This window comes from Oratosquilla oratoria, unplaced genomic scaffold, assembly GCF_046742065.1.
Source record: "Oratosquilla oratoria isolate Oo_2021 unplaced genomic scaffold, ASM4674206v1 SCAFFOLD64, whole genome shotgun sequence".
Lineage (NCBI taxonomy): Eukaryota > Metazoa > Arthropoda > Malacostraca > Stomatopoda > Squillidae > Oratosquilla > Oratosquilla oratoria.
Window position 1 is genome coordinate 1,023,581 of NW_027467728.1, and position 69,058 is coordinate 1,092,638.

The 69,058-nt window shown below is 39.3% G+C and overlaps 1 protein-coding gene across 1 annotated transcript; it reads right to left on the reverse strand.

Annotated features, from left to right (window-relative positions):
• Positions 1-34,164: 34,164 nt before the first annotated feature.
• LOC143023824 (uncharacterized) lies at positions 34,165-58,753 on the reverse strand. The gene is made up of 6 exons (XM_076182448.1): positions 58,566-58,753; positions 52,184-52,603; positions 51,809-51,883; positions 51,524-51,604; positions 35,436-36,562; positions 34,165-34,880 (listed from the first exon to the last, which is right to left on the reverse strand). Exons 5-6 carry the CDS (start codon positions 35,642-35,644, stop codon positions 34,697-34,699), a joined length of 393 nt encoding a protein of 130 aa, XP_076038563.1. The 5' UTR covers positions 35,645-36,562; positions 51,524-51,604; positions 51,809-51,883; positions 52,184-52,603; positions 58,566-58,753; the 3' UTR covers positions 34,165-34,696.
• Positions 58,754-69,058: the final 10,305 nt, after the last annotated feature.

Consider the following 69,058-nt stretch of genomic DNA (forward strand, 5'->3'; position numbering starts at 1 on the left):
GCAGTACCTCCCACAGTGCCTTCCTGTCTACCCTGTCATAAGCCTTTTCTAGATCCATAAAAGCCCAAAAAACATCCTTACCTTTTCCTATAGCTTTCTCACATATCTGTCTTACCACAATAATCTGATCTACACAATCTCTACCTGTCCTAAGCCTACACTGTTCCTCACCAATTACTCCCTCTGTTCCTCTCCTAATCCTTTCAATCAAGACCCTCCCATAAGCCTTCCCAACTACACTCAACAAGCTGATCCCTCTGAAACTACTACACTCACACTTGTCCCCTTTTCCCTTGTAAAGAGGAACTATACAGGCACTCCTCTAGTACTGCGGCACTCTACCCTCTCTCCAGCAAACATTAAATAACCTCACCAGCCAGTCCACCATAACTGTACCTCCTTTTTTTAGACATTCTGCATGGCATCCATCCAGACCAGGTGCCTTACCTGCTCTCATCATCTTAACAGCTGCTTTCACTTCATCCTTCCCTATTTCTCCTCCATTTTCCTCACTCATCACTCTCATTTTCTTAGTGCTTCCAACTGCAACCACCTTTCCCTTCTTATCCTCCTTCACATTTAGCAACTCCCTGAAATACTCTGCCTACCTTCCTCTCACTGAAAACATTATCTGAAATATCATGCAAGAGAATCAACGCCGTAGTTCCACCGAGCATGATTGACTACCCTCTCAAGGAATGTTGAGTTACCGATATATAATTTTCATGATTAATCTTTTTATTTACCACTTGGTGACTTCTCCGTCTTGAGTATTGTTTCTGGTGTATCACCCATTCCTAATTCCTATGTATAGGGATTATCTTTTACCTGTATCGTGCAACATTTTTGCTTTAGTTAAGGTGAAGTTGTACCTCCAATGGACCTTTGGCAACGAGAGGTCAAAGTTCACTAAGCGACGTCGGACCCCTGGTACTCAGTCCAAGACACGATTTGAAATTGGAATGTGACTGGGAAGTGATATGAAATTCACCCCAATCACAGACCTCATATAAACCCAATAATGTGCAGGGTAAATACGACTAAACGTGTGCTAAATCAAAGTGAGGGGATGCGTTCTATGAGAGAACCAGTCTCCCCTCAAGGCATACCTTCATCCTTACCCACATACCTATTCTATCCCCCCATGCCATACCCGGGGTCGACGCACATATCAACACCACCAGAAAAGACGAAAAAAGTCACCAAGTGGCCCCAAGACCACGGTAAGTTATAATGTGATGTTTTAATGGAATATACAACAAAACAAAATTATTGAAATGAATACATATTGGAAAGAAATAAAGAGAGGAAGAGGAGGCGAATCAAGTAGAGAAGAAAAGGTAAAAGGTACAGATGGAGAGATGATAATGGAAGAGATGGCAGTAAGGGGAAGATGGGCAGAATATTTTAGGGAGTTGCTAAATGTGAAGGAGGATAGGGAAGGAAAGATAGCTGCAGTGGGAAATGCGAAGAAAATGAGAGTGATGAGTGAGGAGAATGGAGGAGAAATAAGGAAGGATGAGGTGAAGGCAGTTGTAAAGATGATGAAAGCAGGTAAGGCACCTGGTCTGGATGGATGCCATGCAGAATGTCTGAAAAAGGGAGGTTCAGTGATGGTGGACTGGTTGGTGAGGTTATTTAATGTTTGCTGGAGAGAGGGTAGAGTACCGGAGGACTGGAGAAGTGCCTGTATAGTTCCTCTTTACAAGGGAAAAAGGGGACAAGTGTGAATGTAGTAGTTTCAGAGGGATTAGCCTGTTAAGTGTAGTAGGGAAGGCTTATGGGAGGATCTTAATTGAGAGGATTAGGAGAGGAACAGAAGGAGTAATTGGTGAGGAACAGTGTGGATTTAGGACGGGTAGAGGTTGTGTAGATCAGATCTTTGTGGTAAGACAGATATGTGAGAAAGCTATAGGAAAGGGGAAGGATGTTTTTTGGGCTTTTATGGATCTGGAAAAGGCTTATGATAGGGTAGACAGAAAAGGCACTGTGGGAGGTTATGCAGATTTATGGGATAGGAGGAAAGCTTCTGGGAGCTGTCAAGAGTTTTTATGAGAGTAGTAGAGCTTGTGTCAGGATTAGAAATGGAGAGAGTGAGTGGTTTGAAGTAAAGGTGGGACTTCGTCAAGGATGCGTTATGTCACCCTGGCTGTTCAACTTATACATGGATGGGGTGGTGCGAGAGGTGAATGCTAGGGTAGTGGGTCAGGGATTGGAGATGGTTAAAGAAAATGGAGAAAAGTGGGAGGTGAGCCAGCTGTTGTTTGCGGACGACACTGCGCTTGTGGCAGGGTCAGAGGAGGGATTGAGGAAGCTGGTGGCAGAGTTTGAGAGAGTATGTGATAGAAGAAAGCTAAAGATAAATGTAGGTAAAAGTAAGGTGATGAGATGTACAAGGGGTGAAAGTGGCAGTAGACTGGGAGTGAACATTAAGGGAGAGCGACTGGAGGAAGTGGATAGTTTTAGATACTTGGGTGCAAGTGTAGCAGGAAATAGTGGAGTGAAGGTGGAGGTAGAATGTAGATTGAGAGAAGCGAGTAAATGCCTTGGTGGATTAAAGAGTGTAATGAGGAATAGACATTTGGGAATGGATGCGAAGAGGAGACTGTATGAAGGAGTGATTGTGCCAACAGCACTGTATGGGGCAGAAACGTGGAACATAAGAGAAGAAGAGAGGAGTTTGAATGTGTTTGAGATGAGGTGTCTGAGAAGTATGGTGGGGGTTACTAGGCTGGATAGAGTGAGAAATGAGGAGGTGAGGAGGAGAACAGGGGTGAAAAAGGAGCTGGGAGATAGGGTTGATGAAAGAATATTAGGATGGTTTGGACACATGGAAAGAATGAGTGAAGAAAGACTAGTAAAAGAGGTATGGAAGGCAGATGTGGAGGGAGTGAACATGAGGGGACGTCCTAGGATGAGGTGGATGGATGGGGTGAAGGGGGCTTTGGGGAAGAGGGGAATGTCTGTTGAGGAAGGAAGGGAGAGGACGGAAGACAGAGGTGAGTGGAGAATGGTTGTATATGGATGATGTTGTGATTGCATGAGGAGGAATGGGCAGGGGGGTGGGGTAGTATGTGTGAGTAAATTTTGACGCAGCCCGAAGGGATTTCTCCCCGTCCTCTCCTATATGCAAGGGGGGACGGAGAGGGGGGGTTGCCGATTAAATGAAGCGGCCTTGCTGTGGATGTGCTGTGTCTTGCGACACTGCTTTTGACCCAGGGCGGTGGGCAGGGTGCAGGGATGACCCGTCATCCGGGAGGTGCTCAGATGAGAGGGAGGGTGGGAGGGGTGTGGAGTGTATGTAGGGATGAAATGGGTGGGAGTGTTTTTATGCCTTTCCCTTTTTGGCTACCTCCCTTGTAAGGGGGAAAAAGCCTTGGTATATGTATGTATGTATGTACATATTCACAAAGATACATGATGCTTTGTGATGTTATTCTGTTCTTAAGGGTTCGATGTGTCCCTGCCGATTCCAGGTATGTAGTTTTATGCCGCTGAACATTGTATACAATATTCACAGAATACCACAGAATTAACTTGGTTGGGGGGGGGGTCACCTAGATTAAACTTACACCATCAGCATTACGTATTAAAAGGGATGGGAAATTTTTCGGAAGTCATATTTTCCATATAATGTTAATAACTATAATAACAGTAATAATAATAAAACAATGATAATAAAACAACAAAAATAATAATAACAATAACACACACGCAATACATCTGTCCTCCCGATGTTGGCAACAGAAACTGTCAAGGTGTCGGCGACGACCTCTCCGTCAGGAGCCGAGAAGGGTGAAGCGTGGTGCCACAGCCAAGGCGACGACCACAGAGGGCGTTGCCACGCCACTCCGTCACCCAACAGAGTTCCTTTGTCGCCGAATGGAAGAGAAGACCTTTGGCGATGATCTTCGTCAGGAAAAAAAAGAGGCAAGTTAGACAGGGTCGTCAGATTCCGTTACGATATTCTCAATGCCGTAGATATATATATATATAATATATATATATATATATATATATATGTGTGTATTTACCTAGTTGTTTTTACCTAGTTGTATTTTACGGGAAGGGGAGCTATGCTCGTGGGGTCCCGTCTTCATTTCTCATTTTATCTAAACAATTTTTAAATTCATGTATTGTTTTTGCACACACCACTTTCTCATCTAACTTGTTCCAACTGTCTATTACTCTGTGAGGAAAGCTGTTCTTTTTCAAATCTCTTCTATAGCTGTCTTTTTTTTATTTTCTTTCCGTGTCCTCTAGTATTTCTGTCATCCCATTTTATCAGATTCTCTCTATCAGTAATTTCTATGCCTTTCATGATTCTGTAAATAGCTATCAAATCTCCTCTCTCTCTCTTCTTTGCTCTAGTGTCTGTAGTTCAAGTTTTTGTAGTCTCTCTTCATATGATAGTTTTGAGAGTGTTGGTGCCAGTTTTGTAATTGCTCTTTGTATTCTTTCAAGTTTTTTTATACATTTTTTTGTACTTGGTGACCATATCGTTGCTGCATATTCCAATCTTGGTCTTATCAGGGTGATTAGGATTTTCCTCACCATTTCTTCATCCAGGTATGTAAATGCCACTTTGATTGTTCTTATTAAATTATAAGTTTCTCCAAAAATCTTATTTATATGTTTCTCAGGTGACATATTATTCATAACAATGACTCCCAGGTCCTTCTCATTTTCTACTTTTTTTATTCCTTCTTCTCCCAAATTATATGATCCTGTTATTCTGTTTTTGCTTTTTCCAAATTCCATTATACTACACTTTTTTGTATTGAACTCCATCTCCCACTTCCTACTCCATTCCTGTACTTTATTTAGATCTCTCTGTAGTGATTCACAATCTTCTTCAGTTTTCACTCTTTTCAGTAGTTTTGCATCGTCTGCAAAGAAGCTCATATAGCTTTCAATTCCTTCATCCATATCATTAATATATATAGCAAACATTATTGGGGCCAGAACTGTTCCCTGCGGGACACCGCTTATTACTTCATTCCATTTTGAGTGCTGGTTTCTTATCACTACTCTCATTTTTCTTTCTTGCAAAAAGTCTTCCATCCAATTTAGTAATTTACCTTGTATTCCCCCTCCGGATTCTAGTTTCTTAAGCAACTTCTTATGTGGTACTTTGTCAAAAGCTTTTTTTAGGTCTAGAAATGCACAATCAGCCCATCCATCTCTTTCTTGTATTATATCTATTAGCCTTGAATAGAAACATATTAAATTGGTGACGCATGATCGTCCTTGTCTGAATCCAAATTGCCTTGGATTTAGTACGTTGTTTTTTTCCAAGTATTTTACCCATCTATTTTTGATAATTCTTTCACAAATTTTTGCTATTGTACTTGTTAGAGAGACTGGTCTATAGTTGGTAGGTTCTTCTTTATTTCCTCCTTTATATATAGGTACTATATTTGCTTTTTTCCAATCTTCTGGAACTTTTCCTTCTTTCAAGGAACTGCTTATTATGCTATGTATTTTGTCTGCCAGTTCATTCCTGCATTCTTTCAGAATCCAGTTTGCTATTTCATCTGGTCCATGCGATTTTCTGACATCAAGATTACTCAAGTGTATCAATATTTCATTCTTTGATATTTCTATTTCTTCTATAGGGGGGACTTTCTCTTTCCATTCAATCTCTTCAGGTTGTATGTTCTCCCTTGTAAACACTGATTTAAAATGTTTGTTCATAATTTCCGCCATTTCCATTTCCTCAGTGTATTCAACTCCCCCTTGTCTTAATTTCTCCAAGTCCTGTTTGTTTTTCAGTTTATTGTTTACAAATCTGTAGAATAGTTTTGGTTGATCTTTACATTTTTCTATGACGTCTTTTTCATATTTTCTCTTTTCCTCTCTGCACGTTTGTACATATTCATTTCTATAACCGGTATATATTTTCCATTTTTCAGGTCTTCTGTCTTTTTTCCATCTGGTCCAGGCTTTGTCTCTTTTGTCTTTTAACTCCCTACAACTTTTGTTGTACCAGCATTTTACATATTCTTTTTCTTGTTTTTGTCTTGGGACATACTTTTCCACTCCTTTTTTGTAAATTTTTGTCAAAATATTCCATTTATTTTCCACTGATGTTTCTTCTTTGTATATTTCTTCCCAGTTTTCTTGTTGAAAGAATTCTCTTATTTTATAAAAGTTTGTTTTTTCATACATCATTCTTCCTTTTCTATATTGTTCATTTCTTTTCATATATTTTTCTTCATTAAGTTCCAGTTCAATCAATATGTGGTCACTTTTACCTATTGGTGTTTTATATTCAATCTTGTCCACTATTCTAGGTTCAGATGTAATTAATAAGTCTAGTCTCGATGGTTCTTCTTCATTTCTATACCTAGTGTTCTCCTGTATCCATTGTGTCATTGTGTGGTCAATAATCATCTCAAGTAGAGCGTTTCCCCATGAGTCGTCTCCACCCTTTACTGTCATTTCTTCCCAGCAGATTTCTTTGCAATTAAAGTCGCCCATCATAACTATTCTTCCTCCATCTTCCATTATTTTATTTAATGTTATCTTTGTGTCCTCTAACATACTTTTATGTTCACTCTCCTCCCATGAGGCTGTTTTTGGAGGCACATAATTTATCACAAATTTTCTGCTCTTCTTATCTCTGTCTTCCACTTCTATCATAATCATCTCTACTGTATTCTTTCCATATATGACACCTTTCACATTTATATCCTTCTTAGTCAGGAACATAACTCCACCCCCTTGCTTTTTCTCTCTGTTTCTAATCCAATAATTGTATGCATCATGTCCTACACTGTTGGGTGGTAGTGGGCCTTTTAATTTTGTTTCTACAATTCCCATTATGTCCGGTTCTTTTTCCTTCAAATAATCATTCAGCTCATTCAATCCTGTTATTAATCCATCTATATTTGTGTAAGACACTCTTAGTTTTCTGCCACTTCCATTGTGTTCTCTGTTTCCCTTATGTTTTTCTTTTGTATGTCGAACTTCCTTAGTTTCATGTTCACTACTCTCCAATAGAATCTCTCTTTCTCTGACTCCGTTCTTATCTCGTTTTTTGCCTTAGCTTCCAGTCTTTTCTGCTTTTCTTCCTCTCTTTCCTCTTTATTCATTTCCCTTTTTATCCATATCTTTTTATATTGTTCACTTGTTGCTAGTTTCCCTGTTTTGGATAAGATATTCTCTGCCGTTGTTTGTGACTTGAATTTAATCTTAATTGGTCTGGTCTTGTCTGTGCTATACTTTCCGAGTCTAAATTTCTCTTCAATTTGTTTCATAATTCCTGGTTCATCTTCCTGAACTGATTCTAGTAATTGGCTTACTTTTTCATTTTCCTCTTTGATTCTTGTGGTTCTATCTGTGTTGTGTTTCTCTTCCATTCCTAATATAATTATACATTTCTTCTTGTTTGCTAAATCTCTTACTATATTCTCCTTTTGTCTCATCACTTTAATAACTGAGTTTTCAGTATGTTCTTTCAATTGCTGTGTGACTATGTCAGTGAATGAAACCTTATTTCCTTCTTGGGTTGTTTTCCAATTCTTAGTTTCTTTAGCTATTGTCTCTCTGTTTTCTTTACTATTCTTCTTCAATTCCTCATTCTCCACCTTTACTTCTCTTAACTGTCTTTTTAGGTCTTCTATTTCATCAGTTAAGTTTTTATTCGCCTTTTCTAGTTCTTCCAATCTTTCAACCCTTTGTAAAATGGTGTTCATATGACCTAACCTACTCTCCAAGTCCTCGATCACCTTATCAACCTTCTCCTCTAGTCTTGTCAGTCGGGGGTGGTTTGTGTCCCCCCCACCCTCTTTAAATCCCTTGAAAATATTCTCATCACTTTCTACTGTATTGCTCTTATCTATACTTCTAATCTTTACATTTTTATTAGACATTTCGTCGTCGTCGGGAGGCCTTTTGTTTACCTTTCGCCTGTCTGCCTGGGCCAAGTCTACTCCTTCCTCATTTCCTTCCATTTCCCTCAGTAATCCCTCCCCCTTTCCTCTTTCCCTACTTTCCTACTACTCCACGAGCAATTTCCCCCCCACCCTGTAAAAACAATAGGCACTTCTCTTTGCGTTGGGATCCACAAACTTCAATTTTCTTCAGAACGTCTTCTAAGCCGTCCATTCGTTGAAGTGTGTGTGTGTGCGTGTGTGTGTATACAGACGCACCTCAACTTATGTTTTAGTTACGTTCCGAACGGTCGAACGTGAGCTGAAAATGAACGTAAGTTGTTACTGTACTATACATCCATATATTTTATTACCGTATCTTATAAAACACCCCTGAATCATTATACACATAACATTGTAAAATAATAACATTAATTTCAAATCAATTAAATTCAAGCAACATAAATTGAGATGGAGGAGGGGGGGAGGAGGAGGAGGCAAGGCACGTTCAGTCTGTCGTTTGTGCCATGTAAACAATGGACGCAGCGTCATGCGTAAGTATCGTTTGAACTATGGAGAGCGCACTAAACTAAAAATTCCACTAAAAAAAAAAAAAAAAAAAAATACAATTTTTTTTTAGTCAGTTCAAACGCAAAATCGAAAAAACATAAAACGAATGAATGTAAGTAGAGGAGCGTCTGTACATATATATTACATATATATATATATATGTTTTTATCCCTGTTCTCCTACTCACCTCCTCATTTCTCACTCTATTTAACCTAGTAACCCCCATCATACTTCTCAGACACCTCATCTCGAACACATTCAAACTCCTTCTCTCTTATGTTCCATGTTTCTGCCCCATACAGTGCTGTTGGCACAATCACTCCTTCATACAGCCTCCTCTTAGCATCCATTCCTAAATGTCTATTCCTCATTACACTCTTTAATCCACCAATGCATTTACTTGCTTCTCTCAATCTACATTCTACCTCCACCTTCACTCCACCTTTTCCTGCCACATTTGCAACCAAGTATCTAAAACTATCCACTTCCTCCAGTCGCTCTTCCATAATGCTCACTTCTAGTCTACTGCTACTTTCACCCCTTGTACATCTCATCACCTTACTTTTGGGAAGAAGGACGGGAGAGGACAGAAGACGGGTGAATGGAAAATGGTTGTATATGGATGATGATGTGATGCATGAGGTGGAATGGGCGGTGAGGTAGTATGTGTGAGCAAAATTTGACGCAGCCCGAAGGGATTTCTCCCCGTCTTCTCCTTTTATGCAATGGGGGGACAGAGAGGGGGGGTCGCAGATTTAATGAAGTGGCCTTGCTGTGGATGTGCTGTGTCTTGCGACACTGCTTCTGACCCAGGGCAGTGGACAAGGTGCAGGGATGATCCGTCATCCAGGAGGTGCTAAGATAAGAGGAGGGTGGAGGGGTGTGGAGTGTATTCAGGGATGGAATGGGTGGGAATGATTTTTATGCCTTTTCCTTTGTGGCTACCTTCCTTGTACAGGGGGAAAAAGCCTTGGTATATGTATGTATTAATATATCATATATATATATATATATATATATGTATATATATATATATGTATATATATATATATATACATATAAATATATATATTTATGTATATATATCTATATATAATTATATATATATATATATATATATATATATATATATATATATATGAATATATACATATATTATATATATATGTATATATATATATATTATATATATATATATGTATATATATATATATGTATATATATATATGTATATATATATATATATAAATACACATATACAATATATATGTATATACATATACATTATATATATATACATATATATACATTATATATGTAATTATATATATATAATATATATATATATATATATATATAAACATATATATCTCTATATATATATATATATATATATATATTATATATGTATATATATATGTATATATATATATATATACATATATATATATACATATATATATATATATATATGTGTGTATATTCTTCGTATAAATGGGCAGGAGATTCTCTCTCAAGCATATTTCATTAAATGAAATGGCAAGCTTGTTGTGACAAAGCTTTTTGTCAATCTTCTCTCTCTTTCGTAAGGCGACTTTGCCTTCTATAGGGAGGAGTCCGAGTAATTCGCCGTATGCCATGAGATAGAAATGGGCATAGTCGAAAGCCAAAACGCGTTGTAGCACCTCCTGGTGCTTCTTCAGTGGCAATTGAAGTAACGGAGATTCCATGAAGATCAGCAACTTTTATACCTGGAAGGTGGATGGTGATAGGCTCAAATGCTGCAGGTTAGGTTCGGTCTGTTCTCCCATTGGCTGAGAGGTGAGTGACATCATCAGTTTGCGCCCCAGCACCGTAATGGGCGGACCTTTTAATGCTGGATAACGCTTGCAGGTTATGGGCTAGTATATCAACCTTACGGGAAGATCATTTATGTAAAGGGCCTCCAGTATATGTAATCTTCTAGGGTCTTGGTGTGTGGCTAAAATTTCCATATTGTTGACCAGGGTTTCCTTTTGTAAGTTGGTGTGGTGAGTGTCTTTGGAATGATTCTTAGGTGCACCTGATGTCAGATGGTACAACAGTCTACGCAACAGCTTCACGGTGGTCATACCAATACATGTATAGGAAGAAGGTTGGGTTGCACAGTCCCTAAGGTTACATGTATACAGCATGAGATCTCTGAAGTTGATCGTTGATGGGCTTGTTGTTGTTCTTTATGAGTAGGCCTGATGTCTTCTTATTTTGATAATATAAGGTAAAAATAATTTTGGTGTCTGCAGAAGTCGGCTTGATATTCCTTTTGATGATTTGCTTCATAACTCTTTCATCTTCCTTGTATGCCGTGGAGAAGAATGATTTATAGAATATATTAATGATCTTTTCTAGTGTTTGGTTATCTTCAGAGAGGTTCTTTTTCAGGTATCACATGTCCATTATTTTCTTAGTTACTTTTTCAATGTCTTTGTTGGCAAATCCGTTGTTGATGAGTACTTGCATGGCCCTTTCCAACTCTGAGTGCACGGCCCTCCAGTTGTTGCATTGTGTGAGGGCCCTTCTAATAAAGGCACATATTGTGGAATCCTTGTGCCTCTGAGGGCACTTCCTTGATCCATTTAGGCAATGTCCTTGATTGGTGGATTTAACATAAACAGAGGTGTTGAAAGTTTCTTCTCCCTGTTTCACCAGAACATCAAGAAATGGGAGGGAACCTTCATCACTATGTTCGATGGTGAAGTTGAGGCCAGAAGCTTCTTTCAATCATTGTTGCAAGGCTTCAATCTGTTGGATGTTCTCGGTCATAACAAAAATATCATCGATGTATCGGCATTATATTCATGGTCTCTGTACCTCATTGAATACCTCTTCTTCAATGCTGCCCATGAAAAAAATTGGCAAATAGAACTCCTAATGGGGATCCCATGGCAACTCCATCAATCTGGCAGTACTTGGTCCCCCTCAGGTAGGTGAATGGTGCTTCTTTGGTACAGCATTCTAGCAGTTTCTTCATCACATGTTCTGGGATGTCGCAATTTGGTGTGTCATTATTATGGTAAACTCTTTTGATTATATACTGGATGGTACGGTTCACCGAAATATTTGTGAAAAGATTTTCTACGTCCAACGATGCAATCGTTCCTTTCAAGCTGGTATTAGCTAGGAGGTCCAGGAAGTCGGTGGGAGACTTGACGTTGTAGGAAGCTGGCACATAAGGTGTAAGGATTTCACCTAATTTCTTTGCTATGTGGTAAGATGGTGTTGGGATCTGAGAGATAATGGGTGTAAGTTTGTTCCCTGGTTTATGTGTTTGACATTACCATAGCAATAACCAAGTCCATAGTCTCTAGATAGCTTATGGAGCTTTGTGCCGCCTTTAGTACCGTTAACATTGTCAATTAGCTGATTTAATTTCTTTTTCAAAGACTCCGTTGGATCTTTAGTAATTTTCTTGAATTTGCTTGTATCACCCAGAATTTGGTCTAGTTTTTGCAAATATTTGTCCGTTTCTATTAGGACATAGGCAGCAGTTTTGTCGGCTCTTCTAATAGTGATGTTAGGGTCAACACGGAGCTGCTTGGCTGCTTCAATATGTCTCTTCTCTAGGATTTGGCTTTTGAAGCTAAACATTACGGAAAGCGAGGTCAAAAGCCACCCCCTTCGAATACAATGTTCCGCTGTTATAATCAAAGGGACTAAACGCTGAGTGCCCTGCCCTCGTCAGCATAATCAGCAAACATACTTGGCTTTTGAAGCTAAACATTACGGAAAGCGAGGTCAAAAGCCACCTCCTTCGAATACAATGTTCCGCTGTTATAATCAAAGGGACTAAACGCTGAGTCCCCTGCCCTCGTCAGCATAATCAGCAAACATACTTGTGGCACACATTTTAACGTTGCAATGCCAATCCTTAGGCACTTTATATGGGGAGCTGGTCCCTTGGATTACCCGTTCGAAAGGGCTCTTCATCTCTTGTTTGAGCCACCCGGTTGGCTCTCTTCTTCGGTGGCTGAGCTTTTATTCATTTTCTTTTTTTGAGCTTTACCTTCAGTTTATAAGTGGTTAAAAGTGTATGAAGGCCCTCGTCGACGTTGTCAGGCAATTTGGGAGCGTTGGCCTGCTCCGACAAGTCAATGAGCTCGGCCACGGAGACTTCTTGTGGCTTATTTGGCGCGCCGGTGAGTCTCCGTGGATAGCACAAATGTGCCCTCTCTGTTGGGTACTTTGCTGCTTTTCTACGTGGGAGCCTCTCTTGCAGTGCTTGTAGACCCTCGGTCATATCCTTGTACTCTTCTATTAGCCTCCGGACCTTTGCGGCAAGTTCTTCGTTGTTAAGGTCCGGGGCCATGGCCATTGCTGCTCTTTGAGGTGTTTCTGGTCCCTATGCGGGGAGTATCAAACTCGAAGTTATTAGTCATAGAAATCTCCCAAAAGACTTACCGAAGGGTGAAGCGAGTTTCGGAAGAAGGTACTGTCATGGGCTTCCCAGATTGTCTCCGCCGGTTCTTGGTGCTGGTTCTCACTGACAAGCGTCGGGTGAGAAGAATTATTGAGTTGTATCCAAAGACTATGTAGGGAAAGATAGGAAAGCTCCAATACAATATTAATAGAAAATGGGAGCCTCTACACTACCGCCACCTATTGGCTTGACACAATACTACAATATTTTCAGGGCCAACTATTATATTTTTTTGCATTACTTATTCGTAGTCTTGTGATAACTTTTTCTTGATATTATCTTTTAATATAATTTTATCAATATAAAATCTAATTTCAACTTGAAAGTGTATGCTGATGACGTTTGTATTTTTTCTTATTTTTTTGCTGATGTTCACTAGATAGATATTTTTTTCAACTATTATTGTTTTCTTGAATGGTTTTTAATTATATAATTATACATAGTCCTTGGCTTATTTTCTTCTATCAGATAAAATAAAGATTCAATCTCTCTTTTAAGCAAAGTTAAAATAATTCCAATGTGGATAGTTAAGAAAACACTGATTTTTCCTTAGCTTTATGCTTTATTCATGTTCTCAGAATGCTCTGACATGAATAATATTTACATGCAAGACATAGACATAGGAAATGCATCATGCACCTTTATCTAAAACGAATACACAATTAGAAAGATAAGTTAAAAACCAAACTTATATATCAACTGAAGAATACAGACAAGGAAAAAATAAAACAAACAAAAGGAAAATACAAATAAGAATAAAAAAAAATTGTAATAAAGAGAACAAGTAGAAAAATTATACACAGTATATAAGTATATATATATATATATATGAATATATATATATATATATATATATTTATATGAATATATATATATATGAATATATATATATATATATATATATATATATATATATATATCATGCCAAATGATAAAAGTATGATACAAAATAATCATGCTAAAAGCAAACAAACAGATAAGAAAATATAGTGCACTCAAAAAATATATGTCAACAATCAGATATGTACATAAAAGAAAAACAGAACATAAAACAAGATATCATGCAAGACAAACACTGGAAAAAGTAAATTAAATGGTGAAAATATGCATAGTAATCCAGAGAATACATACCAAATTCTTTTTTATCTTTGATGACATCCCTTTCTGTAAATACAAAAGTCACTGAATTCAAATCATACTGCATTACTGATGCGTAATTTTGATTATTTTCCTATTTTTTTTTCTCCATCATATCCACTGTCATTACATTTTCTTTTGTTGTTTAGTTTCCTATTATAAAACTTTGTAAAATAATATAGCCGCATCTTAATGTAAATGCAAACTATCATATTTTTCAAATCATCACACAGATTTAAAAGGATAATATCTTTTGCATTTATTACATTAAAAATCTCTCTTCAAATTTTCTTCATGCATGAGTTTTCAATATTTTCAACATACACTGTCTGAATTTGTTTATTAAATTTATGATGGTATTATTAGCATAATGAGCAAATGAGAGTGATGAATGAGGAAAATGGAGGAGAAATAAGGAAGGATGAGGTGAAGGCAGTTGTTAAGATGATGAAAGCAGGTAAGGCACCTGGTCTGGATGGATGCCATGCGGAATGTCTGAAAAAGGGAGGTACAGTGATGGTGGACTGGTTGGTGAGGTTATTTAATGTTTGTTGGAGAGAGGGTAGAGTGCCGGAGGACTGGAGGAGTGCCTGTATAGTTCCTCTTTACAAGGGAAAAGGGGACAAGTGTGAATGTAGTAGTTTCAGAGGGATTAGCTTGTTGAGTGTAGTTGGGAAGGCTTATGGGAGGATCCTGGTTGAGAGGATTAGGAGAGGAACAGAAGGAGTAATTGGTGAGGAACAGTGTGGATTTAGGACGGGTAGAGGTTGTGTAGATCAGATCTTTGTGGTAAGACAGATATGTGAGAAAGCTATAGGAAAGGGGAAGGATGTTTTTTGGGGCTTTTATGGATCTGGAAAAGGCTTATGATAGGGTAGACAGGAAGGCACTGTGGGAGGTTATGCAGATATACGGGATAGGAGGAAAACTTCTGGGAGCTGTCAAGAGTTTTTATGAGAATAGTAGAGCTTGTGTCAGGATTGGGAATGGAGAGAGTGAGTGGTTCGAGGTAAAGGTGGGACTTCGTCAAGGATGCGTTATGCCGCCCTGGCTGATCAACTTATACATGGATGGGGTGGTGCGAGAGGTAAATGCAAGGGTAGTGGGCACGGGATTAGAGATGGTTAAAGAAAATGGAGAAAAGTGGGAGGTGAGCCAGCTGTTGTTTGCAGACGACACTGCGCTTGTGGCAGGATCGGAGGAGGGATTGAGGATGTTGGTGGCAGAGTTTGGGAGAGTATGTGAAAGAAAGCTAAAGATAAATGTGGGTAAAAGTAAGGTGATTAGATGTACAAGGGGTGAAAGTGGCAGTAGACTGGAAGTGAGCATTATGGGAGAGCGACTGGAGGAAGTGGATAGTTTTAGATACTTGGGTGCAAATGTGGCAGGGAAAGGTGGAGTGAAGGTGGAGGTAGAATGTAGATTGAGAGAAGCGAGTAAATGCCTTGGTGGATTAAAGAGTGTAATGAGGAATAGACATTTGGGAATGGATGCTCAGAGGAGACTGTATGAAGGAGTGATTGTGCCAACAGCACTGTATGGAGCAGAAACATGGAACATAAGAGAAGAAGAGAGAAGGAGTTTGAATGTGTTTGAGATGAGGTGTCTGAGAAGTATGATGGGGGTTACTTGGCTAGATAGAGTGAGAAATGAGGAGGTGAGGAGGAGAACAGGGGTGGAAAAGGAGCTGGGAGATAGGGTTGATGAAAGAATATTAGGATGGTTTGGACACATGGAAAGAATGAGTGAAGAAAGACTAGTAAAAGAGGTGTGGAAGGCAGATGTGGAGGGAGTGAACATGAGGGGACGTCCTAGGATGAGGTGGATGGATGGGGTGAAGGGGAAGTGGGGAATGTCTGTTGAGGAAGGATGGGAGAGGACAGAAGATAGGGGTGAATGGAGAATGGGTGTATATGGATGATGTTGTGATAGCATAAGGTGGAATGGGCGGGTGGATGGGGGGTGAGGTAGTATGTGTGAGCAAAATTTGACGCAGCCTGAAGGGATTTCTCCCCGTCCTCTCATTTTATGCAATGGGGGGACGGAGAGGGGGGGTCGCCGATTTAATGAAGCGGCCTTGCTGTGGATGTGCTGTGTCTTGCGACACTGCTTCTGACCTAGGGCAGTGGACAAGGTGCAGGGATGACCCGTCATTCAGGAGATGCTAAGATAAGAGGGGGGGTGGAGGGGTGTGGAGTGTATTCAGGGATGGAATGGGTGGGAATGATTTTATGCCTTTTTCTTTTAGGCTACCCCCCTTGTAAGGGGGAGAAAGCCTTGGTATATGTATGTATGTATTAGCATAATATAAATACCTTCCCTCACCTGCATCCTTTAAATGTGTATAGACGCTCCTTTACTTATGTTCATTCGTTTTACGTTTTTTCGATTTTACGTTTAAACTGACTAAAAAAAATTGTAAAAAAAAAAAAAAAAAAAATTTAGTGAATTTTTTAGTTTAGCGCGCTCTCCGTAGCACAAGACATTCAAACGATACTTTCGCATGAGGCTGCGTCCATTGTTTACATGGCACAAATGACAGACTGAACATGCCTTGCCTCCTCCTCCTCCTCCCCCATTTCACTTTATGTTGTTGAATTTAATTTATTTGAAATTAATGTTATTATTTTACAATGTTATGTTTATAATCAATTATTTAGGGGTGTTTTATAAAATACAGTAATAGAATTTATGGATGTATAGTACAGTATGAACGGTCATACATTACTGGAACGTACAGTAACAACTTACATTCATTTTCACGTTATGTTCGGCCGTTCGGAACGTAACTAAAACGTAAGTTGAGGAGCGTTTTTTCTTTAAAACCTGAAAAACATACTCATTCCAACCTGTATTAAAATTCATTCTCTGTAGCCAATACCTCAGCATTCTCTGCGATGGCAGAACAAAGATTTTTGATAATAAATCACAGGCCCTTGCACTTTTAAAATAAAGGCTAAGAGCAAATGCTCGCTCTGTGTCAGAATACCTACGTCCTTTCTTTTTTATTTTAGCAAGATGCAACTGTGATTTAAAAAAATTCAAGTGCATAACCACTTAAATATTTTGAAATGTGCTTTATAATTTCAGACGGATTTTGTGCAGGAACTTTTGTTCATTTTTTCAAAAGGTTTACTTTTTTTATCAATCTATTTATACGCTTCCTATAGTTGTTCAACAAATTAGCATACTTAAGTCTCTTTTCATTTTTGCATGGATAAGTTGAATGATCTGAAAAAAATATATATGGGTAAATAAATGAATATATATTTATGCATATATGTACACATATACCCTAATCATATACAATGATATATATGTGTATATATATATATATATATATATATATATATATATATATATATATATCATACATACAAATACCAAAGCTTTTTCCCCCTTACAAGGGAGGTAGCCAAAAAGGAAAAGGCATAAAAAACTCCCACCCATTCCATCCCTGAATACACTCCACACCCCTCCACCCTCCCTCTTATCTTAGCACCTCCTGGATGACAAGTCATCCCTGCACCTTGTCCACTACCCTGGGTCAGAAGCAGTGTCGCAAGACACAGCACATCCACAGCAAGGCCACTTCATTAAATCGGCAACCCCCCTCTCTGTCCCCCCATGCATAAAAGGAGAAGATGGGGAGAAATCCCTTCAGGCTGCATCAAATTTTGCTCACACATACTACCTCACCCCCCACCCCCATGCCATGTCCCTTAATAATGTGCATGGGTTATTAGTAAGGTATTTCTATCTGAACATTTTATGGATGCTAAGAGGAGACTGTATGAAGGAGTGATTGTGCCAACAGCACTGTATGGGGCAGAAACATGGAACATAAGAGAAGAAGAGAGAAGGAGTTTGAATGTGTTTGAGATGAGGTGTCTGAGAAGTATGATGGGGTTACTAGGCTGGATAGAGTGAGAAATGAGGAGGTAAGGAGGAGAACAGGGGTGGAAAGGGAGTTGGGAGATAGGGTTGATGAAAGAGTATTAGGATGGTTTGGACACATGGAAAGAATGAGTGAAGAAAGACTAGTAAAAGAGGTATGGAAGGCAGATGTGGAGGGAGTGAACATGAGGGGACGTCCTAGGATGAGATGGATGAATGAGGTGAAGGGGGCTTTGGGGAAGAGGGGAATGTCTGTTGAGGAAGGATGGGAGAGGACAGATGACGGGTGAATGGAGAATGGTTGTATATGGATGATGTTGTGATGCATGAGGTGGAATGGGCAGGGTGTTGGGGGGGTGAGGTAGTATGTGTGAGCAAAATTTGATGCAGCCCGAAGGGATTTCTCCCCGTCTTCTCCTTTTATGCATGGGGGGACAGAGAGAGGGGGGGGGGTCATTGATTTAATTAAGCGGCCTTGCTGTGGATGTGCTGTGTCTTGCGACACTGCTTCTGACCCAGGGCAGTGGACAGGGTGCAGGGATGACCCGTCATCCAGGAGGTGCTAAGATAAGAGGGAGGGTGGAGGGGTGTGGAGTGTATTCAGGGATGGAATGGGTGAGAATGATTTTATGCCTTTTCCTTTTTGGCTACCTCCCTTGTAAGGGGGAAAAAGCCTTGGTATATGTATGTATTTTTATTTCCTAAAAAAAGAACTTCTGTCTCTCTCACTCTCATTCTCTCTTTGAATATATATATATATATATATATATATATATATATATATATATATACATATGTATATATATATATACATATGTATATTATATACATATGTATACATATATATACATATATACATATATATATACATATATATATATACACATATATATATATATATATATATATATATATATATACATATATAAATAAAAATATATATATATATATATACATATATATAAGTATACATACGCATATATATATATAGATATATATAAAAATATATATAGATATATACATATATATTATATATACATATATATTATATATACATATATACATACATATATATACATATATATATATATATATATGCATAAATAACCACTAGGAAAAAGTGAACTAACGAAGCAGAGCGCTTTCGTGTAATTACATCTTCAGTGCAGATACAAAGAAGGAATTATAAGATGAAGAAACAAGGTACAGAATATATGACATAGTGAAGAGGGCATTCGGAGAGGTAGTGGAAGAAGTACACATGACGGACGTATGGGCCGTCCTGGTAGCCAACAAGTATGGGACGTTTGGGCCGTCCTGGTAACCAACAAGTATGGGACAACTGCTCATAATTTATATTACAATTCAAACAATTTTGAAATTTCATGAGAAATAAAACTATCTAATTTGTACAAACCTTGATGAAGATTAACATTTATCCCCTTACTATATTTGATCAAACTGCATTCAATTAAATTTCTTTCTGTTATGTTGTTGTTGTATGTGATGACTTTAGCGTTATCCCAGTCAACTGGGTGGTTAAAATGGTTCATGTAGTTGAATATACCGCTAGATTGGTTTCCCTCTCTAACGTATTTCTTATGTTGATTGATTCGTGTTGTGAGTGCTTTAGCAGTCTGACCAACATAAAACTGATTACATGATTTGCAAGGTATTTTGTACACACACCCTTTATTACTATTGACAGAATTATTTATGAGCAGTTGTCTTACAGTGTTCTTGTTATTGAAAACTACATTAATGTTAAATTTACGTAACATATTTGGAATATTTTGCAGGTTCTCTTGGTACGGTAAAATTAGCAAGTTATTCATATTGAAAGTTTGAGTTGACCTAAGGTTGTAAAATGTCCTTTTAGCACGATTGTAAGCTTTATCAAGAACATGTGTGGGGTATTGTAGCTTAGTACCAATGACCTTTTAATCTATCTTAAAGAAGAGTTAAATAAGCACGATTTACCATTACTTTCAGGCACCTTAATTGAACTGATCAAATTGTGTGTTAAAGCTTGCAAATTCCAATTTAATGATAAATTCTATTCTCAGAAATTTGGAATGAGCATGGGTAATCCTCTCTCCCCCGTATTGAGTAATCTATATATGGAGTTTTTTGAAACCAAAATTTTAAGTAAGATCATTCCCCCCAACATTACATGGATGCGGTACATTGATGACATCCTATGTCTGTGGCCCATTCAAGATAATGTAAATGATTTTTTATGTAAGCTTAATAATTTGGTCAGTTCCATTAAGTTCACGGTGGAGATAGAGAAAGAAGGCGTTTTGCCTTTCCTTGATTGTAATATCTACCGCCGTGAAAGTGAGTTGAAGTTTAGTGTATATCGCAAACCAACCAACGTTTGTTCATATATACACTATTATTCCTCACACCCTGATGGCGTGAAGGTATCTGTTTTCTCGTCGATGTATCTCAGGGCCCTACGCATTTGCAGCCCAGAGTACATCGATGATGAAATAAGATGTATTTACAACATTGGTACTAAGCTACAATACCCCACACATGTTCTTGATAAAGCTTACAATCGTGCTAAAAGGACATTTTACAACCTTAGGTCAACTCAAACTTTCAATATGAATAACTTGCTAATTTTACCGTACCAAGAGAACCTGCAAAATATTCCAAATATGTTACGTAAATTTAACATTAATGTAGTTTTCAATAACAAGAACACTGTAAGACAACTGCTCATAAATAATTCTGTCAATAGTAATAAAGGGTGTGTGTACAAAATACCTTGCAAATCATGTAATCAGTTTTATGTTGGTCAGACTGCTAAAGCACTCACAACACGAATCAATCAACATAAGAAATATGTTAGAGAGGGAAACCAATCTAGCGGTATATTCAACCACATGAACCATTTTAACCACCCAGTTGACTGGGATAACGCTAAAGTCATCACATACAACAACAACATAACAGAAAGAAATTTAATTGAATGCAGTTTGATCAAATATAGTAAGGGGATAAATGTTAATCTTCATCAAGGTTTGTACAAATTAGATAGTTTTATTTCTCATGAAATTTCAAAATTGTTTGAATTGTAATATAAATTATGAGCAGTTGTCCCATACTTGTTGGTTACCAGGACGGCCCAAACGTCCCATACTTGTTGGCTACCAGGACGGCCCATACGTCCGTCACGTGTACTTCTTCCACTACCTCTCCGAATGCCCTCTTCACTATGTCATATATTCTGTACCTTGTTTCTTCATCTTATAATTCCTTCTTTGTATCTGCACTGAAGATGTAATTACCGTATTTTTCGGTGTATGACCCGCGGCTTTTTGCCTCAGAAAGGGGCCAAATTTCGGGGGTGCGGGTGATATAAAGGTGAGGGTCATCTGTGGATTCTGGTTAGAAATTGCCCTCTTACGCAGTCAAAAAAAAAAAAAAGAAAAAAAAAAAAAGAACGATTAGTTTAGCTGGGTGCCCTCTCGGATCGGGGATTTGCGGGGGGACCGACCGGATTCGTCGTGTGAAAGTTGAATAAAGTCATAATACAGCGCGTACGATCGAGACAAACGACAAAGAGAAGGTAGGATTTGTCTTACCCGCTTTACATGCTCTTGTTATTAATAGAGGCATTATCACAAATAAAACAGGCTTAACTAAACAGCATGAACACAATACAAGTGACCGGTACCAACACCAACATCGTGTGTCGCGATCAAACAAAAACAAGCGGGCGGCCATTTTCGCAATTACAAATTACAAACTGTACCTGATTCCTTAATGCTAAATTTGTGCATTACATGTGGGTCGTTCAAGCATGGAAGAAAATTAAAGAATCGACTATTCAGAACGGTTTCCGTAAATCAGAAATGTGCCATCCTGCAATGTTCGATGCATGCTACGACTCGGAAAAGGAATCGGACGAATCCGAAATCGAAATGGAAACGGATGAGGTTACTGCATCAGAATTGGCCGATTTATACCACAACCTCTTCCATGACGATACAGAGGATGAGGAATTCGATGGCTTCGTGAGCGATGATACGCCTTCATAAACATTGACTGTCGTCTGTGATCACTGTTTTTTTTTTCTAATAACGATGTGCTCCATTGACTCTGTTCATAACAGTTCAGTAATGTGCTCTATTATTGTTCTATTCTATTGAAAACTAACCATTGGAAACTGTTTGGTTTAAAAATTAATTACCAGTGTTTGTATGGCATTTATAAACCAATTGATTATTACCGGTAAACAATCAAACAGGGTTTTATGGCATTATTTACACAAATTTATTAAGGTTCTTTGTAATATATATATATAAGTGCAATAAAATATATTGAAATGTAATTTGTTGGTTATTCTTCATCTTCATCACAATCAGAAATAAATAGGACTGGAGGAATATATCATGATCATGAATCGCAATGCCGCGTCTTCGACCCATCCCAAAGGCATCGTAAGATCAGTTGCACACTTTCGAGATCACCCCTCTTTCATCGAAGCTACCACTACATCTAGTGGCAGCTTCAGAAACCAAATTGTGATGAATCCTGAAAAGCCAGATATCACCAAGAAACCTGCTAATATCGGAAAACATATATCTTTTTTTTATATATATAAATCACATAAGCATTGATGAAACAGAAAATTTAGAAAAAGCCTCAGCTTTGAAATTACTTTGATCACCACGTCAACGGCCGGCCGTAACAACAACCGCCGTGAGCTGTGCCTGTGGCCACCCATGCATGGGTAGTATACATCGTCGGATCTACACTGCCGCGCACGCCATATGACTGCGGGTCATACAGCGGTGCGGGTCTTGTGTGGATTTTCACTAAGGTGTAAGGGGGTGCGGGTCATATAACGGTGCGGGCTATAGTCCGAAAAATACGGTACACGAAAGCGCTCTGCTTCGTTAGTTCACTTTTTCCTAGTGGTTATTTACGCATTTGTGAACACACGCTCCTAGTGTTTTTATTGCATATATATATATATACACATATATATATATACATACATATATATACATATATATATATATACATACATATATATATATACATATATATATATATACATACATATACATATACATATATATATATATATATACATATATATACATACATATACATACATATATATACATATACATACATATATATACATACATATATATACATATACATACATATATATATATATATATATATATATATATACATATATACAGTCGAACCTCGAAAGCCTGGACCCCGAATGCCCGTACCCTCGTATGACCGGTCGAAATGAACAAAGGGAGGACTTTTCAAGCAAAGTTCCCTATTTGTCTGGTAGGTGGCAGCGACGGCCGTACACGTGTACTTAAACCCGGCCCAGTCAAGCCGCCACAAGGGCTGCCGTTTCATAGAATTTTGTACCAAAACGGTGTAAAATAGCGGCATGTGGCAACTGCACAAGGACATTAGGAATTTTTTTTCTACATATCAGCGTGCTGTTAAAAACATTCAAAAACTCAAACTTTTGTTTAAAAATCATAGAACTAGTTATTAAATAATAAATGGTACATCAAAATATGAAATTTATTGGTAATTGTGTTACTTATAAAATATCATACCCCAAAAGATACGTTTTTACCGTGTAGAAAAAATTATATGCTAAAGTTTCAGCTTTCTTTTAGCGATAATATATAAAAAAAAATATTTTTATATCTTACTGAATATGTTAGGGCATGGGGGCTTTATATACATTCAAGAATAAAAAAAACTGGAACCAACATTTTGTCAAAGATTGACAAGTACATCTTGCTATGAAAGTCTGCACACACTCGAGAAAAATGTATGCCCCGGTATGGCAACACTCCCATTCTACACGGCAGTGTAGAAAACGCGGCAACCCTGTCCGCCACCAGTGTTGCCATTCTGCGGAAACTCGTCATCAAAACGGATAAATACGTCATGCTGCGGACATGACGTCATCAGCAGAATTATGTCCGTAATGTCCCTTTTCTTCTTAAATTCAGTATATGGTAGAAAAAAAATAAAATTACAATTCGATATATCTTGTTATTGTATTCCCTAAATTAAAATAGGTTTAATCACGTACGAATATTACTATGAATGGTGGTAAGAGGTGATTACCTGCACTGGACTACGGAAATGTCCAGCTCAGTATTTATTACTAGACTTCCTCGTTGCATTTACCTCTGTGACATATCACAAAACTACCATCCTCCCTCACCTACACTTATTGAGAGTGCAATGTAACCTAGGTTGGCCAGATACAAGTCCATATGTCACATCATTACATTACAATCATATCAATGGGCAAATCGACAGCTTTCTCAGATACAGCAGTAGCCCCTGTAATTAGACTCTAGTGCGTTTTCTTTCACTAAATGATGAGAAAACGACAGAAATTAGAGCTACGGACAAACAGCAACACTGGCCGCCACCACTGTCCCGCATGCATACATTCCGATATTTACAGTGTACGTAATGAAAAAATACAGTACAGTACACTGTATATACAGTACATTAAATGCCTGTATTAGTTATTATTACAGAATTATCAGTATTATAGTATTATTATTACAGTATTGTTATTATGAGTGTTAGAGTATCATTCTTATGTGTTTCTATGCCATATCATACATCACCTATACGTATACCGCTACGAAAATCTACGGGTGTTAGGGCGATATTTTCGATGACCGAACTTTTGGCATGACCGGATCACCCTTCCCCCAATTAGTCCGGACTTTCGAGGTTCGACTGTATATACATATATATATACATATATATATATATATATATATATACACACATATATATATATATATATATATATATACATATATATATATATATAGTATATATTAGTATAAACAAATATTTTTGCAAAAGGAATATACAATATTACAGCATACATACATATACCAAGACTATTTCCCCCTTACAAGGGGGGTAGGCAAAAAGAAAAAGGCATAAAATCATTCCCACCCATTCCATCCCTGAATACACTCCACACCCCTCCACACCTCCCTCTTATCTTAGCACCTCCTGGATGACATGTCATCCCTGCACCCTGTCCACTGCCCTGGGTCAGAAGCAGTGTCGCAAGACACAGCACATCCACAGCAAGGCCGCTTCATTAAATCGGCGACCCCCCCTCTCCGTCCCCCCATTGCATAAAATGAGAGGACGGGGAGAAATCCCTTTGGGCTGCATTAAAATATGCTCAGACATACTACCTCACCCCCCATCCACCCGCCCATTCCACCTCATGCTATCCCAACATCATCCATATACAACCATTCTCCATTCACCCCTGTCTTCTGTCCTCTCCCGTCCTTCCTCAACAGACATTCCCCTCTTCCCCAAAGCCCCCTTCACCCCATCCATCCACCTCATCCTAGGACGCCCCCTCATGTTCACTCCCTCCACATCTGCCTTCCACACCTCTTTTACTAGTCTTTCTTCACTCATTCTTTCCATGTGTCCAAACCATCCTAATATTCTTTCATCAACCCTATCTCCCAGCTCCCTTTCCGCCCCCGTTCTCCTCCTCACCTCCTCATTTCTCACTCTATCTAGCCTAGTAACCCCCATCATACTTCTCAGACACCTCATCTCAAACACATTCAAACTCCTTCTCTCTTCTTCTCTTATGTTCCATGTTTCTGCCCCATACAGTGCTGTTGGCACAATCACTCCTTCATACAGTCTCCTCTTAGCATCCATTCCCAAATGTCTATTCCTCATTACACTCTTTAATCCACCAAGGCATTTACTCGCTTCTCTCAATCTACATTCTACCTCCACTTTCACTCCACCTTTCCCTGCCACATTTGCACCCAAGTATCTAAAACTATCCACTTCCTCCAGTCGCTCTCCCATAATGCTCACTTCCAGTCTACTGCCACTTTCACCCCTTGTACATCTCATCACCTTACTTTTACCCACATTTATCTTTAGCTTTCTTCTATCACACACTCTCCCAAACTCTGCCACCAACTTCCTCAATCCCTCCTCCGTTCTTGCCACAAGCGCAGTGTCGTCCGCAAACAACAGCTGGCTCACCTCCCACTTTTCTCCATTTTCTTTAACCATCTCCAATCCCTTGCCCACTACCCTTGCATTTACCTCTCGCACCACCCCATCCATGTATAAGTTGAACAGCCAGGGTGACATAACGCATCCTTGACGAAGTCCCACCTTTACTTCAAACCACTCACTCTCTCCATTTCCAATCTTGACACAAGCTCTACTATTCTCATAAAAACTCTTGAGAGCTCCTAGAAGTTTTCCTCCTATCCCGTATATCTTCATAACATCCCACAGTGCCTTTCTGTCTACCCTATCATAAGCCTTTTCCAGATCCATAAAAGCCCAAAAAACATCCTTCCCCTTTCCTATAGCTTTCTCACATATCTGTCTTACCACAAAGATCTGATCTACACAACCTCTACCTGTCCTAAATCCACACTGTTCCTCACCAATTACTCCTTCTGTTCCTCTCCTAATCCTCTCAATCAAGATCCTCCCATAAGCCTTCCCAACTATACTCAACAAGCTAATCCCTCTGAAACTACTACATTCACACTTGTCCCCTTTTCCCTTGTAAAGAGGAACTATACAGGCACTCCTCCAGTCCTCCGGCACTCTACTCTCTCTCCAACAAACATTAAATAACCTCACCAACCAGTCCACCATCACTGTACCTCCTTTTTTAAGACATTCTGCATGGCATCCATCCAGACCAGGTGCCTTACCTGCTTTCATCATCTTAACAACTGCCTTCACCTCATCCTTCCTTATTTCTCCTCCATTCTCCTCATTCATCACTCATTTTCTTCGCACTTCCCACTGCAGCAATCTTTCCTTCCCTATCCTCCTTCACATTTAGCAACTCCCTAAAATATTCTGCCCATCTTCCCCTTACTGCCTTCTCTTCCATTATCATCTCTCCATCTGCACCTTTTACCTTTTCTTCTCTACTTGATTCGCCTCCTCTTCCTCTCTTAATTTCTTTCCAAAACATCTTTTTATTACTTTCAAAATTTTCTGTCATACTCATACCCCATTTCATCTGCTCTCCTCTTTGCAACCTTTACCTTTTGCTTTACTTCTCTTTTCTTTTCTTTGTACCTCTCATATGACTCCCTCGTCCTATTTTGTAACCAATCTGTGAAAGCTCGCTTCTTCTCTTCTACAACCTTTTTGGTTTCCTCATCCCACCATTCACTACCCTTTCTTCTATTTCCCCCTGTCCTTCTTGTTCCACAAACCATCCTTGCACACTTTATGACTCCCTCCTTGAATCATCCCCATTCCTCCTCCACACCCAGCTCTACTCTACCCTTTACTCCCTCCCACTCCTCTTTTAGCTTCTTTCCGTACTCCTTCTCCTTTTCCTTCTCATTCAAAGAGTTCACTCTAAGAACCTCCCTACCTTTTGTCCCTTTCCTCTTTCTCCATCTATCCTCCACTTTCAACTTACCTTCCACCAAAAAATGATCTGATATTCCCCCACCCTCTTCCCTTAGCACATGTACATCCTTAACTCTTCCTATCATAATCCTATTTACCACTACATAATCCATTAGCGCTCTATCTACCACCCTTCCCTCCACCACCCTCTCCCATGTGTACTTATGCTTGACTTTCTTCCGAAACACTGTATTTGCTATCATCAACTCTCTTTCTAGACACATTTCCACCATCAACTCTCCACTACAATTCTTTCCTGGAACTCCACATTTCCCAACCACTCCATCAATTGGACCATTTCCCACCCTAGCATTAAGGTCTCCCAGTACTATCACATTGACATTTCTTTCCAAATCCTCTATGCACTCATTTAGATCTATCCAAAAGGCCTCCCTTTCTTCTACACTCTTCTCACTGCCAGGCCCATATGCACTTACAAAGACCCACATCTCCTTTCCCAGTTTCACCTTCATCCACATTATCCTTGAGGAAACCTCCTTCCACTCCACTACCTGTTTACCTATCTCTTCACTAACTAGAATGGCCACCCCTTCCCTCCCTCGCCCTCTCTTCACTCCTGATAACCTCCCACTTACAATCCCAAACTTACACTCACCTTTCCCTTTCAACTTAGTTTCACTCAAAGCCAACACATCCATCTTTCTTCTCACAAACATACTACCTATCTCTTCCCTTTTACTCTCATCTGTACCACATCCACGCACATTAAAAGACCCAAACCTTAGGGTGCTGGTCCGAGGCTTTCCAGCCTCTCTTATGCCTTCTTTTCTTTTTTTAGGAATTTCCCCTGTGGGGCTACAAGGAGAAGGATGCCTAGTCCCAATCCCCGTCCCTTTCTTCTCGCCTCTTATGATCCAAGTGGGAATACTTGGTGGCAGTACCTTTTCCCCCACCACAGGGAATTCCCCCATCACAGAAAAGGAATACTCAGAGAAATGGTACAGGACAGCAACAAGGGGTTGGAGGACAGCATAACGGAGGGACAGTCGTAGTATAAAAGTGTCATCATTTCTCTATGAACAGAGTTTTCCTCTATCATAGACAAAATGATGTGTGGCTCTGGTCCGTAGGGGCGCCCCATACAGACCCTAAAGTATCAACTGCATGCTACTTTGCCACAATAACAAGCAGCCAATACCCCAGACGGGTAACACAATGTTACAGGATAAATATAATTTTAGTACATAAACATTATTACATAGTATATCATTACCACTGAAAATATTTTAACTATCATTGATACATACATATACCAAGGCTTTTTTCCCCCTTACCAGGGGGGTAGCCAAAAAGGACAAGGCACAAAAACATTCCCACCCATTTCATCCCCTAAGACACTCCACACCCCTCCACCCTCCCTCCCATCTTAGCACCTCCTAGATGACGGGTCATCCCTGCACCCTGTCCACTGCCCTGGGTCAGAAGCAGTGACGCAGGACACAGCACATCCACAGCAAGGCCGCTTCATTAAATCGGTGACCCCCCCCTCTCTGTCCCCCCATATAAAGGAGAGGACGGGGAGAAATCCCTTCGGGCTGCGTCAAAATGTTTGCTCACACACACTACCTCACCCCCATTCCCCCGTCCAATCCACCTCATGCATTACAACATTTTCCATATACAGGTTGTCGTCGACTTATGACCGAGTTCGGTTCCGACAGACAGGTCGTAAGTCGATCTGGACGCAAGTCAGTCTTTATATATATACAGTATATATTACCCTTTATATATTATTTTTGTTACTGTATATATATTGCATACTGAAATAATCTTAGCATCTTTGAACTATGTTGTATAGTATTTATAACCTTTTCATAATTTTATCTGATTTTCTTTGGGAAACGTAGCTTAGGCCTAAGCATACTGAATAAAATCCTATCATCTCTGACCTATGATACTAGATACTGTATTTCTTAAATTTTCTATTATATTACCACCAGACTTTCTTTAGGAAACGTATGCATACTGAATAAAATCGTATTATCTTTGAGCTGCGTTCTTTAATATTCCTTAACTTTTTTATAATTTTCATTCGGAAACATAGCCTAGGCCAACGCATACTGAATAAAGTCCTGTCATCTTTGACCTACAAATACTTTTTTGTTTGTTAAATTAAAATCACTGCAAGGCACAATTAGGAAAATTTCTATTTCAAAACACATTCTTTTCATTTACGTAGTATACCGAAAATATCGTTATCGACAATAGACTAGGCATAAACAAAGTTTACTGTTACATTTTATAATCGCAACACATAAAAATACAAAATGCTGTACCAAACATATTATTATCGACAACAGACTAAGCATAAAAAATTTTACTTTTACATTTTATTAATTGCAAAACATATAAAAAATACAAAATGTAAGGTAAAATTTTATTTAAAAACAAATTCTTTTCGTTTACGTACTGTACCGAACATATTTCATCGGGAACAAACTAGCCTAGGCATAAATAAAAGTTTTGCTGTTACATTTTATTAATTGCAAAATATATGAAAATACAAAATGCAATGCAAAATTAGGAAACCTTTTACTTCAAACAAACAAAATGAAAGAATATTTAGCTGGCTGAGATGCTGACGCTGCCGGCAGCCTGCCAATACTATCGTACTTGCGTCTCGTGGCGTGCAAAGTAATTGTACTGCACTGCCAGGCATAACATTACAATTCTGTTACTCTATTAAATGTTAAATATTATTGCACTATCTCGTGGTCGTAAAGTCGATCAGTCGTAAGTCGCATAGGTCGTAAGTCGACGACTACCTGGTACAACCATTCTCCATTCACCCGTCTTCTGTCCTCTCCCGTCCTTCCTCAACCGACATTCCCCTCTTCCCCAAAGCCCCCTTCACCCCATCCATCCATCTCATCCTAGGACGTCATGTTCACTCCCTCCACATCTGCCTTCCATACCTACTTTACTAGTCTTTCTTCACTCATTCTTTCCATGTGTCCAAACCATCCTAATACTCTTTCATCCACCCTATCTCCCAGCTCCCTTTCCACCCCTGTTCTCCTCCTCACTTCCTCATTTCTCACTCTATCTAGCCTAGTAACCCCCATCATACTTCTCAGACACTTCATCTCAAACACATTCAAGTTCCTTCTCTCTTCCTCTCTCATGTTCCATGTTTCTGCTCCATACAGTACTATCATTGATACTAATATTAAAGTGAATATGGAAAAATATGATAACAACAATAAGAGTAAAAATATAAATAAATTCATTATTAGCATTAGCATAATGATAATCATTATTATCCAAAATAATGTTACCAATAGTGACATTAATATAATCAATGCTAATGCTAATGAATTAGCTCATGTTAGGTAGTGATATGATATGGTTTAACGACACACACTCCCCCCTATCGGGAGGCTAGGATGGTGCCCCTCACAGAGGTCCTTGTAGCGTGGAATTTAATGAACCATGCCCTTGGTTCAACTTCACTGGTGGCAGGATTCGAACCGCCCTCACCTCTACCTCCGCCGCAAGCAATGACGCCCTAACCCGCTCAGCCAGCGAGCTTCCGCAATAACAATAGTAACAACAATAATAATAATGCTAATAATGATACCTATGATGATGACAATAATAATACATATACTATGTTAGGTAGTACTATAAATATATAAAATATTGGTCTCACTTGTTGCTTTTGAAGCTGCATCTTAAACAGCTGTGCATGGTTGCTGTTGTTGTTGTTGTTCCTCCTCAGTGGGTTCTGCATTTTGATTTGTATTTATTTTATGTTTAAATATGTTAAGGTAAAACTACAATTCTCAAAATCAATAAACACATATTAGTGATTATATATATATATATATATATTGCAGTAATTCACAAGGCACACGTGAAAATAATATGCAGAAAAAACCACTGGGAAATAAGAAGCTTAGTCCGAACGTTTTCGTCTATTTAAGACATTATCAAGGAATACACAGTTACAGAGACAAAGGTGGATATATATACATAAAGTAAAAGACAAGCTATGAACATGGGAAGTACACACAAGATGCTTCACAATCAGGTAGAGCCGATGTTTACATATTCCGGACGTTTGGTCCATGACGTTACGTCACCCCCGCTTAGTAGCACTTGGAGAAGTTCTTACAATTTTATCAATAACAAAATCATCAAGTTTAAATAATCCTAAACTTAAATTGATATTATTGTCAAAGGTTTGTTTAATATGATTGGATTCGATGATGTTTCTTTCTAATAAGGATCTACAAGAAATTATTACATTCGAATTATCCCAGTCAATAGGATGATTGTGGTCTCTTACATGGACAAAAAGGCCACTGGAACTTTGCCCACTCCTTACACTATATTTGTGCTGATTTATCCTAGTTTTTAAGTCTTTACCAGTATGGCCGAAACATCATCGAATCCAGTCATATTAAACAAACCTTTGACAATAATATCAATTTAAATTTAGGATTATTTAAACTTGATGATTTTGTTATTGATAAAATTGTAAGAACTTCTCCAAGTGCTACTAAGCGGGGGTGACGTAACGTCATGGACCAAACGTTCGTATATGTAAACATCGGCTCTACCTGATTGTGAAGCATCTTGTGTGTACTTCCCATGTTCCTAGCTTGTCTTTTACTTTATGTATATATATCCACCTTTGTCTCTGTAACTGTGTATTCCTTGATAATGTCTTAAATAGACGAAAACGTTCGGACTAAGCTTCTTATTTCCCAGTGGTTTTTTTCTGCATATATATATATATATATATATATATAGGTAGTTGTCGACTTACGACCTATGAGATTTACGACTGATCGACTTTACGACCATGAGATAGTGCAATAATATTTAACATTTAATAGAGTAATAGAACTGCAATATTATGCCTGGCAGTGCAGAACAATTACTCCGCACGCCGCGAGACGTGAGTACGATAGTTTGGGCAGGCTGCCGACACCGTCAGCATCCCAGCCAGCTAAATATTCTTTCAATTTTTTTCTTTGAAGTAAAATGTTTCCTAATTTTGCATTGCATTTTGTATTTCTATATGTTTTACAATTAACAAAATGTAACAATTTTTTTTTTTTTTTTATGCCTAGGCTAGTTTGTTGTCGATAACAATATGTTCGGCACAGTACGTAAGCGAAAAGAATGTGTTTTGAAATAAAAAAAATTCTTAATTTTGCCTTGCATTTTTTATTTTTATATGTTTTGCGACACTGCTTCCGACCCAGGGCGGTGGGCAGGGTGCAGGGATGACCCGTCATCCAGGAGGTGCTCAGATGAGAGGAAGGGTAGGAGGGGTGTGGAGGGTATTTAGGGATGAAATGGGTGGGAGTGTTTTTATGCCTTTCCCTTTTTGGCTACCTCCCTTGGAAGGGGGAAAAAGCCTTGGTATATGTATGTATGTATGCAATTAATATAATGTAACAGTAAAATTTTCTTATGCCTAGTCTGTTATCGATAACAATATGTTCGGTTCAGCATTTTGTATTTTTATGTTTTGCGAATGTAACAATAAACTTTGTTTATGCCTAGTCTGTTGTCGATAACAATATTTTCAGTACAGTACGTAAACGAAATGAATGTTTTTTTAAATAAAATAAAATAAATCCTAATTTTGCCTCACAATGATTTCAATGTAATCAACAAAAAGTATTAGTAGGTCAAAGATGACAGGACTTTATTCAGTATGCATAGGCCTTGGCTATGTTTCCTAACAAAATTTATAAAAAAAAGTTAATGAATATCAAACAACGTAGCTCAAAGATAATAAGATTTTATTCAGTATGCATACGTTTCCTAAAGAAAGTCTGATGGTAAAATAATATCAAAGTTAAAAAATACAGTATTAAAACTAGGCTACGTTTCCCAAAGAAAATCAGATAAAACTACAAAAAGGTTAAAAAATACTGTACAACATAGTTCAAAGATGCTAAGATTATTTCAATATGCTAACTATAATATACAATATATATATATATATATATATATATATATATATATATATATATATATATGTATATATATATATATATATATATATATATATATATTTATATATACAGTAACAAAAATATTTAAAGGGTAATATATACTGTATATATATAAAGACCGACTTGCGTCCAGATCGACTCACGACCTGTCTGTCGGAACCGAACTCGGTGGTAAGTCGACGACTACCTGTATATATATATATATATATATATATATGTATATATTAAACATGAGCTTTATAATAAAAATTCAGCATAAAAATTCAGCAATAGGACATAAGCACATCTATATGTTATATAAGAATTAATAATTACCACTTGTATTTTGCTTTCTATAATCTAAATCTGTGTATGCATGTGAATCATCCTCTATGGCATGCTTCAGAGAACCTGGAAATGGGATTTGTAACACATAATATCAAGAATTGAAGATAATAATCATTCAATTTATTGTGATTTTCCTTTTTTGTTAACTCACCAAATCCTGATTCCATATACTGTAGATAAGAAATTGCTACAGGCAATTCAGGTGCAGACTTATAATCTATGCCAGGTTTAATACCTGTATCAGAATGATATTACAAATATTGATATTTGCAAGACATGCTATTATTATCACCATCAATATAAAACAAGCATTATTAACATCACCCATATCTCATACACTCAAGGTAAATGAAGCCACATACTGCATTTTGAAGCCTGAGATGCCACCTCCCCATTACTGTCTGCTGGTGTGATGGAGCTTGATATAGGAGGAATTGTTGCTACACCTGCACATACATTCAAAGGAAATTAGACAACCTAAATATTGAAACAAAATTAAACATTCCTACTGTACTTGTGCTTTGATTATTCAATAGCAAACCACTTAGATAACATTCTGTCATATTTTGTCATTGAACTTCGAATCGTTTGTTTGTTTGCGCGTCATACTCTGTCTGTCTGTCTGGCTACGTCGTTTGTTTTGGTTGCGCGTCATACTGAGTGAACTGTAGAGGAAACTGACTAGCTACGTCGTCGCATTCTGTCTGGGACCGGTTAGAGAAACAGTCGTGACTCTCCTCGTAAGTTGCTTCCTTCCCTTACTTGTTCAATTATGTGGTCTACTCATATGACGAGTCCTATATGTTCATTATATATGTATATATTGTGTAAACTATATATTGTAATGTATTTCCAGGTGTTCTAGCTTGGGAGTAGCTACCAAGTCTTATTATTATGACACATTCTAACAATTCATTTTGTTCAATATATTCAAATAAACAACTTTAATACATAAAATTAAGATTCTGATCAGGTAATGCATTCTGGAGAAGTCTGGAGCTGGTTGTTCCATTTGTGTAGTTTTTTGGGGAAAAATGTTTACTGCATAGCCTGTAACTCCTGTTCAGATCCTGAGCAGATTTTTTAAATAATTGTGGGACCTGGATAACATTCAGCCATGCCATACATCTGCAAAGATGTATATAATAAGATTATCATGTACTATATAGAATATTACAAAAATATGTACTGAATCAAAACAAGTGTAATCATTACCTATTTACTTTGCCATTAATTAAAAGAATAACAAAGTAGCTAAATTACTGTGCAATCCACACTCTGTTTACTTTCCACACTATGCTTTAATTGTCAGTTCTTAAAAGACCTGTTTCAGCTCTCTTGTCTTGAATGTGACACGGATTCAATGTGTCCTAAGGATTTGTAGGAGGGCAAAGAACCCCATCAACCCTCCCTCTTGGATGGAGTGAGAAGGAAAGTGTTATGGGGGCCTGGACAGGGGTAACGGTGCTTGATTGCCAAAAAGAAACAATGTCAGATTCGTTCAAATTAGCCCAAAATACCCTAGAAAAGCTCTAATAGTATAAAAAATATAATATATATATATATAATGTATGATCCTTAAAAACAATATCTTATTGGCAACATGTCTGGGGAAAATATATTTCCTTCCTATGGTAAATTAGATGACACATTATTACACCAAAAACATATGGTACAAATTACCTTGCTGTATCCTTTGGAAAAGCATGAAATACATGGTTTGGTGTTATTTCTTTTCTTCTGTTGCAGAGAACAAATGGGTGCGACCCGGGGCTGCGGAGTCGGATGGTATAAGGTCCGACTCCGACTCCTTTGATTCCTCTGACTCTGACTCCCGACTCCGACTCCTTAACTCCTTGACCCCTATGTGAAAATCTATTCTGCAGATCCATATACTAGCCTCCCACACCTATTTGTTATGTATATCGTTTTTTTACGTGAAACATTCACTTGTATGATAAATATACTCACATATACACTCAACCAGCTTTATATATGCACACAAGCACGTATATTCGTATAAACATATATATATAAAATATATAATGGTATTATTTATGCTCATGATCATCTACAGCTAAAAAATTGTAAGGGACTTGTGTATCTTTTTGAAAAGGCGGATTATTGCAAGCTAAACGGAATATTGAATATTAATTGGGATGAGTATTTGGATACGGATGATATTAAGAACATGTGGTGCATATTTAAAAGTAAACTACAAGAGTCAATAGATAAATGTATTCCAAGGAGAGAATTTAAAAGCAGTGGGGAATTAAGGAAGAGAACAAATCATAATTTGCCAATGAATAGAAAGCTGTGGGCAAAGATTAAGATAAAAACAAAGATTTTGGATGTGATTGAAAAAAATGAAGGAAGGTAGAGAAATTAATCAGGGCAAGTATGACAAATTATATGAGGAATACAGACAGATTAATAATCAGGTAAGAGCTGAAACTAGGTCTTCTATTAAGAATGTAGAGAAGACTATTGCGCAAAACGTCAAGTCTAACCCAAAGATATTTTGGAAGTATGTCCAGTCTAAAACAAAAGCTTCAGTCAGTATATGTAATCTGTATAGAGATTTGAATAAAAATTCAAAAACTAAAGATGACAATGTAAAGGCAACAGTACTTGCAGACTTTTTTAGCTCAGTGTTCACCAAGGAACCAGAAGGGTTAATACCAGAGGTGGAGGTCAAGGATATTCCAATGTTATCACAGATTGAATTCTCTAGCGAGGATATTATCTGTGTTGTAGATAAACTACAAAGGAATAAATCCCCTGGGCCGGAGCGGCTTCATCCTCGAATTCTGAAAGAGACGAAAGATGTAATTGCATATCCGCCATGCAAGATCTTTAATCTATCACTTTTAAGCAAAAGACTACCCATAGATTGGAAACTAGCGAACATCTCTGTTCTAGTTTCTGCAACCGGGATTTATTGATAATGGGTGATTTCAATTTTACTGACATTGATTGGATGACCCTTGAACATGGCCATATAGGTAGTCGCTTGATTGATTTTCTTGGTGACAATTACTTAATTCAGCATGTAAAAGAGCCCACAAGATATGGAAATTTACTCGATCTATTGATCACTAGCCGCGAAAGCATGGTAACTGATGCAGAAGTCGGTGAATCTGTTGCAAATAGCAATCACAACTTAGATTCAAACTCCTAAAATTTTTTAGAATAGATACTTGTGTTTCTAAAATACCCGATTTCAGTAAAGCTCAGTTCATAGGACTATGTCAGGAGCTTCAGCTTACAGATTGGTAGGCAAAATTAAAAGAAAGACCTCTAGATCAGATGTGGGAAATATTTCAAAATACGCTCACTAAGATGATTCAAACTTACATTCCTTAAGGACAGACGTCCCGCAAATCAGTCTCGCCCAAAGTGGCTCAACAAAGAAACTACAAAAAGTATTGCTAAAAAGAGACAGGCTTATAAGAAATATAAGTGCTCGGGTGCATCTAATGACTATGAAAGTTGTGTATCAATACAGAGAGATTTAAAAAAGACAATAAGAAAAAGAAAACGACAATACGAAATGATCATCGCTGATAAATCCAAAGAATTCTATAGTTACATTAGAAATGTAAAGGAAAGGAGAAAGGAAAAGGAGAAGGAGTACAAGAAGAAGCTGAAGGAGTGGGAGGGAGTGAAGGATAGAGTAGAGGTAGGTGTGGAGGAGGAATGGGGATGGTTCAAGGAGGGAGTCACAAAGTGTGCAAGGATGGTGTGTGGAACAAGAAGGACAGGAGGAAATAGAAGGAAGGGTAGTGAATGGTAGGATGAGGAAATGAAGAAGGTTGTAGAAGAGAAGAAGCAAGCTTACACAGATTGGTTACAAAATAGGACGAGGGAGTCATATGAGACGTACAAAGAAAAGAAAAGAGAAGTAAAGAAAAAGGTAAAGGAGGCAAAGAGGAGAGCAGATGTAAAATGGGGTAAGAGTATGACAGAAAATTTTGAGAGTAATAAAAAGATGTTTTGGAAAGAAATTAAGAGAGGAAGAGGAGGCGAATCAAGAAGAGAAGAAAAGGTAAAAGGTGCAGATGGAGAGATGATAATGGAAGAGAATACAGTAAGGGGAAGATGGGCAGAATATTTTAGGGAGTTGCTAAATGTGAAGGAGGATAGGGAGGGAAAGATAGCTGCAGTCGGAAATGCTAAGAAAATGAGAGTGATGAGTGAGGTAAATGGAGGAGAAATAAGGAAGGATGAAGTGAAGGCAGCTGTTAAGATGATGAAAGCAGGTAAGGCACCTGGTCTGGATGGATGCCATGCAGAATGTCTTAAAAAGGGAGGTACAGTGATGGTGGACTGGTTGGTGAGGTTATTTAATGTTTGCTGGAGAGAAGGTAGAGTGCCGGAGGACTGGAGGAGTGCTTGTATAGTTCCACTTTACAAGGGAAAGGGGGACAAGTGTGAATGTAGTAGTTTTAGAGGGATTAGCTTGTTAAGTGTAGTTGGGAAGGCTTATGGGAGGATCTTGATTGAGAGGATTAGGAGAGGAACAGAGGGAGTAATTGGTGAGGAACAGTGTGGATTTAGGACGGGTAGAGGTTGTGTAGATCAGATTTTTGTGGTAAGACAGATATGTGAGAAAGCTATAGGAAAGGGGAAGGATGTTTTTTGGGCGTTTATGGACCTGGAAAAAGGCACTGTGGGAGGTTATGCAGATATACGAGATAGGAGGAAAGCTTCTCGGAGCTGTCAAGAGTTTTTATGAGAGTAGTAGAGCTTGTGTCAGGATTAGAAATGGAGAGAGTGAGTACTTTGAGGTAAAGGTGGGACTTCGTCAAGGATGCGTTATGTCACCCTGGCTGTTCAACTTATACATGGATGGGGTAGTGCGAGAGGTTAATGCAAGGGTGGTGGGTCAGGGATTGGAGATGGTTAAAGAAAATGGAGAAAAGTGGGAGGTGAGCCAGCTGTTGTTTGTGGACGACACTGCATTTGTGGCAGGATCGAAGGAAGGATTGAGGAAGTTGGTGACAGAGTTTGGGAGTGTGTGTGATAGAAGAAAGCTAAAGATAAATGTGGGTAAAAGTAAGGTGATGAGATGTACAAGGGGTGAAAGTGGCAGTAATCTGGAAGTGAGCATTAAGGGAGAGCAACTGGAGGAAGTGGGTAGTTTTAGATACTTGGGTGCAAATGTGGCAGGAAAAGGTGGAGTAAAGGTGGAGGTAGAATGTGGATAGAGAGAAGCGAGTAAATGCCTTGGTGGATTAAAAAGTGTAATGAGGAATAGAAATTTGGGAATGGATGAGAAGAGGAGACTGTATGAAGGAATGATTGTGCCAACAGCACTGTATGGGGCAGAAACATGGAACATAAGAGAGGAAGAGAGAAGGTGTTTGAATGTGTTTGAGATGAGGTGTCTGAGAAGTATGATGGGGGTTACTAGGCTGGACAGAGTGAGAAATGAGGAGGTGAGGAGGAGAACGGGGGTGGAAAGGGAGTTGGGAGATAGGGTTGATGAAAGAGTATTAGGATGGTTTGGACACATGGAAAGAATGAGTGAAGAAAGACTAGTAAAGGAGATATGGAAGGCAGATGTGGAGGGAGTGAACATGAGGGGACGTCCTAGGATGAGATGGATGGATGGGGTGAAGGGGGCTTTGGGGAAGAGGGGAATATCTGTTGAGGAAGGACGGGAGAGGACAGAAGACAAGGGTGAATGGAGAATGGTTATATATGAAAGATGTTGTGATGCATGAGGAGGAATGGATGGGGGATGAGGTAGTGTGTGTGAGCAAAATTTTGACGCAGCCCGAAGGGATTTCTCCCCATCTTCTCCTTTATATGGGGGGACGGAGAGGGAGGGGGGGTCGCCAATTTATGAAGCGGCCTTGCTGTGGATGTGCTGTGTCTTGCGACACTGCTTCTGACCCAGAGCAGTGGACAAGGTGCAGGGATGACCCGTCATCTAGGAGGTGCTAAGATGGGAGGGAGGGTGGAGGGGTGTGGAGTGTTTTCAGGGATGGAATGGGTGGGAATGATTTTATGCCTTTTCCTTTTTGGCTACCTCCCTAGTAAGGGGGAAAAAGCCTTGGTATATGTATGTATGTACATTAGAGATAAAAAGGTTGTTAGGAATCACATTGGTCCACTATTATCTGCTGACGGTCAACTTGACTATTCAAATGAAGGAATGTGTAATATCTTAAACAATTATTTTAGCTCCAAACTGAAACCTGTGAAAAGTCTGGGGTAAACTTACTCACTACGGTAAATATAACAAAAGAAAAAATTAAAAGGTGTATAGATAAACTCAAAGTTAATAAAACACCAGGGCCTGAGTTGGCATCCAAGAATCTTAAAGGAAATTAAAAATGAGATTGTTGTTCCATTAGAAATTATTTTCAAGAAATCCATCATATCCAGAGATGTCCCAAGAGAATGGAAGCTAGCTAACGTTACTCCCATATTCAAAAAAGGTGACAAAAAGAAACCAAATAACTATAGGCCTATAAGTTTGACTTCAATCGTAGGAAAAATAATGGAAACTATCATCAGAGATGCTATCGAACATCATTTAGAAAGTAACCATTTGATAAATGATAGCCAGCATGGTTTCAGACGGAAACGTTCTTGCGTGACTTTCTCGAATTCTACAACACAGTTATCTTGAATTATGACAAAAGAAACAATATAGATTTAATATATCTAGACTTTGCAAAAGCTTTTGATACCGTCCCACACGACTACTTACTAAATTAGCTTTACACGGAATAAGTGGTAGCCTATTAAGTTGGACTGGTAATTGGTTGAAAGGTCAAAAACAGAGTTGTTTTAAATGGAAAAACTTCTAGATGGAAAAAAGTTACAAGTGGAGTTCCTCAGGGTTCCGTTCTTGGGCCACTTCTATTCATAGTATATATAAATGATACAGACCATGGACTAAAATCTACTGTTTCCAAATTTGCTGATGATACAAAACTGTGCGGAATGGCAAATGATCACTTAAACCAATTAGATATTCAAGAAGATTTGGATAAATTACAGCAATGGTCTGAAAAGTGGCTAATGAAATTTAACACAAGTAAATGCAAGGTAATGCACATAGGTAAAAACAACAGTAAGTACGATTACAAGTTATTTGGAAATTCATTAACAAAAGTGGACAGTGAAAAAGATCTCGGTGTAATTATCAGTAACGACCTCAAATCATCCAAGCAGTGTATTTCAGCCTCTGAGAAAGCAAATAAGATTCAAGGACTGCTTGCACGATCTTTTGATTTCAAAAGTTCATCACTCATCAACAAGCTATATAAATCGTTAGTTTGTCCACATTTGGAATATGCTGTTTCTGTATGGTCACTGAATCTCATTAAAGACATTGACAGACTGGAAAAAGTATAACGGCGAGCCACAAAACTGATTCCAAATATCAAAAATAAATCATACAAAAATCGACTAAAACATATGAATCTGTTTTCCCTAAAAAAGCGTAGACTCAGAGGTGACTTGATACAGGTCTTTAAGATTCTAAAGGGAATTGACATCAAAAGTGACAAAATTTTCACATTGAATGAGAATCAGACAAGAAACAATAGTCTCAAACTACTCAGAAATAGATTCAATTTGGAAGTAGGTAGAAACAACTTTGCCAACCGTGTAGTTAATGAATGGAATAAACTTCCTGCACAGGTAGTGCAATGTAGTTCAGTTCGAAGCTTTAAGACTCATTTAGATAAACACCTAAGCAGATGCTGTAATGATTATAATTTATTTCATATTATTTGTTTTTGTTTTGTTATCATTTGTCTGTTTGATTTTCATTTATTATTAGTTATGTGTCAAATTATTATTATTTACTGTTTACCTGTTTGTTTGTTATTCAACTATACCTATGCATTTCTTTATGTATTTTGTTTGTTGCATACATTATCATAGCTTTTTTTTATTATTTCATTATCATTATGATTTTTTTTTTTGCATCCGACCTAGATATGGACCAAAAGGTCTCCTGTCGGCATGCTCCGCCTTTGTAATCTTGGCAATATACAAAAAAGGTGACATAAGCGACCCAGGTAATTACAGACCAGTTAGCTTAACATGTGTCATATGCTAGTTATTGGAATCAATAATTAGGAAAAGGATTCTGGAACATCTCAAGGGCAATAAGCTGATTAGTAACAAACAGTATGGATTTGTGGAGGGGCGTTCGACGGTACTACAAATGATCACGGTCTTGGACAGATGGACTCAGATTTTAGATGAAGGAGGAGCTGTTGATGTTGCATACTGCGATTTCATGAAGGCCTTCAACACTGTCCTCCACAGAAGGCTAGTTGAGAAGATCAAGAGGTATAGCATCAGAGGAAACACTTTGACATGGATAGCAGACTTTCTCAATGATAGGAAACAAAGAGTGATTGTCAATGGAGTTGAGTCAGAATGGAAGGACGTGGTCAGTGGTGTACCTCAGGGATCTGTGTTGGGTCCGCTACTGTTTGTTTTATATATTAATGACTTGCCAGATTGATTGGGAAACATGCAGTGAATGGGACCAACTAAAAGAAACAGTTACTACCCGCACCCAGCTATATGTGGAACAGCAGGGTGGTATAGTTGATGTTTCCACTAGTCAGAACGATCCGGTAGGCTTGAACCCTGAAAGTCCTGTTTTCAAGCCCTGTTCTGATCTCAGAGTTAACTCACAGCCTGTGAACAATGTTCCATCCAGTGTTGAACCTCACAGTGAGGAAGCCAACGTGAAGCCTGTGCAACTTGCACAGCAACCCATTGCTAATCATAAATCATAGCATTTCTGTGTCCCAACCTGTAGTAAAACCTCCTTGTAGTACGTGTCATGGGTCGGGAACACCCTCTAATTGTGTTGATGTAACTAAGTTCCTCATGTGGAAGGAATTACTTCTTGGCAGACTGTCTAATTTTGATGACACTCCTGAAAATTATGCTGTCTGGGCGAAGTCGTGTGAGAGTTGGATATCTCACGCAAGGAGGAAATGGATCTGTTAGTTAAGCACCTAGGGCCTGAATCGAAAAGATGGGCCCGTGCGACCAGAGCCTCCAATGCAAATGATCCAAACATAGCGTGCAATAGAATCTGGGAACGCATAAATGATAGGTTTGTTGCCCCTGGGATCGTTGAGACTTCGATTAAAAGGAAGTTAGCCGTCTTCCCACGGCTAGCACCTAAAGATACCGCCAAGCTATTTGACCTGTGCGATATCCTGCTCCATATAGAAGCTTTGAAGGCAAACCCGGTCTACAGTACTCTCTTTGCCTATTATGACACCTATTCAGGCATCAATCCTATTGTCGTTAAAGTCCCGTCCTGTTTACAGGAGAAGTGGATTGGCAAAGCCACGAACTACATGACCACCTACGGTGTGCCGTATCCACCTTTTACATTCTTCGTACAGTTTGTGAAGGAGATGGCAAAGGTCAAGAATAATCCATGTTTCGCCTTTCATGACCTCGGTGCTGACAGGTTTATAAAACCAGAGAAGCCACCTCCCACTAAGTTTCCACAAGTACGCGTGAAGAAGACCGACACCACACTGTCCGGTGGTAGTAAGACGAGCACAGTTGCTGACAGGTCAGTTAATACTGCTAGTTCCACCGATCAAGGAAAGGCCGAAAAAGGGAGTTTTTGTATCTTCCACAATGCCGACGTGCATGATTTGAATTTCTGCAGAGCCTTCCGTACCCTGTCTGTCAGCGAAAGGAAGGATTTCTTAAGTGATAAAGGTATATGTTTTAAATGTTGCAAAGATGACCATCCTCCCTCCAGCTGCAGAGAAAGACTGTTCTGCAAGCTCTGTAAGGCCTCCAGTCACGTGGCTGCCTTACACTACGATGGACCCAGACAAAAAGGAAATTCCATTCAAGCTGTAACACAGCGAGGAAGGGAGGCTGCTCAAGATAAGACACCTCGCGCCCCTGTAGTCAACCAAGTGTCGCTTCCCAATGTTCTTACTCCTGTAGTAAAGACTCATGGAGGGGAGGACGCTGCTGTCAATTCAAAGTGTACCTTGATATGCAGTAACCCCACCTCCATGAGTAAGTCCTGTGCCAAGACCTTCTTGGTGAAAGTTTATCCTGAAAGTAAGCCAGAGCTCGGGGTGTGGTGTTATGCCATCCTAGACGATCAGTGCAATTGCTCTTTAGCAAGGTCTGAGTTTTTCGATTTGTTTGACAAGCAGAGCAAATGGGTTTCATATCGTCTAGCTACCTGTGCAGGTGTAACAGGCGCTTCTGGGCGCACCACCAAAAATTACACCATCGTGTCGTGGCATAACTCACATGAGGTACATGTCCCTCTGCTAGTGGAATGTGACAGCATTCCGAATGTGAGAGAAGAGATACCCACTCCTGCCATAGCTCGCGGCTATCCCCATCTGTCCGACCTGGCTGGATGTATTCCGCCTCTAGTCCCCGAGGCTGAGATTCTACTCATCATTGGTCGAGATGATGTACCTTCAGCCCATTACATTTTTGACCAGAGAATTGGACCTGCCAATGCCCCTCTAGCTCAACAGACCAGCCTGGGATAGGCAATCATTGGGGAAGTGCGTCTCCACGGCACTTGTATGCCTTCTGTCATTAGCAGTTTCAAAACGTCCTTTGTACATGATAGGCGTCCCTCCATAGTCGCACCATGTGGTAACCAGATTCACGTCTCTGAAGTAAAGGATGATTTGTTCAAAGTAACCAAAGATGATAACAAGACTGCCCTGTCAATTGAAGACAGGAAGTTCCTAGATGTCATGAACACAGAGTTCCAGAAGGATCAAAGTGGCTATTGGGTCGCGCCACTGCCTTTCCGTCCTAATGTTGTAGCCACCAGTAATAATAGAGACTTTGTGTGGCACCGCACACTGTCTCTCCATCATAGCCTCAGCACAAAGCCTGAAAAACGTCAACATATGATGGCCTTCATGCAAAAGATGTTAGATCGTGGGCATGCTGAGGTTGCACCACCATTGAAGTCCGATCAGAAGTGCTAGTATCTTCCCTTGTTTGGGGTGTACCACCCTAAGAAACCTGACAAGATCAGAGTTGTGTTCGACTCTTCTGCCAAATCCAGAGACTTCTCCCTAAATGACATGCTGATGTCAGGTCCTGATATGACAAACAGCATTCTCGGGATTCTTCTACGTTTCCGTCAGGAAGCTGTAGCAGTGGCAGCTGATGTAGAACAGATGTTCTACAACTTCAAAGTGAAGACTGAGCAAAGAGATTACCTCAGATTCTTCTGGTACAAGGATAACGACCCTGACCAAAAGTTGATTGAGTATAGGATGACTGTTCATGTCTTTGGAAACACTCCATCCCCGGCCATTGCCACCTATGGCCTGCGTAAGTCTGTAGAAGATGCCTCTCCTGAAGTTCGTTATTTCATAGACAACAATTTCTACGTGGATGATGGGTTAGCATCTCTGCCAGATGCCGAGACTGCTTACAAGTTAATCCAAGACTCTCAGTCAGCACTCCAAGAAGGAGGACGCTTACGCCTGCACAAGATCACTTCCAACAGTAAAGAAGTACTGTCGAAGTTTGCCACCAGTGAGCTGGCTGATAACCTTCAAGAGCTGAACCTAACTTCCGACTCCATGCCTATGCAATCTAGCCTAGGTCTCTTATGGGATTTCCAAAAGGATGTTTTTGTCTATAAATTTATTGATTCAGACAAACCTGTGACCAAAAGAGGTATTCTGTCTGTCGTAAATAGTCTGTTTGACCCTATGGGCTTCTTAGCTCCAGTAATAATAGTGGGAAAACTACTCCTGAGGGAGATAACTAACCTAAAGTGTGGTTGGGATGAACCCATGCCAGCTAAGATCCACAACAAATGGTCCAGGTGGCTAACGTCCTTAAGGAACCTCAAAGACATAAGCGTAAATCGTCAGTTCGCTAGTATTTCTTTGTCTCAAGCTCACAGGATAGAGCTTCATACCTTTTCAGATGCCTCCAGAGTAGCAGTAGGAGCTGTATCATATCTTAAAGTTTTTTAGTGATACCGAAAGCTACCAAGTGTGTTTTGTGAGGGGACAGGCTAAAGTAGCTCCCAACCATGGCCATACTATTCCCAGGTTAGAGTTGTGTGCTGCAGTGATGGCAGTCAATCTCTGTAATTCCATCACAGATTGCTTAGACAAAACCTTAGACGCAAGGCATTTCTATTCTGACAGCATGATTGTCTTAGGCTATATTCATAATGAAAGGCGTAGATTTCATGTCTACGTGAGTAACGGAGTAGACCACATTAGGTCGTCCACCGAACCTACCCAATGGCATTATGTACCTACGGATTGTAACCCAGCAGACCTGGCTACCCGTGGTCTCGAATTAACCGACCTAAATCAGAGTGATTGGTTGTCAGGTCCCTCATGCTTATTTGAGGATGTTATACCCATCCATGGAAGTTTTCCTCTTGTACGCCCTGAGACAGATAAAGAAGTGAAAGTATCAGACTACACAATTCAGTCTGAACCCCTTGTTAGTGTAAACAAGAGCAATGTAGAACCTGCAGTTGTGTCATTAGCTCAGAGGTTCTCTAATTTCTCCTGTTGGAGGAGACTTGTAAGAGTGGTAGCTCTCCTTAAGCATATAGCCCGTTCTTTCAAACAAGGTAACAAGTGTTGTTCAGGTTGGCATATGTGCAACAAACATAAGTCACCCAATCAGCTAGAAGATGCAGCTGATCTCATTGTTCAGATATACCAAAGGGATTTTTTCTCGTCTGCCATGACTAAATTGCAAAGTGAAGTTTGTTTATCTCCTTCCAGTCCCATTGCACCTCTGTCTCCTTATTTAGACCAGAAGGGCCTACTTCGTGTAGGAGGCAGGTTGAGTCAAGGCAGCGATGTACTTGGTATGCTTGCAAAGCCCATTATTATTCCAAAGGAATCCCACTTAGGCTTATTGTTGATCCGTCACTACCATGAGACAGTGCACCACCAAGGTAGAGTGATTACAGAAGGAGCCATCCATACAGGTGGTTTCTGGATTTTGGGAGGGAAACGTACCATCTCTAAGGTCATTTCTAAATGCGTCACCTGTAAAAGGGTAAGAGGTAGGGTATGTGTTCAGAAGATGGGAGACTTGCCCATTGACAGACTTACTCCCAATCCGCCATTTTCTTATGTAGGAGTTGACCTCTTTGGCCCCTGGCATATAAAAACGCGGAGCACTAGAAGTTCCTTCCTCGAAAGTAAAAGATGGGGCGTTTTGTTCACCTGTCTTGTTTCCAGAGCTATCCATATAGAGACTGTAGAAGAATTGAGTACTTCTTCTTTCATTAATGCCTTAAAGAGATTCATCTGTATTCGTGGCCCAGTTAAATTGATGCGTTCTGACAGAGGCACGAACTTTGTAGGTGCTGTCAAAGCACTGAACTTGCTTGCCATTACCGATGAAGGTGGTGATGTCAATAGTTTCTTGTCAAGTCAAGGTTGCACTTGGTTGTTTAACCCTCCTCATGCTTCTCACATGGGTGGGGCATGGGAACGTATGGTTGGGATAGTCAGCAACATCATGAACGTAATACTGACTAACCATCAACCCAAGGCATTAACACATGAGGTGTTAGTAACCTTCTTTGCGGAGGTATGTAAGATCATGAATTCCAGACCTTTAGTTCCTGTTTCATCGGACCCTAGTAGTCCTTTCGTTTTGTCTCCATCTATCCTTCTCACTCAGAAAATTGATATTCCTGTAACTCTTCCTGAAGAGATAGATATTATGGAAATATACAAATCACAATGGAAGCATGTACATCACCTTGCTGAGGAATTCTGGAAGAGATGGAAGAAAGAGTATCTTTCCTCTTTGCAACCCAGAAGAAAGTGGGTTAATTCCTCTCCAAATGTAAAGGTGGATGATGTAGTGCTCGTAAAAAATCAAGAGTGTCCCCAAGGTCAGTGGCCTTTGGGTATTGTAAGTAAGGTTTTTCCTAGCAAAGATGATTTAGTCAGGAAAGTCCAAGTAAGAGTTTTGGTAAACAACAAGGCTCATGAATATGTAAGACCCATTTCTGAGCTTGTGCTGTTATGTCAATAGATTTTGTAATTTCCCCCTAGAAAATTAGGGAGTGTGCCGTTACGAGCAGTAACAGGGCTTTTTTTTTTATAATTCCGTGTACCTCCATGTTTACATATTTTTTGTCGTAAGGCTCGTTTCCCCTCAGAAGGGGTTTCAATTTTGTTTTTTGTAATGCTTTAATTTTAAAGTGTATTTCGAACAGAGACCTCATCTGTTCGAAATCCCACCTTTGTAAGTTGTCTGCAAGCTATGTCGCAAGATAACATCGCATTATTTGTACAATGTTCACTTTAAGAATTAGAATTAAGAAGGTGTGTAAGACCGGTGACCAACCCATTTTCATCATTTCACCGTAACTATCGAAATTCCTTTGGGTCCATCCTGCGTGATGGATTGGATCTGCAATAAAGTGGCATTGAACATTCCCGTGAATAAATAACCTTCCGTCCCAAGTCTGTCTACGTCACGTATGCTAAGATGCTGATTGTCTATTTGATCTGCGCAGTCCCCAGTTCGCTGCGCCTCAGGTTATTTTGGGATTATCTTTTTTTCTTCTTTTTTAAATAAAAAATGAAATAAAATAAATAAAAATAAAACAATAAAAATAATTAAAAAATAAAAACAAAATAAAAATAAAATAATTTTTCTTATTATTGCATTAGTTTTATTTTTTATTTTCTTTCTTTATTTATTTACCTTTTTTTTTTAATAACTCGATAATCAACATGTACCAAAAGAAATAGGTTTTATCTGTGTATATATATATATATATATATATACATACATACATATACCAAGGCTTTTTTCCCCCTTACCAGAGGGGTAGCCAAAAAGGACAAGGCACAAAAACATTCCCACCCATTTCATCACCGAAAACACTCCACACCCCCTCCCATCTTAGCACCTCCTAGATGACGGGTCATCCCTGCACCCTGTCCACTGCCCTGGGTCAGAAGCAGTGTCGCAGGACACAGCACATCCACAGCATATATATATATATACTGTATATACACTCTCTTCATCAAAGTTTTAAAAATAATACCTACTGCTAATGATTCGCTAAGTTACCCTATGGAGATTGCCTAGGCCATCAAACTGAGAGGCTAGTTTAGCCTATCTCATAATCAGCATTTATCATACAACAGGTAGGACCTTACAATTGGCCTAGGCTACATCACTAGGAAAAGTAGGAAACTTTGGCAAAGTAATCTAAATTGTTCTTACATCCAATGCTTATTGTTTACCAATTCCTGCAAAAAAAAAAAAAAAAAAAAACCCACAGCCAAATCATGCAAACTGTATATCTTGTAGGTAATATTTACGGGAGGTAATTGCAAGATTAATGGGCAGGGGACTGGAGTTGGTTGAGGAAAATGGAGAAAAGTGTGAGGTAAGTCAGTTGTTGTTTGCTGATTACACTGCACTTGTGGCAGGATCAGAGGAGGCATTGGGAGAGTTAGTGACTGAGTTTGGGAGGATGTGTGATAGGAGAAAGTTGAAGGTGAATCTGGGTAAAAGTAAGGTGATGAGGTGTACAAGAGGAGAGGATGGTGGAGAGTTGGAAGTAAGTCTTAAAGGGGAGAGGCTGGAGGAAGTGGATAGTTTTAGGTACTTGGGGTCATATGTGGCTGCAACGGGAGGAATAGAGGTAGAGGTAAGCTGTAGATTGAGAGAAGCAAATAAATGCCTTGGGGGATTTAAAAAAGTAATGAGAAATAGACATTTGAGAATTAATGCAAAGAGGAGATTGTATGAAGGGGTGATTGTGCCGACAGTGTTGTGTGGGGGCAGAGACATGGAATTTGAGAGAGGCAGAGAGGAAGAGTTTAAATGTGTTTGAGATGAAATGTCTGAGAAGTATGGTGAGGGTTACAAGGCTGGATAGAGTGAGAAACGAGGAAGTGAGAAGGAGAACTGGGGTGGAAAAGGAAATGGCTGAGAGGGCTGATGAAAGACTATTAGGATGGTTTGGACACATGGAAAGAATGGATGAAGGAAGACTGGTGAAAGGGGTATTTGAGAGGACGACCAAGGATGAGATGGATGGATGGGGCGACGGGCGTTGAGCAAGAGGGGAATGTCTGTGGAGCAGGGAAGGGAGGTGGCAGAAGATAAGGATGAGTGGAGAAGGGCTGTGTATAGATGATACTGTGATGAAAAGAAAGGGAAGGGATGGGAGGATGGGGGGGGGGAGTGGGAAAGTGTGAATGATACTTTGACGCAGCCCGAAGGGACTTCTCCCTGTCCTCCATTTTCTATGTGAGGGGACGGAGAGGGGGGGGGTTGCCAATTAAGTGAAGCGGCCTTGCTGTGGATGTGCAGTGTCCTGCATTGCTTCTGACCCAGGGTGGTGGGCGGGATACAGTGAAGACCCGTCGTCCACGAGGAGCTAAGATGTGAGGGTGGAAGGGATGATGGGTGGGAGTGGGTTTACGCCTTTTGACTTGGCGACCTCCCTGATATGGGGGAAAAAGCCTTTTGTATATAGATAGATAGAATTATGGTTATAGGTTAAAGCATAAATATCTGGTACACTTAGGCCTAATTTGCAATTGTCTTTATAACATAATCAGTTTTAAATTAGATTAAAATGGTTCATGATTTTCTTTACTCTGATTTCTATTTTTCATTGCTTCACTTGTAGGCCTATCGTATTCACTAGTAACCATGATCAGTAGCCTGTTTCTATTTCCTATATTTCAAACCACTAAATTTGTTTGATAAATGTATGATTTCCATATTCTGAAGTAGCTTGATCATACATACATATACCAAGGCTTTCCCTTACCAGGGGGGTAGCCAAAAAGGACAAGGCACAAAAACATTCCCACCCATTTCATCCCCAAAAAACAATCCACACCCCTCCACCCTCCCTCCCATCTTAGCACCTCCTAGATGACGGGTCATCCCTGCACCCTGTCCACTGCCCTGGGTCAGAAGCAGTGTCGCAGGACACAGCACATCCACAGCAAGGCCGCTTCATTAAATCGGCGACCCCCCCTCTCCGTCCCCCCATATAAAGGAAAGGACGGAGAGAAATCCCTTCGGGCTGCGTCATAATCTAGCATATTTCTGTTAAAGGAAAATGTGATAAAACTACCGAAAATGAAGGAAAAGAAAATTCACTGGGAGACACTGCTTCAGGCAGAATCTACAGCTGTTGTTTGTTTACATTAGTTAGTACTAGTAGCACACAATGCCGTCACATGGTGGCAGCACGAATTGATGTTTATTTATGTTGAAGCAGAAGCATTGCAGTATAGTACAACATACATACATATACCAAGGCTTTTTCCCCCTTCCAAGGGAGGTAGCCAAAAAGGGAAAGGCATAAAAACACTCCCACCCATTTCATCCCTAAATACACTCCACACCCCTCCCACCCTCCCTCTCATCTGAGCACCTCCTGGATGACGGGTCATCCCTGCACCCTGCCCACCGCCCTGGGTAAGAAGCAGTGTCGCAAGACACAGCACATCCACAGCAAGGCCGCTTCATTTAATCGGCGACCCCCCCTCTCCGTCCCCCTTGCATATAAGGAGAGGACGGGGAGAAATCCCTTCGGGCTGCGTCAAAATTTACTCACACATATTACCCCACCCCCACCCCCCTGCCCATTCCTCCTAATGCAAAATATTATCCAAAATAATGTTACCAATAGTGACAGTAATATAATTAATGATAATGTTAATGAATTTGCTTATGTTAGGTAGTACTACAAATATATAAAATATTGGTCTTACTTGTTGCTTTTGAAGCTGCATCTTCAACAGTTGTGCATGGTTGTTGCTGTTGTTCCTCCTCAGTGGGTTCTGCATTTTAATCTGTATATATTTTATGTATAAATATGTTACGGTAAAACTAAAATTATCAAAATCAATAAACACATATTAGTGATTATATATATATATATATATATATATATATATATATATATATATATTAAACATGAGCTTTATGATAACAGCATAAAAATTCAGCAATAGGACATAAGCACATCTATATGTTATATAAGAAATAATAATTACCACTTGTATTTTGCTTTCTATAATCTAAATCTGTGTATGCATGTGAATCATCCTCTATGGCATGCTTCAGAGAACCTGGAAATGGGATTTGTAACACATAATATCAAGAATTGAAGATAATAATCATTCAATTTATTGTGATTTTTTCTTTTTTGTTAACTCACCAAATCCTGATTCCATATACTGTAGATAAGAAATTGCTACAGGCAATTCAGGTGCAGACTTATAATCTATGCCAGGTTTAATACCTGTATCAGAATGATATTACAAATATTGATATTTGCAAGACATGCTATTATTATCACCATCAATATAAAACAAGCATTATTAACATCACCCAGATCTCATACAATCAAGGTAAATGAAGCCACATACTGCATTTTGAAGCCTGAGATACCACCTCCCCATTGCTGTCTGTTGGAGTGATGGAGCTTGATGTAGGAGGAATTGTTGCTACACCTGCACATACATGCAAATGAAATTAAACATAACCTAAATATTGAAACGAAATCAAACATTCCTACTGTACTTATGCTTTGATTATTTAATAGCAAACCACTTAAATAACATTCTAACAATTCAATATGTTCAATATATTCCAATAAACAGCTTTAATACATAAAATCACGATTCTGATCAGGTAATGCATTCTGGAGAAGTCTGGAGCTGGTTGTTCCATTTGTGTAGTTTTTAGGGGAAAAATGTCTATCGCATAGCCTGTAACTCCTGTTCAGATCCTGAGCAGATTCTTTAAATAATTGTGGGACCTGGATAACATTCAGCCATGCCATACATCTGCAAAGATGTATATAATAAGATTATCATGTACTATATAGAATATTACAAAAATATGTACTGAATCAAAACAAGTGTAATCATTACCTATTTACTTTGCCATTAATTAAAAGAATAACAAAGTAGCTAAATTACTGTGCAATCCACACTCTGTTTACTTTCCACACTATGCTTTAATTGTCAGTTCTTAAAAGACCTGTTTCAGCTCTCTTGTCTTGAATGTGACACGGATTCAATGTGTCCTAAGGATTTGTAGGAGGGCAAAGAACCCCATCAACCCTCCCTCTTGGATGGAGTGGGAAGGAAAGGGTTATGGGGGCCTGGACATGGGTAATGGTGCTCGATCGCCAAAAAACAATAATGTCAGATTCATTCAAATTAGCCCAAAACACCCTAGAAAAGCTTTAATAGTATATAAACTATAATATATATATATATAAAATGTATGATCCATAAAAACAATATCTTGTTGGCAACATGTCTGGGGAAAATATATTTCCTTCCTATGGTAAATTAGACGACACATTATTACACCAAAAACACATGGTACAAATCACCTTGCTGTATCCTTTGGAAAAGCATGAAATACATGGTTTGGTGTTATTACTTTTCTTCTGTTGCAGAAAACACATGGGTGCGACTCAGGGCTGCGGAGTCAGATGGTATAAGGTCCGACTCCGACTCCAACTCTGACTCCTGACTCCAACTCCAACTCCCAACTCCGACTCCTTAACTCCTTGACCCCTATGTGGAAATCTATTCTGCACATATACACTCAACCAGCTTTATATATATACAGACGCTCCTCAACTTACGTTTTAGTTACGTTCCGAACGGCCGAACGTAAGTTGAAAATGAACGTAAGTTGTTACTGTACTATACATCCGTAAATTCTATTACTGTATCTTATAAAACACCCCTAAATCATTAATTATACACATAACATTGTAAAATAATAGCATTAATTTCAAATAAATTAAATTCAAGGAACATAAATTGAGATGGTGGAGGAGGAGGAGGAGGAGGAGGAGGAGGAGGGGAGGGGAGGGGGAGGGGGAGGAGGAGGCAAGGCACGTTCAGTCTGTCGTTTGTGCCATGTAAATAATGGACACAGCAGCATGCGTAAGTATCGTTTGAACTACGGAGAGCGCGCTAAACTAAAAAATTCACTCAACTTTTTTTTTTTTACAATTTTTTTTTACAGTCAGTTCAAACGTAAAATCGAAAAAACGAAAAACAAATGAACGTAAGTAGAGGAGCGTCTGTATATGCACACAAGCACGTATATTCATATAAACATATACAGTATATATTAAATATATAATGGTATTATTTATGCTAATGATCATCTATCAGCTTATGAGCACTTTCAAATCTGTCATGGCAGAGTTGTCACTTCAAGCTATACATTTTCTTTTTCCTTTGTGCCCCTCCCCTCCCCCCCAAAATTTTTTTTCTGTCATTTCATTTGTCCGATCTCATAAACCTTCTATCACAATATTAGGAAAAAATGTGACAAATCATGATGAGGAAAGGTTAATGGAGGATGCCCTACCTAGTACTTACTGCAGAATTAATTTTACCATGTTATCATAAAAACCAGGAATCAGTTCAGGAAAGGGGTCTCACTAATTGCCGAACCGATAAAAACCGAACAAACCAACAAAACCCAAACAAGGACGGTTTTTGCTCAAATGCACACTTCTATATATATATATATGGTTGCATTATTTGAACTATTTCCTTTAAAATGTGTGATTTCCAAGTAATATAATCAAAGAGAAGTTACGTTTTTATCCTCTGCAAAATTACCGACCACAGCTACGATTCATCCAGCCCGCCATCTATGATCACTGGTGGTATGGATCAAACTACACTCTTTTAAGTTTACTATTGTGTTATTAGTGTAATACACTGCATATAGTTGAATTATTTCAACTCTTTTCTTTGAAATGTGTGATTTTCATGTAATTTGACCAAAGAGAAGCTCTGTTTTAGCCTCTGCAGTATGACCGACCACAGCTATATATACCGTAACAAATTAGCATATGGTTGCATTATTTGAACTATTTTCTTTAAACGGTGTGATTTTCATGTAATTTGATCAAAGAGAAGTTACCTTTTTATCCTCTACAAAATTACCGACCACAGCTACGATTCGTCCAGCCCGTCCTCAATGATCATTGGTGGTTTGGATCAAACTTCACTCTATCAAGAAGACTAAATGTCCGAAGACTAAATGTGACAATGGTTAATCAATTAATGAAGGTTTATTGTATAAAATATGTACATGAATATATACATTAATATACAATGCGGGTAACAGCCCGCCAGTGGGGGAGTTGTCGTGCCCTAGTGGGTGGAAGGTGAGAGCATGGGTCCTTTCCCTCAGGTGGGCGGCGTGGTCTGTAAAGGACAGCAATTTGTCCACCCATACCCCGAGGTACTGAGTCACCGACTTCTTGGAACGTAGTTTGCGGAATATCTTGGCATTTGCGATGGTACCACTTTGAAAGCTACAATGGGATTTGAATATAATTGGTGCTTTATCCCAGTCTATTCTGTGGTCTTCTTGGTTGGCATGATGGAACATGGCAAAGTTGACTTGTCCATATTTAATGGAGTTTTTGTATATTCCTTTTTCATGTATATATGAAATATGTATTTCTATTCAACTATGTACTTTTTGCATTGAATATGTAATATACGAAAGCGCTCTGCTTCGTTAGTTTCTTTTTTCAAGTGGTCTACTTTGCATAATACAATGTATGCAATGTCATATTTCATAGCCTATAAATTTTGTCTAGCCTATTTAAATAAAACTTAATGAAAATTTTGTATTTGATTGTATGCAATATTTATGTAATCTTTGTATTATAAAGAAATAAACAACAAAAGTTTTTAAAATAACAATTTTCACTCTACCTTTATTCAAGTTAGTATGCAAATATGCCCCACATGTTCGAACCTCAAAAGAAATTCTAAAAGTATTATGTTTTTGGCCAACTCCATCAACCACGCTCAGCAGGGTTGCCAGGTTTTCTACCAGGAAAGAGGCCAACTTCTGACAAAATGCTGCCAAAAATTGCCAAATTGTTTTTAAAACATGCCCCCAAAATGCCAACCATTACATTTTCTAGGTTTTCTTTTTTGCATTTTGGTTTTACATGTGTAGTTAAAAATGTGTATAACTACATGTGTAGTTAAAAATGTGTATAACTACAATCACAATATGAAAAATATTTTTTACTATTGACTAGCCAATATAAAACAATACCACATCATATAACCAAGATCAAGTAGTTAAAAATTATGTGCATAACTACAATTACAATATAAAAATAATTCTCACTGTTGACTAGCCAATATAAAACAATGTCACATGATATGACCAAGATCAATTTATATCATTCATGTACATCATCATTTAATTCTAGTGGCACTGTAATAAACCACCATCCTCTGAAATAAATCTACTTTCAAGACTGTGTGTGAAAAGGAAAGAAAGATATGAACTTCCAAAATAAAATACATTATACTCCGTATTATGTGAGAAAGAAAAAATATTAATAACTAAAATAAAATGTATTACCCCATACATTACGTTTAAGTTCCTATGTAAACTTTTTGGTATCCTCTACAATAAATTAAACCAGTTTATTAAACAACCTCCTAGAGACTCTGACATACATAAATAAGAAATACATTTGTGAATTTTCTATTGTGTCCAAGTATAATCAAAAGTATCATCAGATTTAGAAATGTTTGATGCACTACTCCGTTCATACATATTTTCACTAAAGAAGAGCTGAAACATCCTTTGGCTAGGCAAAATCTTTGCAACATTTCCCACATGATATAACCAAGATCAATTTTTATCGTTCATATACATCATCGTTTAATTCTTGATACAAGTAAAAGAATGATCTCTCATCACGACCGGGTATCTAAAAACGCCCCCCAAAAATGTCAAATTAAAAAAAAAAAAAAAAAAAAAAAAAAATTGGCATTAACAACGCCAATCTGGCAACCCTGATGCTCAGTGATGATCTGCACTCACAGAACTTAGATGGCATGCTAGCGGTAAATTTGTAACCACCAGTCGGTAACTTTGCAGAAGCTAAAAATATAACTTCTCTTTGGTCAAATTATATGAAAATCACACATCTTAAAGAAAAGAGTTGAAATAATTCAACTATATGCAGTCTATTACACTAATAACACAATAGTAAGAAACTTAATAGAGTGAATTTTGATCCAAACCACCAATGATCATTGAGGACGGGCTGGACAAATCGTAGCTGTGGTCGGTAATTTTGCAGAGGATAAAAAGGTAACTTCTCTTTGATCAAATTACATGAAAATCACACCTTTTAAAGAAAATAGTTCAAATAATGCAACCATATGCTAATTTGCTACGGTATTTGTAGCTGTGGTCGGTCATATTGCAGAGGCTAAAACAGAACTTCTCTTTGGTCAAATTACATGAAAATCACACCTTTTAAAGAAAAGAGTTGAAATAATTCAACTATATGCAGTCTATTACACTAATATCACAATAGTAAGGAACTTAAAAGAGTGTAGTTTGATCCATACCACCAGTAATCATAGGCGGCGGGCTGGACGAATCGTAGCTGTGGTCGGTAATTTTGCAGAGGATAAAATTGTAACTTCTCTTTGATCATATTACATGGAAATCACACATTTTAAAGAAAATAATTCAAATAATGCAACCATATATATATAGAAGTGTGCATTTGAGCAAAAACCATCCTTGTTTGGGTTTTGTTGGCTTGTTCGGCTTTTATCGGTTTGTTCAGTTTATTCGGCAATTAGTGACACCGCAGCAAAGAGAGAGACAGCCTTCCCCTGTGCACACTGTTCATAGCTGCTATTGTTCCTCCCCTTTTCAGTCATCACCAAATGCTGTGACATATGCTCTAATGTCATTCCTATCTGGCCTCTGAGACTTGTCAAAGTTTTAGTTTACTTCAGGGCATTATCCCAGCATGACATAGCTCCTACAAAACAGTAAACCACACAAAAACACTTCCATTGACTTTTACATACATGAAGACCTACGTGCATAGTGCATACGTAGTGGATATATACTATTGTCTACACTGTCATGTACATGTGTACATGATGGAGTTCTAGATATTAACATAATTTGAATTAATTAGACTGTCACAGTCAACAAAGGTAAAGTAGCTAGTTTGAATTATTTAAAGATAAAAATAATCTGTCACTTGACAGTTGACAAATTATTCAGGAATTTGAATTAATAATTATATCTATTGAGTATTTATAAAAATAGAAATACATTCCACTGTCTATAACTCCCATAGTGTAGAAGGAATGAAACATTAATACACTACATTCTGGAAACTTCTATCAATGGTACATTATTACATATCCTGTAACTAGCTATAAAACTATTCTATACTGGACGGTTATTAAATTTTCTCAACACAAAACATGTAATTTTTTTTTAGATTTTTTTAAACTTGGAATAATGAGACTTACTGCTTTCTATTTGCACAATAACAATAGCAACAAATTATTTCACAGTGCACATCTCTAGACAGTATTTTACAGCTATTGTTGGCTTGCCAATTACTGTAATGGTAAAAAATCGGACAAACTCAAAGCTTTCAAGAATATAACAAAACGTATGCACTGTGACTGTACCTTGAATACACCCGTATTATTTATTACGTTAATAACTAGCTTAAAAATTCAATCTATAAAAATTTCTTATAATAAAATATTTTATATGTTCCTTGAATCTACCAGTATAATTACGTTAATAACGAGGTTAAAGCTAAAATCTATACAAATTTCTTATTTGTAAACATTAAAAAATTAGGCTTTATTCATAATTATAGAACTTATAGACTACTTAATTGAAATTTGCAAATAAAAAAAATAGTGTTACGTATTCGCATGTACATTAACTCACCTTTTTCTCTTGCACATGGGCCGTGATCATGGAATCACGAGTTAAAGACAAGTTCACGCCTACTATTGTCCGGATCAGGGAAAGGCAGGAGTTCAGTCTTCTCTTGTTTATTCTGCTTAGCGAACATGAGGATTTTACACGTGTGTTCAACACCAATGCTAGACTTACTCTCTCTATGCGAGGTATGGCGAGCGACGCCGGGACGCACTCACGTCAAACATGAGACAAACCCGTGTGCGTTTCTCGCTGTGTACGTATTACTGCCAGTCAACAGTTGCCAGATGTCGCTAGCCATTTATAGACTCGTCCTGTTTTCAAAAAAGGATGTGTTTGTTGGATAATCATTTCACTTTGTGTTAAATTAATAATTAACAATTAGACTCTATAGGTAACGTTTATTCTAGTTCTAGTTAGGTATATAATTTCAAATATGATAATGATGCCATAAGATAGCGCTGTGCAGGAATTTGCAAATAGAAGTACGTGTATCTGCAAACATATAGTCACGTGCTGGGAGGTTGGTACGATGCATTGCATGTAGCTAGATAATGTAGGCCCTTGTGGACACTTAGTTGTAAGCCGAGGTATTTAATATATACTATAATAAGGAGCAATGTGCCTCTGTGTATACTTCTTTCTGTGTGTGGTTGTGTACGTAATGTCTGACAAATAAGATACGCCGGAAAAACGATCTTCTAGAAAAAGGGAAGATGAAAATAGTGTGATTCAAAACTTAAACATTAAAAAAGACTAGGTAATAAAATCCTTTTATGTCATTTGAGAGTGACTAGGATGCGCTTTTGGTTTAAAATATAACAATTGAAAATGTTATATCAAAAGTAATCGCCTAAGCAACGAAATAATAAATTTATTTCGAAAAAATGTGCATTTTGATTTATTAATAAATAGTTAAAGGAGATCGAAATCGAATAACACGCAAATGAAATTACTGTAATAGCAAGCTATAAATGATGGAATTATTTGGAAGTTAAGAGAAATCAGAATCCCGTGATTTTCAGGGGCTAAACACACTAGTATTTCATAATCTTCCTAAATAATAAATAAAAATGTAACTGTATTCTAAAATAAAGGCAATTACCTAGAGAACATTTATTTGAATGCCTCATGCTAAATTGTTTTCATTAATTATTAGTTAGTATTTATTTGTGATTGATTTGAAATAAGTTAGGTATAGGAAATGAAACAGTAATATGGAAACATCAATGTATTTTAGCATTTGGTACATTTTTAATATGTTTAAGGCTAAATTCCTTTTCCTTTTTGTTATCTTGCCTTTCAGTAAGGCAGCTTTGCCTCTTGGTTGGCCAAACTGACGCCTAGCAATGGTCGTTGGCTGACGAGGAATTTTTGTCTTTGCCGCCTCCGATGCCTTAAAAATAGTGCAACCTGCAGTCAGAAGGAAAGTAGTAACCTGCGCAGGATTTCTGCAGGCTTTCAGCCTCTGTTCAAATACCGCAAAGGAGCTGAGCATGCAGGTGGTTTTAGTTCTCTTTAATTCTCTATTGATCATGCTTGTGAACTCATCAATGCTGGTGTCAATTGGTTGATTTTCATTTGTTGTCTCTGCGGGGGTCTCGATAACGACAGCTACATCTTCCTCATCGTCACATGCAGCTGGTTCTTTATTACCATGAGATACTGCATTAACAGGTGTATCAGCAAATAAGCCATCTTAAAAATTCGATGTCGGCATCGGTTTGTCGCCGTATATCACCTTATACAAGACTTCTTTTTCAGCAACAGTGCAGGCGTATAGTTGTGGAAGGCGAACTGCGCTGTACTGCGACGCTGCTAATTGATGTTTGCAAACGCTACCTGTGTTTCCACAGAGGCAGCTGCACATGCCGATTGAGAGGTCCACATTGTAACAAATGCCCTCTTGTGAAGCTGACTTAACCGTATAAACTGTTCCTCCAGCATGAGTGACAGCGCACATTGGAATGGTGCTGGTGGAAGGTTCGCAAGAACTGTCCTTTTTGAGGAGGACATCTGACAACCGTAGACGAAGGTAATTGTTGTAAACGTCAGCCATTACCAACAGCAGCTGTGCACCGTTGTGTGCCTTGTTCCTGTACACAATTAGGAAATAATCATTACAATTATGAATTTGTTAATTACAAGAATTCCTATTATTAAAAATTTACATTAAAATTACGCTCAAATCTAAGGCTAAAGTAAGTGGGTTGCATACATCAAACATCTAAAATCAAGTATTTAACCCCTACCAAACGGTGCCGCACACGTAGGCGTCATGAGGAGCAAGTGGATTCGCGACGCTACCATATCGGAGTCTTGATTATATTTATTATAGTCGCCCCTGTGTTTTTACATTCTCCCTAATCTGCTCTTAATCACATTCTCTGTGGTTTTCAAAATTCACGGGTGAAAGAGAGAACGATAGATATAAGCGGTGACTATATTTTATGATGCGAGTATTATTACGACACGTCGTACGGCTGGCAGCTAATGCTGCCCACGAGATTTAAGTCCCGTAGTGAAGTGGAGTTGCTGCAAATGACATATAAGGATTTTATTACCTAGTCTTTTTTAATGTTTAAGTTTTGAATCACACTATTTTCATCTTCCCTTTTTCTAGAAGATCGTTTTTTCCGGCGTATCTTATTTGTCAGACATTACGTACACAACCACACACAGAAAGAAGTATACACAGAGGCACATTGCTCCTTATTATAGTATATATTAAATACCTCGGCTTACAACTAAGTGTCCACAAGGGCCTACATTATCTAGCTACATGCAATGCATCGTACCAACCTCCCAGCACGTGACTATATGTTTGCAGATACACGTACTTCTATTTGCAAATTCCTGCACAGCGCTATCTTATGGCATCATTATCATATTTGAAATTATATACCTAACTAGAACTAGAATAAACGTTACCTATAGAGTCTAATTGTTAATTATTAATTTAACACAGAGTGAAATGATTATCCAACAAACACATCCTTTTTTGAAAACAGGACGAGTCTATAAATGGCTAGCGACATCTGACAACTGTTGACTGGCAGTAATACGTACACAGCGAGAAACGCACACGGGTTTGTCTCATGTTTGACGTGAGTGCCGCCGGGACCCCCCCCCTGGCGTCCCCCCATGCATACCCTCGCTACATACCCCCTTGCTTATGCTTCGACTCTCCGACATCACGCATACCAACCATCCAGGCACACTATGCAATTTCGCCACAATAGTGGTTTGTACTTTATATAAGTAGGGTAAACTCATATCATTTTAATGTGATGAAAATGGTTGGTTAGACTAGCCTATGAGAAACATAGGTTAGAGTCCTAGTGTAGTAGTATTTGGTTCGGAACAACGGCAGGACAAATGAAAATCAACACAAAATATCTAATATCTTTCTTTTGGTAAATAGCCACAAGGTGCGACACTAGAAGTGTTACATGAGAAATATAGGTGAAGCTCGGACTAAAGCCACTGCTTAGTAGAGCTTATGGTTGTAGCTGGACGTGGAGCCTAACGTCAGCGAGGCGGTAGCAGATGATGACGGCGAGGCTCGATTGGACGGCTAGAATGCTGGACGAAGAGATGTTGTTGTGTGTGCTGCACTGCTGATAGTCACTGTTCTGGATTCTGGATTCTGGATTCCAAGGAAAGACCACCTCGCTTGCGCGGGATCGGGTTTTGTGGGAGGGGAAGAATGTCTGTAGGAAAATGAAAAGATAGTAGCGTATAAAAGAGGGCTATTGCCACCGGGCAAATTGCGAGCCATTAGGGGTTTATTTGTGGTCGTGGCTCGGGAGAAGTGGATCGGGAGCTTGAAGGTCACCGCTTGACGCCGGGGTTAGGATTAGGATCACCAACGAAAGTTTAGAAAATGGTAGGAGGCGTAGTAGTAGAGAAAGGTGGAAAAACGGAAAAAATCTTTAGTGGGAGGTAAACTGAAATGAGAAGATGTAGTAGAAGAGAAAGTTAGAAAGGAAGGGAATTTTAGTCGAAGAGAAAGTAAGTGTAGATGTTTGTGCGTGTGTTGTGGCACTGTTCGTGAGATGTGTGTGTGTGTATCTTACGAGAAGTGAGTTGATTTCACCTCCAGCGTGTAGAGGGCGGTCCTGATAAGCCACAGGTGGGGCGAGCGTAGCCTGTTTTTCCCCAGGTTTTGGGTTTGAAGTCCTGTAGAGTTGATCCAGTGGCGGTGCGAGGGGGGGGGGGGCAGACGGGCGGTGTAAACCCGCCTGCCGACGTCAACGAAGAGATCCGTAACCAGAACGGCAGCGGCAAGGAGATAACTCCTCGCCGCCACCGCTGGCGAGCGCGTTCCTGATGAGCCACAGGTGGGGCGAGCGTTGCCTGTTTATCCCCAGGTTGGGTTTGGATTCCAGAAGAGTTGATTCAGTAGCGGTGCGAGGGAGGGGCAGACGGGCGGGTGTTGTATGGTCTCTTTCCTTCCAATCACAACTCTGAAAACAGAGAATTACGCGATTGGGAATTGTGTGTAAATGTCAGAAGTGTAAACGCGCTCACCAGCGTCAGCGAGAGGCCAGCGTTAGGTTGCGGGCCGGTTGGACAGAGAGGTGTCCCAAGTCTCTCCGTCGACCAGTCTGCGATCAGATTAAGCATTCTGAGTGAGACGGTTTGGGCCTCTGCTTTGCCAGCGAGAAAGTGTGCGTGTGCCTCTTTTCTTCCAAGCACTACTCTGAAAACAGAGATTTACGTGACTTGGGAAATGTGTGTATTTGTCTTGGTGTAAACCCGCCTGCCCATCTCGGCGAAACGCCGACCTTTTAAATGAGGCTGGCGGGAACGTGAGGAGCTTTCAATGTTCCTGATTGGCTGACCGCTGGCTGGCAAGGACACCCTTGCGAACTACACTTGCCAACTATGGGAACTTGGAAAGGCTAGTTCCGAAGATTTCTTTCATCAGTGTGTGACGGGTCGTAGGATGCATCACGTCACCACACCACTCCCCCCCCCCGCTCTTCGAAAGCGGGTGTCGGGGAGGATAGGGAGCGACGCGCGCGACGTAGTTGAACCGGTCTGGCCTTCGGATCAATCGCCCCGAACAAGTGGTCATGCCGTCAGGGGGCATGTCTGGCGAGGAGGGCCTTGATGGAGGGGGGCTCGAGTGCAGGGTGGTGTTGTCGAGGTTGGAGGCCTGGCGATGGGAGGTCGGTTGAGTATGGAGCTGTGGAGACATAAGGTTGGGTGAGAATTGTTGCTTTGAATGGTAGAGCGGGGGCGTGGGGTGGGGAGGATCTTGGGGGTTGCCGGGAACAGATGTAGAAGGGTGTGGTTGTGGGATAGGAGAAGGATAAGGCTTGATTCACACTATCGGTCCGGTCGCGCTCCGCTCCAGCTCCGCTCTCGGTCCGGTCCAATATTGTCTCATTAATTTAAATGGAAGCATTCACACTGGCGCTCTCGCTCCGGTTTCGCTCCGGTCACGGTTCCGTCAAAAGATATTTTTACTGGAGCGAGACCGGAGCGTGACTGGACCGTGAGCGCCAGTGTGAACTCAGTTGCCACGGTCCTGCTCCTCCTGCTCCACTCCAGTCGAGATTCAGCCTTCATATAAGCAAGTAGTGTTACCTTCTGTCCCACCAAACCATGGATAATCCAAAGGAAACACCACAATGGGATCATGAGAAAGTTAGAAAAATGATAAAAATACATTTTCTTTTTATTTATCACTGATACAATGACAATGCGTACAGCGAGGATATTCATAAGCACCAACTGAATAAAATATAACCTACAAAACTTACTTTAATTTTGTGGATTCAGATGAAATGCTAATAGAATTAGTCAAAAGGTAAACCAGAGCTGTATGACCTGACTTCGCTGCACTACAGTGATAACGTGGCGAAAAGAAGAAGCTGTGTTGAAATAAGCAGGCAGCTGGGTTGTGAAGGTAAGAAATTCCATACAATAGCCTAATGTCCACTGTGGAAATGCATTTCCTATCATCACTAAACAATTTTCCTATACAATAATGTTTGCATACTTATCATATTGCCAAGGTACTGAGAGAAAAAAATACACATTATTAACCGAAGAAAGAAATTCCATATGTATAATAACAACCTATTATCCACTGCGGAAATGCATCTCCTTAGCTCACTCAACAAACATTCCTACACAAGTTTGTTTGTCTACTTATATTTTATAATTTTGCCAAGGCATTGAACCAGCTGGGGAGCTGAAATAATCTTTCAGTGTTTCTCTCGCGCCAAAAGCCTCCTTTGTAGCATTTCCCCCTCTTCCTCTCATTGGACGTACTGTGTTTGATGGAGGCATGACAACAGTAACTGGTAATGCAACAGGGTTTGGGTGTATCAGATTGTGAAGTATGCATGTTGTTGTAATGATTGCATTAGCGTTAGAAGGCATAGCTTTAAGTTTCCTTAAATATATTCTGAAGGTTTGCACTAGAATACCAAATGTGCACTCAACTATCCTCCTGGCTCTAGATAATCTATAATTAAAAATCCTCTTCTCTACCTTATGTTCAGTCTGTGAACCTGGGTAGGGCCTCATCAAATTTCTCTTCAGCGGGAAAGCCTCATCTCCCACTATAACGTATGGTGCAAGCGCATCAGTGCCAGGAAGTGCAGCATCTTCTGGTACATTTCAAGTCATCCTCAATTTTGGATAGTATTTTCTCAAATGTTTCTTTGTTCATTCTGAAATAGCTGTGGAATTTACTCTCATCATCAATAAGACGAGGATACAGAGTATGAAATTCTCCTTCAGTCTTCCTATCTTGCAACATAGGATGAACCCACAATTTCTTTCTTTTTCTATTTTGTTTTCCTTCTTCTTCTTCATCAAGTGCAATAGCGATTATTGCCAACTCGGCGTCAGAAAAGTCACACATCCTTCGTAACTGATGGTAAGACTTCTACTGGTGTCGAGGGAGGGGGGATGACGGGAACGAGAGCGGACCGATAGTGTGAATACCTCAGAACCGAGAGCGGAGCGCGACCGGACCGATAGTGTGAATCAACCCTGAATACCTCAGAATCGAGAGCGGAGCGAGAGTGGAGCGCGACCGGACCGATAGTGTGAATCAACCCTAAGGGTTCGCCGTCGCGTACGCGTGATCTGTGTGAGTTTGGGGGGACTGCTGCAGGTGCTGTGGTGGTGGGGAGTTAGGGGCGGGAGGGGAGTATTGGTTTGGAGGGGAGAGTTTTACGGGGGGTGGGGAATGACTTGGTTCGGTGGTGAGGATGGGGTTAGCACCATGTTGTAAGAGGTATTGTAGTGGCCCTGGAGGTTTGATAGGGGGAGTGGTGGGGAGGTGGGCCGGCTTGAGCCTGTCGATGGAGACACGATCCAGTTTGGCATGTCGGTGGATCACGAAGTGTTTTGTTGATCTGGTGAGGACTCGGAAGGGGCCATCGTATGGGCGTTGAAGAGGAGTTCGTTTGGAGTTGGTGTCGCCGAGTTCACTATGCTGGATATCTCGGTAGAGCTGGTCGTCGGGCTTGGTGTAAAGCTTCCGTAATGCAGTCTTGAGGGCGGAACACTTGCCTTCTTGCGGAGGAGAGGAGACGACGTTACGGACAAGGGCGATGACGTCCGTTGGTAGAGCGGCGATGTACGCGCCGAAGGTTTGGAGGTCCGGCACGTTACCTTGAGTGGCTAAATAGGCCTCTGTGTGAACTAGCCAGCTCTCCAAGTCACGGGAGAAACTGGAAAGTTTCACTTATGTGCTTTCCATAATCCTGGTTGTCCTTCACCGGGGTCACCGCTTTGCAGTAGTATTTGGTTCGGAACAACGGCAGGACAAATGAAAATCAACACAAAATATCTAATTTCTTTCTTTTGGTAAATAGCCACAAGGTGCGACACTAGAAGTGTCACATGAGAAATATAGGTGAAGCTCGGACTAAGGCCACAGCTTAGTGGGGCTAATGTTTGTAGCTGGACGTGGAGCCTAACGTCAGCGAGGCGGTAGCAGATGATGACGGCGAGGCTCGATGGGACGACTAGAAGACTGGACGAAGAGATGTTGTTGTGTGCGCTGGTAGTCACTGTTCTGCCCATCTAGCTAGCTACAGGACAGGATAGATAAGATGGAGGAGAGGGGGATGAGGGGGGGGGTGTGAGTGTAAGAGGTAAGGGGGAAATGGAAGGAAGTCGTAGTTATGATAGATGTGGGGCAGACCCACTTGCGACTTTGATATTATTATTTTTTTTAAGATATTTTGTGTTTGGAGAAGCAAATGCCTGTTGGTTGGAAAGCTGGTCTTTCTTAAGATCGTAATGTTTCTTCTCCTTGAGTTGTTTTTATTGGCTGTTAGTGTTAGTTTTTTTTTTTTTTTTTTTAATTAAAAAAGTATACTACTAGTATTCTTACCTATGTGTAGGATTGAATTTTTAGGGGTATTTTTTGTCATCCATTATGAAGTGGGGGGGGAGATCTTGAATTCAATATTTCGTATGCTTTTTTTCTTTTTTTTTTCTATTCAATGAGTATGATTATATTATTCCCTTAAGGGGTGACGGCTAGTGATTTTTGTTTTTAAGTTACATATACGATTGGGGGGGGGTATTGATTTTATTGCCATGCTCATTGATTTGGATGATATCACGTGCGATTTGTTCGCACGTGTTATCATCTTATTTTTAAACAATAACAATAACAATAATGGTTAGTAGGGTTAGTTGGATTTAAAGGGTGATATGTATTTTTTGTGTGTTTGTTATGTTTGCATTATGTATTTTGGTTCGGGGGGGGGGGCTGTTTATGATGGGAGACACTCTAGGTCACCAATTGTGATCGTGTCCGTGTTCTGTGTCTATGTTTTCGCTGGTTAGTACTAAGTCTGGGTTTGTGATTGTGAGTTTGTTCCATGTTCTGTAAGCTAGTCTGTAGAGTCTTGTGTTGAGTGGTTCGAGTTTGTGTTGTATGTGTAGTTCTTCTATTGTGTTAAGGTATGGGGGTATGGAGTGTGTGGCGAATCGTAGTGTTTTGTTTTGTACTGCTTGTAGTTTTTGGAGTTGACTTGGTCTTAATGTGATTGTTGTGATTGGTATATATTCAAGTTGTGGTCTTATGAGTACTTTGTATAATCTTAATAGTAGTTTGGTGTCTAGGTTTCTGAATCGTTTTATTGTGTGTAATGTTTTTTCTGCTTGTAGTTTTCTGTTGTTCGTGTGTGTTTGTAGGCCTCTGTTTCCAAGTGTTAATCCTAGTATCTTTATGTTTCTTTGTTTGTGTATATGCGTGTCTCCTATCCATATTTCTGCTGGTTTCTGTGTTGATATGTTGAGTAATTGAAATTTTGTTGTGTTTGTCTGTATTTTCCATTTTTGTTCGTATGTGTTTATTGTTTCTATTGTTCTGCTTGTTTTGAGTGCTAACATGTTTTTTCCTTTTTTACTTGGGTATGTTATGATTTGTGTTAGGTCGTCTGCAAATTGTATGTGTGTGATTCCGTGTGTTGGTTTGGGGGTGTCGTGTGTGTATAGGTTAAATAGTGTTGGTGAAAGAATGCTTCCTTGGGGGACTCCACTGTGTATGTTAAAGGGTCTTCCTGTATAATGGTGTATTCGTATTTGTGCGTGTCTGTTATCTAGGTAATTACAAAGTATTCTTGTTAGTATGTCTGGGGGGTGTGTTTGGTGTATTTTGTGTTTGAGTCCTGTGTGCCATATTTTGTCAAATGCTTTTGTAATGTCTCGTGATACTATGTTACATCCGTGTTTGTGTCTTTGGCTTATGGCAATTGTTTCGTATATTGTGGCTATGGCTGTGTGTGTTCCTCGTCTTCTTGTAAATCCATGTTGGTTTTCGTTTATGAGATTGTTGTTGTATAAGTGTTTGAGTAGTCTTCGTTGTAAGAGTTTTTCTAGTATTTTTCCTGGGACTTCGAGTAGTGATATTGGTCTGTAGTTGTTTATGTCTGTTGGTTTTTTTCCGTGTTTGGGTATGAATGTTTTTGAATTGTTATATGGAAGGAAGGTAAGGGGACCCCTCAAGGTAATCAAGGACCATATCATATCTTCTTCTACCTCACCTTTACAGTCTGTTAACCAGTATATTGTTTCCCTTAAGGATAACCTAGCCAGAATTCATTCCTTTGCCTTGAAGAACCTTGAGCATGACCAAAGTAAAATGAAGGTTAATTTTGATCAGAAATCTCGTAAGCGAGAATTCAAGGAAGGAGATATGGTTCTTGCATACATTCCCATCTCGGGACAACCTCTTCAAGCTAACCATGGTCCTTATAAAGTTCAGAAAAAGATGTCAGAGTATAATTACGTACTAGAAACCCCTGACAGACGCAAAACTACTCAACTTGTTCATGTTAACTTGCTCAAGCCATACCTTGCCAAAATACCACTAGACAGTTCAGTCAAACCATTGCTTTCATTAAATCACGGTACCAGTAAAATACCTATGTCAACCGACCGTCCACTTGTCCACGAACCGACGTTGCCACATTTCGATCCTCCCACAGTCGGCAACAACAGCGACATCT

What these genes read in the sequence shown, in the direction of transcription:
- LOC143023824 (XM_076182448.1), bottom strand. Translation starts at nt 35,644, where the DNA reads ATGGATCTGCAGAATAGATTTTCACATAGGGGTCAAGGAGTTAAGGAG. An exon ending in TTTCCAAAGGATACAGCAAG is followed by an intron (nt 34,881 to 35,435) that starts GTAATTTGTACC and finishes ACATCTTTGCAG; the next exon opens with ATGTATGGCATGGCTGAATG.